Here is a 72,089-nt window from a genome sequence, read left to right as displayed (position 1 = left end):
ATTACATTAGAATTGCTGTTTAACTTGTAATGCCAAAGGCCACCACCAGATGGCGCCAGCTTACACATCTGGTGGTAATAACTTGTAATACCAACGGCTCACCACCAGATGGTGCCAGCTCACAAAAAAGGGTGCCCCCCCTTCCAAGCCAAGTCGCCAGGACCCTATTTCTAGTCGCCATGGCGACCTGGCGCCCGGGATTTGTCGAACCCTGCTCTATTGTCCCCTGCCTTCATCCTCCTCTGTGGTGCCATCAACAACCCCTGTCTCCATCCCCCACCCTCTGCAGTGCCACCATCACCCCCTGCCTCCATTGCCCCCTGCCTCCATCCCCCTCTGTGGTGCCACCACAGCCACCATCTCCCCCTGCCTCCAATCTCCCCCTGCCTCCAATCACACCCTGCCTCCAATCTCCATGCGCAGTTCCAAGCCGAACAGATCTCGGACAGTATTACTGGCACATTCCCGCAACCACAGACATTTACGAATGGGGGGAAAAAGTGCCCGTTTTTACGAACTGTCCGTAAAAATACGGACAGTTGGCAACACTGCTTTAAACGCACATGAACTTTAATGGCATCCCAGTCTTAGTCTGTAGGGTTCAATATTGAGTTGGCCCTCCCTTTGCAGCCATAACAGCTTCAACTCTTCTGGGAAGGCTGTCCACAAGGTTTAGGAGTGTGTCTATAGCAATATTTGACCCAGTGGGGGCTGGTGGTACATTTTCTGTGTGCTACTTACTCCTGAACTCTGAACTCTATCTATTGCATATGAACAGCATAACTGCTGGAAGGAAAAAAAACGCAGGGAAAAAATGCTTTTAGCCACGTTTTATACAAGTGTTTATGTACGTGTAGGCACATTGGTGTTAACAAGAGTTTTTTTTCCCATAACACTCCTCTCTGCTAATTTTTCACTCTCAAATGGCCACAATGCATTGAAAAATATTAATTCTGAATTTCTTGGTGGAATTTTGAGAGCAGAGAGAGAATCATGTTTTTGCAGGAACTGTTTGTCTTTCCTGGCTGCTTTCATTATGGATCCCGTCATGTAGGAGATTGCTGAAGCACTGCTGCTGATTCTGTTTGGAGGCTCAGAGGCTCCTTGTAGAGAAAAGCTGCTGTTGTCACTTCTGAACTCATCTCTTGATGTCATAGCGTTTAATTCCAGGAAACATTGCAAAAAAAGTGGACCTGAAATTTTATCCGAAAAATGAATTGCTTTCGCACGGATTTTGGTTGGTACCTTTGACAAGCTTCTGGATAGACTTTAACCCAACTTAAAGCTTGTTCATACACACTACAATAAAAACAGGTGAACATTTTCATCCAAAGAATTTTCGTATGATTTTCGTAAAGTGTGTACACAATTTTCGGCAGCCGATTCAGAATTTTCGTACAAAAATTCCTGAAGGGACAAGCTCCAAAAATGTTCTCGTACGGGAACAGAACAAACGATTTTCGTTTTAATGTGTACCGTTTTCGTACGAATTTCATACAAGAAAAATCAGAAAAGAGACTGCATGATCAAAAACGATATACAACAAAAAAGACTTTGTCGTACAAGGATTTTCATACAAATTTTCAGCTGTCAGTTACGATTTGCTGTGAAACGAGGAAAATCGGACGATCGTTTGCCCGATTTTCTTATAGTGTGTACCCTACTTTACGCAAATGGACACCAAGATGAATATGAGCGTGTCACCTAAGGAATGTTTCATGGTTACACTCAAGTATGTTATTATATTATTATTATTATTATTATTATTATTATTATTATTATTATTGTTAATAATATTATTGTCAATTACAGTGGTGACAGCTGGACACAACCCAATCGGGACAGAAAGAAGATCAACTCATTTAAGGTTTGGTGCTGGAGAAGGATGTTATGCATGTCATAAACTGTATACAGTGGTACCTCGGATTACGAGCGTAATTTGTTCCAGGAGAATGCTTGTAAGCCAAAGTACTCGCATATCAAAGCGAGTTTCCCCATTGAAGTCAATGGAAACAAAAATAATTTGTTCCACATTGACTTCAATGGCATGCAATACCGCATGCGGCCAGAGGCGGAGGGGCAGGAGAGTCTTGAGAAAGGCCAGAGGACAGTTCGGCTGACCTTGGCAAACCTCGGAAAGACTCAGTTCCCAAGCTTTTCTGAGGTTTGCAGAGGTCATCCAAGTTGTCCTTGGGCCTTTCCGTGCATTTCAGAACGGCAACGATCGGCTGCAACGCCCCCCCCCCCCACCTCAGGCCAAACGCGATACTGCACATGGCTTTGGCCTGAATCCTGCTAGTTTTGCGAGGCAACACTTGCAAACCGAGTTAGGATTTTAGGAAATGCAGTGCTCGAATTGCGAAACGCGCAATAACCAAGTTACTCGCAATCCAAGTTTCCACTGTATATTGTTTTTCAATTTCATTTTTTTCCATTTTATTTTATGCTTTTATTTTATTTTTTTTCTCCCTTTATTTTATTTTTTTCCAAAGTGTGTTAATTTTTTTTGTTCATATGTACTGTATATTTTTTATATGGAGAAAGAGATAGGATCTGGCTAGTCTAGACTATAAAGTTTTACTTAACAAATGCACCTAATCCCAAAAATATATAGGGAGAATAGAACGATGGCGGGACTGTAGCGGTGCACAAAATAAAAAGATATAGATCAATAATGTAAATTGTAATAGTTTATTAAAAAGAAGACAATATAGCATCAAGCTATACAGCACACTATAGACCTACAAGGGCCCACCGAGTACATAGATAACCTGATTGATAATACAATATCAATTAAAAAATTCCCGTGACAGATAGCAGATACTGTAACAGGGATCGCAACCAGGTTGATAAGACCCTATATATTTCGCCCGGTTGGGCTTCTTCGGGGGTATGGTTGAGATCAAGGTTTCGACTCTGGTGATGAAATACAAAAAATATAAGTTTACAGACATTCAAAAATATACATAGATAAATAATATTGTCGCTCTGCCAGTGTACATCACAAAATGCCAACCTGCTGGTCCGGGGTGGAGATAAAAAAGAGGGGGTGCAGACACACCCTGGTCACGTCACATGCCAGATGGATAAGACCGGGTGACAGAAGTTGACAGCCAAAGGGGGAATCCCAGGCAGGGAAAGCAATAACCCAACGTAGGACACTGCCGCGGATGGAGATCACAGAATCCCGACCACAGGAGAGGCTGGGGGGCACACAGGGGACACAAGAACCAGCTATGAAGAAAGAGTAGTGTCATCAGTGCATATTTTATAAAATGCCTACAAGAAATATATGTAAAAAGTAATGAGTAGAATATTCACTCACAGTGCTTAGATGAGCATACAAAGCATCTGTGGGAGTATCCACCTAAGATGAACGCAGTTAGTTCACCAGACCTAAGAAAGCTGATCCAAAAAACATAATATAAGAGACTCCAAAAGAGAAGAGAAAAAAGGAAGAGAAATAGCACAAAAAATTGTATATAGTGGTTTTCATATGGCAGTCAGTAGGACCTCAGGCATACAGCTGGTCCATGTTAAGATCAAAAAGATCCGTTTTTTAAAGAAAATATTTTTAATAAACATCAGCAAACAGAGAGATATATAGTATCCTTTTAGACAAAAAATGACATTAAAATGAAGATAAATAAAAATAAATATAGAAGCCCCAAGGGCAGATGAAAAATGCACAGAGGAGAAAGGAACAAAGTTCAGTGGATCTGCAGTAGGCAGCGGAGGCGCTGACAGGAGATACCTGGTCAATCAGCGTTAGTAGCATAGGTGGTTCCACAGGAGTATACAGCACACTGAGGCTCCACGGCGAGGCAGAGTCCATATATACCCGCCAACCTCTCCCACACGTCCGCGCGTCACAGGGGGCGCGGTCGGACGTGGGCGGACACACGATGTCAGTGCGCAGGCGCCGAGGGAAAGCTGGACACCAGCCTACAATCCCCAGCATCCCCTGGGTTGGAAAGCGAGGAAGGCCGAGAAAACGACCAATCACGACGCGCCAAGGGAGGGACAGGCACCGCAAAGCGGTACAGCCAATGGGCACATCAAGTAGACCAATGGCCGAGGGCGGGGAGGGGCCGGGCCGCCGATAGAGTGGGCACTAGTCAGCAGTCCAAAGGAGGAAGACGCTGACAAAAAACGGGCTCACAAAAGTGAAGCCCTTGGGTGTCCATATGGAAGGGGAAAATTAAAGAGGACCAACCACCCGCAGCAGCGCCGACAGGGAAGAGTCCCGCAGAGTGGTAAAAAGATCCCCCAGTGGCAAGAAAAACACATAACCGCAACTTCATAAATAAGGAAACCGTCCCATACATTTACTAAAAAAGGCAGGGACATAAAACCTGCCACAAGGTAACAGCAGGGTGGCAGCAGCGCATGCACAGTGGCAGAGCGATTCACAGAAACAGTTAAAAACAAGAATATATACATAATCCAAATGATAATTACAATCCAAAATGATTACTGAAACAAAAAGCATTCATAAAATAAATGTAATTAATACATGTATATTAGATGGTAATAACGAAATACCTTGGTAGCCCAAGGTAAAAAGTGGGGACAGAGAAGGAGGAAATGAGGGATAAGAACAGACAAAAAACAAGAGGAGGGGGGGGCACGCAAGGAAAAAAGGGGGGGGGGAGAAGGAAAAAGTGAGAAAGGGGAGCAAAGAAAAAAACACACATAAAGGAATACACGGGGCAAAAGAAGACAGGGGGAGGGAAAAATACAAACGAACGATGCAAGATGGAAGGCATCATGAATTCCTTGCTGGAGACCCCAGGCGGTCAATTAGGAGCAGCATGGCCACCTACTCGATAGAGCCCAGGGGGGATAAATCTAGAAAGTAACGTAAAATGGGGGATCCCTACAAGAAGGATTTAAAACTGATATACTCATTCAACCCTGGGTACTGGGTGGCATTTAGGGTTTGTATCCATTTTGTTTCGAGTTGCAGAAGACTACGGTCTTCTGCAACACACATGTCAGGGGTGGGGGCATTGACCGTAGTCTTCTGCAACTCGAAACGAAATGGATACAAACCCTAAATGCCACCCAGTAACCAGGGTTGAACGAGTATATCAGTTTTAAATCCTTCTTGTAGGGATCCCCCATTTTACGTTACTTTCTAGATTTATCCCCCCTGGGCTCTATCGAGTAGGTGGCCATGCTGCTCCTAATTGACCGCCTGGGGTCTCCAGCAAGGAATTCATGATGCCTTCCATCTTGCATCGTTCGTTTGTATTTTTCCCTCCCCCTGTCTTCTTTTCCCCCGTGTATTCCTTTATGTGTGTTTTTTTCTTTGCTCCCCTTTCTCACTTTTTCCTTCTCCCCCCCCCCTTTTTTCCTTGCGTGCCCCCCCCTCCTCTTGTTTTTTGTCTGTTCTTATCCCTCATTTCCTCCTTCTCTGTCCCCACTTTTTACCTTGGGCTACCAAGGTATTTCGTTATTACCATCTAATATACATGTATTAATTACATTTATTTTATGAATGCTTTTTGTTTCAGTAATCATTTTGGATTGTAATTATCATTTGGATTATGTATATATTCTTGTTTTTAACTGTTTCTGTGAATCGCTCTGCCACTGTGCATGCGCTGCTGCCACCCTGCTGTTACCTTGTGGCAGGTTTTATGTCCCTGCCTTTTTTAGTAAATGTATGGGACGGTTTCCTTATTTATGAAGTTGCGGTTATGTGTTTTTCTTGCCACTGGGGGATCTTTTTACCACTCTGCGGGACTCTTCCCTGTCGGCGCTGCTGCGGGTGGTTGGTCCTCTTTAATTTTCCCCTTCCATATGGACACCCAAGGGCTTCACTTTTGTGAGCCCGTTTTTTGTCAGCGTCTTCCTCCTTTGGACTGCTGACTAGTGCCCACTCTATCGGCGGCCCGTCCCCTCCCCGCCCTCGGCCATTGGTCTACTTGATGTGCCCATTGGCTGTACCGCTTTGCGGTGCCTGTCCCTCCCTTGGCGCGTCGTGATTGGTCGTTTTCTCGGCCTTCCTCGCTTTCCAACCCAGGGGATGCTGGGGATTGTAGGCTGGTGTCCAGCTTTCCCTCGGCGCCTGCGCACTGACATCGTGTGTCCGACCGCGCCCCCTGTGACGCGCGGACGTGTGGGAGGGGCTGGCGGGTATATATGGACTCTGCCTCGCCGTGGAGCCTCAGTGTGCTGTACACTCCTGTGGAACCACCTATGCTACTAACGCTGATTGACCAGGTATCTCCTGTCAGCGCCTCCGCTGCCTACTGCAGATCCACTGAACTTTGTTCCTTTCTCCTCTGTGCATTTTTCATCTGCCCTTGGGGCTTCTATATTTATTTTTATTTATCTTCATTTTAATGTCATTTTTTGTCTAAAAGGATACTATATATCTCTCTGTTTGCTGATGTTTATTAAAAATATTTTCTTTAAAAAACGGATCTTTTTGATCTTAACATGGACCAGCTGTATGCCTGAGGTCCTACTGACTGCCATATGAAAACCACTATATACAATTTTTTGTGCTATTTCTCTTTCTTTTTTCTCTTCTCTTTTGGAGTCTCTTATATTATGTTTTTTGGATCAGCTTTCTTAGGTCTGGTGAACTAACTGCGTTCATCTTAGGTGGATACTCCCACAGATGCTTTGTATACTCATCTAAGCACTGTGAGTGAATATTCTACTCATTACTTTTTACATATATTTCTTGTAGGCATTTTATAAAATATGCACTGATGACACTACTCTTTCTTCATAGCTGGTTCTTGTGTCCCCTGTGTGCCCCCCAGCCTCTCCTGTGGTCGGGATTCTGTGATCTCCATCCGCGGCAGTGTCCTACGTTGGGTTATTGCTTTCCCTGCCTGGGATTCCCCCTTTGGCTGTCAACTTCTGTCACCCGGTCTTATCCATCTGGCATGTGACGTGACCAGGGTGTGTCTGCACCCCCTCTTTTTTATCTCCACCCCGGACCAGCAGGTTGGCATTTTGTGATGTACACTGGCAGAGCGACAATATTATTTATCTATGTATATTTTTGAATGTCTGTAAACTTATATTTTTTGTATTTCATCACCAGAGTCGAAACCTTGATCTCAACCATACCCCCGAAGAAGCCCAACCGGGCGAAATATATAGGGTCTTATCAACCTGGTTGCGATCCCTGTTACAGTATCTGCTATCTGTCACGGGAATTTTTTAATTGATATTGTATTATCAATCAGGTTATCTATGTACTCGGTGGGCCCTTGTAGGTCTATAGTGTGCTGTATAGCTTGATGCTATATTGTCTTCTTTTTAATAAACTATTACAATTTACATTATTGATCTATATCTTTTTATTTTGTGCACCGCTACAGTCCCGCCATCGTTCTATTCTCCCTATATATTTTTTATATGTTTTTTATTCTAGGTTTCTGTAAACATGACAAACTTTTGCATTGCTACACCATTATTTCCTTATGGGTGTGAGCATGATGGCAAAGTGACCTGAGAAACCTGAGCGCTGATCGGAGTGGCCTGACGCAGACAAGTCTGATCTTCGTTTTGAGTGTAATTTCTTTCACCTTGAATACTTTGTAAACAGTACAGCGGCCCCAACCGCATTTGTCAGGTTTTTATTTTGTTAAACCCAGCAAAAAACTAGTAGTGTGTAGTGCTTTAGGCAGAGAATGCCACTCGAGTCAGGATCATTATATTTCCACTACAAGAAATGCTTCTCTATAGCCCTATAGGGATTGGTGGATGCTCACTTTTTGGTTCATACCCATTGATGTTGGAGCCTATGGTAGCAAAGGAGATGCAAGAATGTCTCAAAAGTCTGCAGTGAGTTGTTGTCTACAGTATATGAAGGACGTCTCTGGATTCTCCCAAGCAAGCCTTTTCCATGCACAATGAAGTTGAGTTTTTACTTGTCATTGTGGCAGATAAGGCTTTGACACCAACTGAGAACCTAATGCGCCCATACAGAGGGTGTGGACTTAGCCACAAGCAGAAAATATTATCAGCTGAGCCATGCCCGTCGAGTTGACGGGTGTGCATTTAGCATCTGTACATTGAAGTTGGGAGTACTGTTTTCATGCATACAGTTGGATGTTGAAAATGTATTCAAAATGGTGCTGGCCTGCTGTGTACTCCATATATACTACGTGATAAGGTAGAGAGAGGATCCTTTGAACTTGCACCACCAAACCCTGCTGAGGATGTCCAGTTTATGGACTTATGTTTCTCTGCTTGGGTCAAGAGCATAAGAAATCAATTAACAAACATCTTTGTTTGACCTGAGGGTGAAGTGTCCTGGCAGACCCGAGTGCCATCAACTCAAGTCTAAAAACCTAGCGACTTGATGAATAAGAGATCTAAATAGAAGTTGGTTTTGTGCTAGTATGGTGAGATCTTCCAGTGTCATCCCCACAGCTGTAGTCAGTGTGCCCAGCCATGGCAAAGGAGGTCTCCCTCTTCACCTGGTTCCTTCGATCTTCCCAAACATTATTTCATTCTCCAGTGATCTCTCTCTTCCAGTGGAGGCCCGTTCATTAGGGGCTCCTGGGCACTGCCCCCGACATCCTCACCAGCCCCTGTATAAATAATAGATAGATTCATGTATGAACCAATCCACGGCCGCCGTGGCCACCCCATATTCCGGGGTTCGGACCCTTTTCGGTTGCTGGGCGCCTGAATTACAGCAGCGGGGTGTTTTTTTTTTATTAAGCACCTGATTAGAGCCATACTCTCAGATAGGCTTCAAAATAGGGTGGTCTCCTGGCGCACAGCATTGTGCCATGAGCCCACCCAGGTGTAAGAACGGCAAATGTATATTCACTGTTGTAACACTGATCCTCAATCTGGCCATTCAGAAGCAGGTCTGAGACCCATTTTCCGATTGGCACGAAAAGAGAAGAGTCCCGATTGGCCACCGAGGTGGAGGAGGGAGGAAATGGAAGCCACCGCAATGGAGAGCAGGGGAAGGGAAAGCCGTCACCATGATGAGCAAGGGAAGCCGCCGGTGCCCACCATAGATGGTGTAAGTGCTGCAGACCTGACCGATGGGGGGGTGGTGGCATGGTACTGTTTGTCCCCCCCCCCCCGAAAAAAAAAATTGACACTGACCGCTGCTCCTCTCCTGACAGTGTGCCCAAAAATAGGAAAGTCGGAACGTGATCATTTGGGCTTCTGTTGATAGAGGCGGTTTGATCACTTCCAAAATTGATCTGTTCATTCTGTGGGCTGTACATGGCACGCATTAAATCCTTCTTCAGTGCCAAAGCTCAAATGTGTCAATCTTCTTTCTGTCCCGTTTCTGTTGTGTCCACCTTTCACAGCTGTAATTAACAACTGAGAAAACAAATGCGTGGGCAAGTCTGATCTTTGTTTTGAGTGTCATTTCTTTCCCCTCGAATACTTTGTAAAGAGTTTTCATTATGGGGCTGGGAAGCGCTATTTTGCAGAGTATTTTGTTACTAATCTTTACTTCCTTGTTTATGAAATATACCAGAAGGCTTAAATTCTTTACACCAGGCATCGCTAAATGGCGGGCCGAGGTCCGGATCCAGACCCATTAACAGTTCTATCTGGATCGCAGCCTTGGCAAATAGTTGCTTGAGTGTCCTCACCTCCCCCCCCCCACACATAAATGGGCACCGGCCGCCACACCAGTTCCTTGACCTTACACTAATGGGTGCCTGCACAGTAGAACCTGCACACAATCTAACACTTTGTTTTAGATGAGGCAAAAGTGTGCCGTCTTTTGGTATTCTTTGTTCTTTTCTAATATCCATTTGATGTTGGCAATAAGTTCCCTCTGTCTTCCCTGAACTTAGCCCGAGTTTCAGGTAGTTTTCGATCAATGTATGATTGTATCTTTTGGTGTCATTTTTTTTCAGCAATACTTTGTTGGCATATGGAATTCATGAAATCATTCTGTTGCCGTTACAATCCTTGGTATCGCCTTTCTTTGGTATAGGAATGGACAGCGATCTTCTCCAGTCGGTTTGTAAGGTTAGGCGTGCGGTACTTCCTACATTTTCCGTTCCTCGTTTGGCACCAAGTGTAGATCACATAGGAGGCCTACCCTGGGATGGGTTTTTCTGGACTACGCTTGGCACCTAACAGGGTCATTTCACTACACACAGGGTACTTTTTTTTTCTTTGTGTCACCTTCATCAATTTCCTGGAACAAGGCTGAGGATGGCATGGGGGGGAATACTTGACTTTAAGGTTGGCCTCTACTCTTAGAGATGAACATACAGCCCCTATCCACATTCCAGGGTACTAGGGGTAACTCTAGACTCTGAACTGTCCTTTAAGGCCCACAACCAATCCCTGTCCAAATCATGCCACCTTGGCCTCTGCAACGTTTCCAGAATACGTCCCTTTTTAACAAATGACACCACCAAGCTTCTAATTCACTCCCTGGTTATCTCTCGCCTCGACTGCTGCAACTGCCTCCTCATTGGATTACCTTTACATAGACTATCCCCCCTTCAGTCCATCATGAATGCCGCTGCAAGACTCATCCACCTTACCAACCATTCAGTGTTCTCCACCCCTCTCTGCCAATCCCTCCACTGGCTTCCACCTACCCAACGAATAAAATTCAAACTACTAACAATAACTTGCAAAGCCATCCACAACTTGGCCCCCAGCTACATCACTAACCTAGTCCCAAAATACCAACCAAGCCGCTCTCTTCGGTCCTCCCAAGACCTCCTGCTCTCTAGCTCCCTTGTCTACTCCTCCCATGCTCGCCTCCAGGATTTCTCCAGAGCTTCTCCCATTCTTTGGAAATCCCTACCCCAATCTATCTGACTGTCTCCTAATCTATCCATTTTTAGATGATCCCTGAAAACCCCTCTCTTTAAAGAAGCCTATCCTGATTCTAACTAACACTGTTTTGCTGCATACACACGATCAGAATTTCTGTCGGAAAAGCCTTGGATGGTTTTTCTGACGAAATTCCGCTCAAGCTTGGCTTGCATACACAAAAGTTCTCTGAACTTTCGACCGTCAAGAACGCGGTGACCTACAACACTACGACGAGCCGAGAAAATTAAGTTCAAATTGTTTCTGAGCATGCGTCAAAATTTTGCTCGTCGGAATTGCTACAGACGATTGGAATTTCCGATTGGAATTTTTTCCCCCGGAAAATTTGAGAACAAGCTCTTAATATTTTGCTGGCGGAAATTCCGACAGCAAAAGTCCGATGGAGCCTACACATGGTCGGAATTTCCGACCAAAACCTCACATCAGACTTTTCTTATCAGAATTTCCGACCGTCAGCTCATCCCCCACAGCTATTACCTTTTGTATCATTTGACCCTCCCTTTTTAGATTGTAAGCTCTAATGAGTAGGGCCTCCTGTACCAAATTGTAATTTTTTTTTAAGCAGGCCTATGCTGCGAGCTAGGCCTGTTTTTTTTTTTTTTTTTTTTTTTAAGTGTATTTTGTGCGTGTACTCGAGAGAGGAGCCGGACTGCAGGAGTTGGGAGTAGGCAGGCCTCCCCCAAAGTCAATCTGCCACCTTTCTCCATGCCCCGGGTGGCAATGGCGGGTGTGAGGGGATCCTCCCACACAACCCGCCCTACCTGCTCCGCTTTGAAGCCCAACGGGGCAGAGGGACTCCCTACAATGGAGTGAGAGGATCTAGCCCGCTCAACCAGCCCCGTTAGTCCTTCGCCTCTCTTTTTTAGAGACCGCATGGTCAAAGTGCGTGCATGTTAACCCAATTTCGAGTGTGTGTAAGTGTGGTGGTTTTTGTGGGAGGGGGTGGGCGTACTAAGCGCAGGCTTACCTCGCATAGCACACCCACCGGGAGCCGGGCTGAGACCACCAAACTCAATTCACATGTAGCCGAGACCGGGATCCGAACCCCTAGCTGCAGAGGTGAATGGCTTGTCAGCGCAGTGCCAATCGCGTTGAGCCACCGCAGCTCCCACCAAATTGTAATTTAACTGTAATGTCTGCCTTTATTTTGTTAAGCACTGTGCAAACTGTTGGCGCTATATAAATCCTGTATAATAATAATAATAATAATTATAATACAGCATGTACATTTGCACTGCAACTGTTCTCCAGTTAACTCTCAGGTCCCTGTGAAAATGTACACCTTCTCTGTAATTTGCATTTAGGAGGGACAAGCTGAGCTCTGTCCAAATCCACCTGTCCACCGTTTTCTACTACTCTTCCCCAGTAGTGGAGTGGGCCCCGCCGTGCACTTAACTCCTGAATTTCCATACCTCTGTACAGGATGGCGACCTCTGCTGTGGCAACCTCTGCATAGACTATTCTAGGTCTGGTTCACAACTGAGCTTTTTTGAAGCAGTTCCCTCTCAACATTATAATGCTCAACAAAAATGATTGTTAAACGTGAAGTCCAATTAAATTGCAAAGAGAGAAGTCCAATTGTAAAACAGCCCCTGAAGTGAGCTGGTGATCCAGGAAACAAAAGATACAAATCTTCCTCCTTTGTTTCCACGCTTCAGGCACAGGATAATTAAAGTACAAAGTGGCCGCTTACCGCATAGATTCGATCCCTATAACAGAGATCATATGGGCTCAATACCAAACGAGATCCTTCTGGTCACAGCGGCAATCTGGTCACCCCTTTATTGCAAATTCCTCCGATCAAATGAATAGACGATGAAAAATCTCCCTCACAGTCTCAGTGTAAAAGCAGTAGTTCATGCAGTGATGTATAGAGGACCATATTAAAAAAGAGAAAAAAGACACTTCTTGGTGCAGTAACTTTTGTAAAAAAGACCCTTTAATCGAATGACTGGGTAACTGACATCAAAAAGGTGTTTTGAAACAGCAAAAGTTAAAAACACAGACATTCACACAGTCATGGCTCAAGCCAGTCAGCTGGGGGCGTGGTGATGCCAGGATCTCCGGCTCCACCCGATGCTGCGTTTCTCCATATGGGGCGTCTACTGGGAAAGGAGGCTACTTTACTCAACAAAATGATTCCCATACTGTCCTATTACTGTTTACATATGAGTGTTGCGCTGTCACCCAGGGCCACTTAGCTGGCCCTCCTGTACTGGGCTTGGGCCCCATCAGTTCAACAAGGGGACCTGGGCACCTGACAGGGAGGAGGGCCGGCTATGCTGCCTTATCGCTGTAACCAATTCCACTTTGGACCCTCCTGCAAGACAGCCGACTTCTCCTCCTCTCCTTCCCACTGGTTTTCAACTGTTCATACTGTTCCACTATCTACCCTCCTTCCCCTTGCCATTCCAATCTCTCTATGTGCCCCCAACCCCCATGCCCTCAGCACTACCATGTTGGAACTTGGAGTTTTCCCAGTCAGCTGTCCTTCCTGACTCCAGAGACGAGTGAGCAGAGGCAAGGATGGCTGAGACAGGACCTTGCCTAGTGCCACCATACCTCTTTTCTTGCTCCTGTTGATCTGGGAGACATACTGCTGGTGGAAGGAGTGATGCCAACATCTCCCTTGCTTCTAGAGGCTAATAACAGGTACGACCTAGCCACAGGCTGCTGGAAAACTTCCTTTACACTAGGTAACCACTTTTGTTTTCACACCACTGCACTCCACTCCAAAATCTTCATACCCCAATGTGAACAAGACCCACTCAGTGAACGATGTGCACCGGTTACTTGTGTAATGCCCACCCCAAATTTATGGGGCGCTATTTTAAATTTAAGGGATGTCTGGGCCAATACACTTCGCTGTCGAGTAGGCCCAGCTATGCTGGCTGGTGCCTACAATTCTAAAAGGGGATCCCAAGCTGTCTGTCCACAAGGGAGGAAGCTGTCTTAATGAAGGAGACCAGGGGAGGACCTGCCCTGGAGGAGACCGGCAAAGTGCTGGAGTCTCGGGTGAGGCCTTGTGACCTGATTAAGGGAGGGATACACTACATTGAAAGCCCTGCAGTTCGCCGGTTCGGCTTAAAGGCTCTTCTACAGCACGGCTGGAGGTTCTGGACTTTAAAATCCTGTGGCAGAGGATTCCTGGATGCATCCAAGTTCATCCAAAAGGTCTGTGGCAGAGACCAAGTTCCTTTTCACGACAGTCTGTGGCAGAGACCATCTGGACATTACCATGGTTTCTCAACTCCAGTCCTCAAGGCACTCCAACAGGTCATGTTTTCAGGTTTTCCCTCAGATGAAATGGCTGTGGTAATTACTAGGGCAGTGAAACTGATCAAATCACCTGTGAAAAATAATGGAAAGCCTGAAAACATGACCTGTTGGGGCGCCTTGAGGACTGGAGTTGAGAAACACTGGTCTAGACATTAGTTTGTGCATCATCCCGGCTGCTAGGCTAGGTGAGAGGGGACTATCGGGGTGAGCAATACCCACTCAATAGTTGAGAGTTGAGACTGATTGACTATTTTTGAACATTCTGTACCGTGTGCCTGAACCTTCCCCTATTCTTCTCCTCCCTTCTACTTTCTTTTCTTCAAGTTGCCATGCAGTGAAAATAAAACCAAACTGTTGAAGGTTTTACATCTGTCTGGACATTGCATTTACTATGGCCTTTCCTACCCTGACAACGAAGCTTAAGAGGTAATGTGCAAACCCAAAATCTAAACCAGCAGCTCCTTCGGGGGTAGTGCTACACTTGCATTACACCTCTTTCAGTAACTTCAGACCAGGCAGGGACAACGTTTCAGGACTTTACTGAAAAAGTGCCAAAATTAACATCTTATAGTCCAACATACATGAACAGGATTTTTCCTACATCCCTACTCTTAACTACAGGCTTGTGCTGCCCCGGCATACCTGCAATGCAAAGTCTAAGCAATTATATGTTCTGCAGAGGCATTCTCCAGTGCTGGTGTCTTCGGGTTGAACCTCAAGTATTGATGATTATAAATCACAATGACTACAAGCAACATGCTTCTGCTCCTAACTGGCTATTCTAATTTGCCTGCAGGTTGAACATAAAATTTTCAGCTTTACTGTCCTTAAAATAAAAATGATTTTCAATTAGAAATTAAATTTTTTTTTTTTTTTTATTAAAATTCTTCAAACATCTCTATTGCTGTTTTGTTATCTTTTGTCTCTTAGCATATTTTTGTCTTTTTTTAACTGTGGTGGCCATTCTCCATGTACACATTTACACCACGTGTGCATATAGCCTGCATAGGTTTGTACATATGCCTATACCCCAAACACTTTGTGCTATGAAATGACAACAAACAAAATAAAAATGCAAAAACTTGATGCAATTGCCAATATTTTTTTTTATTTAACTGAAAATTTGAATTTTTTTTTAAAGATATAATAAAATTGCCCATACGGATATGTCATTATCTCAGGCAAGGGCCAAAGGGGCTAACAATTTCAGGAAAACAATAACTAAAAAATGATAGTTTGTTGATATAGTGCCAAATGGGAAGCGGAGATTGTTTTTTATTTTTATTTTTTTTATTTCAGGCTTCTCAGCTGCCTCGGCCTTCGTTTTTTTTTGTTCCATTTCGTATCGTTCCGTAGGTTCGTTTCCGTTTGTTTTTCATAAGACGCCCGTTTTCGTGTTCGTTCCCGTTTCCTTTTTACGACGCGATTTTTTCGTATTCCGATCGTTTCGTATTTTGGTTACCGTTTTTATTTTCGTACATGCGGGATGGTTCGTTATTCTGTTTAATTCATGTTCGTTACTTGTTAGACAATAATTTTCGTGAATTTTCGTCGTTTTGTACTTTCGTAAATATATTGCGGGATTCGTGGCACTTTCAACACGCTCATCCATATTAACTATTGTTAAGCCCCATACACTTGGTCAAACTTTAACAACAAACATAAAAACGATCGTTTTACCGAACGTTCGTTCATTTTTAAATTCCATCAGAAAACCATTTTTGGGTTCCAGGTTCAAAAGTCTGTCCAACTGATCTCTCCCTTCAGACGAAAATCCACAGAAAAGTTTATTTGGCTTTACTGTACTACTGTACTCAGCACAAAAGAGAAGCTGCTTCACTAACTAACTACACTCACTGCCCATTCAAAAAAACGAAAATGACATCTTATAACAAAAGATTTGTATTCTGTATTTTGAAACCAAATTACGAACAGAAAAAAGGAATTCAGAATACGGAATACAAATCTTTTGTTATAAGATGTCGTATGAACATACAAACGGAAAAAGGATTCAAACAAAATACAGAATGAAAATCTTTTGTTAGATGTCATATGAACAATGAACATACGACTGAAAATCAAAATACGAACAGAACAAGGATTCAAACAATATATCATTTTAGTTCTTTTGCCGTTTTCGTTTTGTCGTATTTTCGTCGGATCGTTCGTTCGTATTTGCGGTTGTTCGTTATGCGGCTCATTCGTAACCCTGTCGTTTTCGTATTTTGGTGCTTTAATTTTTTCGTATGTACACATTATTCTGCGGGTACGAAAAGGAACATTTTCGTACGAAAATAACATTCGTACGAACGGGAATGCACATATCTATTGACCTCCGTATTTCACTGTAAAGAGGTAAAGAGCCTACGGTGGAGGCTCTTTACCACGTGATCAGCCGTGTCCAATCACGGCTGATCACGATGTAAACAGGAAGAGCCGTTGATGGCTCTTCCTCACTCGCGTCTGACAGACGCGAGTAGAGGAGAGCTGATCGTCGGCTCCCCTGACAGGGGGGGTTCGTGCTGATTGTTTATCAGTGCAGCCCCCCCTCGGATCGCCACACTGGGCCACCAGGGAAAGCCCACACTGGACCACCAGGGAAGGGGGCAGTAAAAAACAAAAAAATGAGAGATGCCAATCAGTGCCCACAAATGGGCACTGACTGGCAACATGGGCACTGGGATAAGCAAGTGATGCCCAGCAATGCCCTCAGTGCCACCCCTCAGTGTCCATCAGTGACACCCCTCAGTGTCCATCTGTGCCACCCATAAGCACCCATCAGTGTCTCCTATGTGTGCCCATCAGTGCCACATACCAGCGCCGCCTATCAGTGCCGCCTCACCGGTGCCCATCAGTGCCGCCTCACCGGTGTCCGTAATCGAAGAAGAAAACATACTTATTCACAAAAAAAAATAACAGAAAAAATAAAAAATATTTTTTTTTCAAAATTTTCGGTCTTTTTTTAGTTGTTGCGCAAAAAATAAAAATCGCAGAGGTGATCAAATACCACCAAAAGAAAGCTCTATTTGTGGGAACAAAATGATATAAAAAACGTGTTTGGGTACAGTGTAGCATGACCGCGAAATTGTCATTCAAAGTGCGACAGTGCGGAAAGCTGAAAATTGGCCTGGGCAGGAAGGGGGGAAAGTGCCTGGTATGGAAGTCGTTAAATTAACAATATATATATTTTTTTTTAAGCGGCCCTTTTCCCGCCCACATATGAAAATATGTTTAAACCACACATGTGAGGTATCACCGCGAACATTAGCGCAAGAGCAATAATCCTAGCCCTAGACCTCCTCTGTAACTCGTAAAAAGTAAAAAATTTAAAGCGTTGCCTATGGAGATTTTTAAGTACCAAAGTTTGGCGCCATTCCACGAGTGTGCGCAATTTTGAAGAGTGACATGTTAGGCATCTATTTACTTCATAACTTCATCTTTAACATAATATAAAAAAATTGGGCTAACGTTACATTTTTAGCACAAAACATTTTTTCCCCCCAAAAAAAGGCGTTTGAAAAATTGCAACGACCGCCATTGAATTCCCTAGGGTCTCTGCTATAAAAACATATATAATGTTTGGGAGTTCTATGTAATTTTCTAGAAAAAAAATTATGATTTTTACATGTAGGAGAGAAATGTCAGAATTGGCCTGGGTGGCAAGGGGTTAAAGGAATTTTGAGACTTATGCCGCGAACACACGATCAGAAATTCCAACAAGAAAACCGTGGATTTTTTTCCGACGGAATGTTGACTCAAACTTGTGTTGCATACACACGGTCACACAAAATTCCGACCGTCAAAAACGCGGTGACGTACAACACTACGATGAGCTGAGAAAAATTCAAAGTTCAATGCTTCTGAGCATGCGTGTTTTTTTGTGCGTCAGAATTGCCATCAGACGATCGGAATTGAGAACCTGCTCTCAGGTTCTTTTGCTGTAGGAAATTCTGACAGAAAAAGTCAGATGGAGCCTACACACGGTCGGAATTTCCGACCAAAAGATCACATCAAACTTTTCTTGTCGGAAATTCTGACCGCGTGTACGCGGCATTAGTTTAGTTGTTGTCTCATGACTATTCATGTGGGTAGTTTTTATAGGCATGTGACCCATTACTCAAGAAGTTTCCCAGGACATAAAAAAATCTTGTAAATTCCTCTTTCGTATAGTATTTTGTTATTGCTCTTTAGTGATATTGTTTTCAGCAAAGACTATTTTAGGTCTGGTTCACAACTGAGCTTTTTTGAAGCAGTTCTCTCTCAACATTATAATGTTCCACAAAATGATTCCCATAGTGTCCTATGGTGCCTGTTTACATATTAGTGTTGTGCTGTCACCCAGGGCCACTGATAAGGAGGTACAGCTGGCCCTCCTGTACTGGGCTTGGGCCCTATCAGTTCAACAAGGGGACCCGGGCACCTGACAAGGAGGAGGGCCGGCTGTGCTGCCTTATCGCTGTAACCAATTCCACTTTGGAGCCTCCTGCAACACAGCCGACTTCTCCTCCTCTCTTTCCCATTGGTTTTTAACTGTTCCACTATCTGACCTCCTCCCCCTGCCATTCCGATCCCTCGGTGTGCCCCCAACCCCCATGCAGGGCCGTTTGAAGGAATTTGGGGGCCCCAAGCAAAATGGACATGGAGGCCCCACCAACCCCCCCACACGCACGCACGCAAAGCCTCCCCATGTTCTTTTTACTCCCCCCTCCCTATGTTCTTTTTACGCCCCCTACCGGGTCCATACCGTGTGGCAGGAGATTCAGTTTCCTGTTCCCGGCCGGACTGAAAGGAAGTAAGCACTCAGTGTGCACTTCCTGTCAGTCCGGCCAGGAACAGGAAACTGAATTCCAGCCAGAGTCCGGACTGACAGGAGGTAGGAAGAGGAGCTCGGCCACACTACAGAGAAGGGGAAGTGACAACTCAAGGCAGCAGTGCTGCAGGCTCTCTATAGAGCGCTCAGGCGGCTGCAGCATATTGGGAGCATGACAGGGGCCCTTTTTGGGGCCCCAGGCCAGCTCGGGGCCCCAAACAATTGCTTGGTTTGCCTGCCTTGTAGCAACAGGCCTGCCCCCATGCCCTCAGCACTACCATGTTGTAACTTGGAGTTTTCCCGGGCAGCTGTCCTTCCTAACTCCAGAGACGAGTAATCAGAGGCAAGGATGGCTGGGACCGGACCTTACCTAGTGCCACCATCCCTCTTTTCTTGGATCATAGAGCCCTGTGAGTCTTCATACCTCACATACCAGTTTACTGCACCCAGCTCTGGTCATCATCACACTGCTGTGATATTGCGGCGGACAAATCGGACACTAATGCCGCGTACACACGATTGGATTTTCCGACAACAAATGTTCGATGTGAGGTTTTGGTCGGATATTTCGACTGTGTGTAGGCTCCATTGGACATTTGCTGTCGGAATTCACGACAACAAATGTTTGAGAGCAGGTTCTCAATTTTTCCGACAACAAATGTTCTTGTTGGCAATTCCGATCGTCTGTATGCAATTTCGACGCACAAAAATTCTACGCACGCTCGGAATCAATTTGACGCATGCTCGGAATCATTGTAATTCCTTTTTCTCTGCTCATCGCAGTGTTGTACGTCACCGCGTTCTTGGCGTTCGGAATTTCCGAGCAACATTTGTGCGACCGTGTGTATGCAAGACAAGTTTGAGACAACATCCGTCGGAAAAAAATCCACAGTTTTGTTGTCGGAAATTCCGATCGTGTGTACGCGGCATTAGTGACACTTTTGAAACTTTTTTTTGGGGACCAGTGACACTAATACAGTGATCAGTGCTAAATAATATGCACCGTCACTGTACTATTGACAGTGGCAGGGAAAGGGTTAACATCAGGGGCGATCAAAGGGTTAAACGTGTTCCTAGGGAGTGCGTTTTTAACTGTGTGAGAGGTGCTTGTACTGCAAGATAGAGATTTGTGTTCCTGCTTAGCAGAAACACAGGGGGCTAGATTCAGATAGGTTAGCGGATCTGATTTACGATCCGCCGGCGCAAGTTTTTGAGGCTAGTGCTTAATTCAGAAAGCACTTACCTCAAAACTTGCAGCGGGGTATCGTAAATACCCTGGCGGAATTTAAATTCCGCGGCTAGGGGGCGTCTACAATTTAAATCAGGCGCGTCTCCGCGCTGATCCAACAGCGCATGCGCCGTCCGCGATTTTTCCCAGCGTGCATTGTATCTCTATCTGAATCCGGCCCAGGATCTCTGAGTTCTGTCACAGAATAGCGATCTTGTTTACATAGGCAGACTGCGGTTCTGTCTGCCTCGGGAAGGATCGGCGGGTCAAGGCGAACACCAGGTCCTCCGGACCCGCTGATTGGATCCCGCTGTGATTGGACACGCGCCCCAGACCAGGAAGGGCAAAATCACGTCAAGGTACGTGATTTTGCCCAGAGAGACCGCCCCGCTGCAGTAAATGTACGGAGGAAGCTCTCTAATGCCTTGCACATACGACCGGTTTTCCTGAATGGAAAACTGCCATGAGAGCTTTTGGCTGGGAATTCCAGCCAAGTCTATGCTCCATCGCAGTTTTCCATTCAGGAAAATTGATGGAAAAAAAAGAGAGCCAGCTCTTTTTTTTCCACCGGGATTCCCGGCGGTCTTTTTCCCGGCACTTTTCCTATGTGTAAAACTGTGATGGAGCATACACGCGGCTGGGATTCCCGACCAAAGCTCTATCGCAGTTTTCCTGTCGGGAAAACCTCTCGTGTGTAGGCGGAAAAACTTACCGAGCAAGTTCTTGGTTTTCCCCTCGGGATTCACGGCGGACTTTTTACCGCTGGGAATCCCGTACTTGTGTACTAAGCATTGTGTAAAACCCTAACACATAATAATTGCACAGGTTCTGCGGCTGATGAAGGTGGTAATTAAAGCAAAAACGTATTGACTCGAGTATAAGTCTAGGGTGTCCATCTACATGCCTCACTGTGTCCATGTGCATGCCTCACAGTGCCCATGACTAGACTTATGTTTAACATGGGAGTCTATAGAAAGGGTGCCCGGGTTTGAAAAATCAGTGCTCCCGGGCCATAGGTCCCCCAGACAGAAAACTTTGCACACTTGTAAAGGAGAACATGGGCTACATGTGTGCCAAGGTTGGGGTCCAGGGGACTTACCGGCCGGTACTATCTCCCCGGGAGTCCGGGAGATCAGGCGCAAAAAGGTGACTCAAGTATAAGCCGAGAGGGACATTTTCAGCACCAAAAAATGTGCTGAAAAACTTGGCTTATACTCGAGTATATACGGTACCTTATACAGCCCACTTCCTGTTTCTTGTCTGGTCATTAGCCTAGACTTATGACATCATGTACATCTCTCTCTCTCTCTCTCTCTCACTCTTGTGAGCGTTTGCCAGGAAGTGAGGGGGATGAGTCATACGAGGGCCAATGAAAGCTGCAGGACTGCAGAGCTGGAGGTGTGTGTCTGTGTAAATCCAGGAAGTGAACAGGCAGCAGCTTCAGCTGCCCACAGTTAAAATGGCTGCAGCCAGACTCAGTGAAGGAAGATTTCTGCAGCATATTGGGCAAGTACAGAATCACAGTATATATAAAATAATATGCACAGTAGTTGGAGGGAAGCTTCAGAATGGCACAGATGTTTTTTATTACAAATTATGTGAGCAGACTGGTGCCTTATCTCTTAGGCCCCTTTCAAACTGGGGCAAGACATGCAGTGGCGATATAGAGGCACTAAAAATAGCGGCGCTATGCCGTCAGAATTGCTGCGGAATTCGGCCGGTAGTGGTGCACATGGGCGTCCGCTGGAATTTTTTCAGGGGGGGGCGCGCTTCGGCAGGGGCAATACACAGTCGCATCTTACCCTTTCTTCGACCGCTAGTGGGGGTTAAAAGCGCCCCCCCCCCCACAAGTTAAAATGTAAAAACACCCCACTGTGCCCCTTCATCTTTCAATATCTCTTTGTCACTACTGTGTACCCCCTCTCCACAACTGCACCTCTGGGCCCCTTTACATTACACAGCACCCTGCATCACTGGCCCCCTTTACATTACACAGCACCCTGCATCACTGGACCCCTTTACATTACACAGCACCCTGCATCACTGGACCCCTTTACATTACACAGCACCCTGCACCACTGGCCCCCTTTATATTACACAGCACCCTGCACCACTGGACCTCTACATTACACAGCACCCTGCACCACTGGACCTCTACATTACACAGCACCCTGCACCTCTGGACCCCTTTACATTTCACAGCACCCTGCACCACTGGACCTCTACATTACACAGCACCCTGCACCTCTGGACCCCTTTACATTTCACAGCACCCTGCACCTCTGAACCACTTTACATTACACAACACCCCTTTCCCTTGACTGAAACACTACACTATATTGACAGTATATTTATTTCAGGTCTAAAAGAGGAACCTTTTGGAATGAGGGACAAATGGATTTAATTCCAGAAGAGGGACAGGCACTCTAAATAAGGGACAACTTGAAACTATGCCGTAGGCTACAACTCTGTGTTGTGTTTGCTCTGCGTTTCCAGACTTGCTAAAAACACATCAGAAAATAGTCTAGTGTTACCTGTGGCAACAGATGTTGGAACAAACAAAGCACAGGCCTGGTAAATGATATAAAACAGCGCCTGCTCCTGGCTCTCCCTGGCGATTCCAGGGGGGGGCAAACGACCCCCGTTGCCCTATGGAGCGGATGCCCATGGTGGTGCAGTATTAACCCCCGCTAGCGGCCGAAAAACGGTTAATACCCCTGGCAATGTGCCTCTGCAGAGGCACATTGCCGGCGGTATTACCGCGGTGTCCCAATGGGAAGGAGCGGTATACACACTGCTCATCTCACTGCTCCAAAGATGCTGCTTGCAGGAGATTTTTTTCTCTCCCCCCAGCAGGAGTTTTTCAGGCGGTATTTAGGCGCTTTTTTTAGAGCTAAACTGCCTGAAAAACTCCTCAGCGTGAAAGGAGCCTAACTCTTTAAACTCACTTGGTGCCTTATCTGCATTAAATTAGCCTCAGAACCTGTGTAATTCATATGCGTTTCGGGTTTAAAGGGATGAGGTGGCAACTCTATGGCCAGCCAGGTCCCATTACACTTTAGGTCCATGCCAGGAAACTAGATTTCCTAAGGCCAGGTGTGGATATGAAGAGGTAAGGTATTTTGTATTATGTTTTTATTTTTATTTTTTTTGCCTACTTCAAATGGTTGAAGTTGGTTTAAAATCATTTTGAGACTGAGTCATGTTGTCGTCTCATGGGTCAGCTATGTATCTTCAATGAATCTCCAGATACTCATGAGGAGAATTTCCCACACATCATGTAAGCACAAATGACGGTTAATCTGGTATTTGGAAATAACTGTTCTGCTTTCAGTGTTGTTTTTGTTCAAACATGTTTCCTTCTGGTAAGCTTTTATCAACACTGTGTGTTTTAAAGTTCATGTAATCATATCTATGCAGCCACAGTATGAGGAAATGAGAAACCGAAGGGGTGCCTTAGGGTTGCTGTGAGAACCAATCTGAAGCACTTTGCAATGGTGTGTGTAAGATTCTGAGGCAATAACATAAAGGCAGAGGTCAATATTTATACCAGCAGTAATAATCCACTTGACCTCCGGAAGATTTACCCCCCCTTAATAACCAGCCCATTTTTTGCGATATGGTACTGCATTACTTTAACCACTTAAGGACCGAGCCTCCTTTTCAGATGTGTTGTTTACAAGTTAAAAACATTTTTTTTGCTAGAAAATTACTTAGAACCCCCGAACATTATACATTTTTTTAACACCCTAGAGAATAAAATGGCGGTCATTGCAATACTTTATGTCACACCGTATTTGCGCAGCAATCGCACTTTTTTTGGAAAAAATACACTTTTTTTAATTAAAAAAAATCAGATGACAGTAAAGTTAGCCCAATTGTTTTTATATTGTGAAAGATAATGTTACGCGGAGTAAATTGATACCCAACATGTCACGCTTCAAAATTGCGCCCGCCCGTGGAATGGCGACAAACTTTTACCCTTAAAAATCCCCATAGGCGACGTTTAAAAATTTCTGCAGGTTGCATGTTTTGAGTTACAGAGGAGGTCTAGGGCTAGAATTATTCCTCTCGCTCTAACGATTTTCTGCAATGCCTCAAATGTGTGGTTTAAACACCCGTTTTCATATGCGGGCGCCTCAAACGTATGCATTCACTTCTGCACGCGAGCTCGTCGGGAAGGGACACTTTAAAGAAATTTTTTTTTATTGTTATTTATTTTACTTAATTTATTTTTTATTTTTACACAGTTTTAAAAATAATAATTGGGTCACTTTTATTCCTATTACAAGGAATGTAAACATCCCTTGTAGTAGAAAACAACCATGACAGGACCTCTTAAATATGAGATCTGAGGTCCAAAAGATGTCACTCCCGCCCTGCTATGGTATGTAGACGGGTGGGGGCCATCTTCCCCTCACTCGTCTCCATACCCAGCATGAGAGAGGATATTGATCGCCTCTGCCGCTACCGACGGCTCCGATAAGTGGCGGAGGGATCGGGAGAGCGGTGGGAGGGGCAGGCCTCTCCCGCCACCGATAACGGTGATGTTGCCGCGAATTCGCCGTAGAGACCACCATTATCGTAAAAGGTAAAAAAACACAAGTCCATCAAGTCCATCCTATGTGTGTGATTATATATATATATATATTTTTATTCCCTTTTGTGGAAAACTTTTCTCCCTATTGTGGGGTCACCAGTACGGTATTAGTAAGTTGTAATCATATCCCCTCTCAAGCGTCTCTTCTCCAGAGAGAATAAGTTCAGCGCTCACAACCTTTCCTCATAACTAATATCCTCCAGACCCTTTATTAGCTTTGTTGTCCTTCTTTGTACTCGCTCCATTTCCAGTACATCCTTCCTGAGCACTGGTGCCCAGAACTGGACGGCATATTCCAGGTGCGGCCGGACCAGAGTCTTGTAGAGCAGGAGAATTATTGTTTTATCTCTGGAATTAATCCCCTTTTAATGCCGATATTCTGTTTGCTTTCCTTTCAGCACATTGGCATTGCTGAACCTATCATCTACTAGGACCCCCAGGTCCTTTTCCATCCTAGATTCCTCTTGCAAGGCAAAAACACAGGAAAATGTATGAGTGTGAAAGAGCCCTTGAGGCCTGGTTCACACCTATGCATGTTTTGGTGCTTTTTGTAGAAACACACTACAGTCCCATTTACCATGGTTTCCTATGGGACACATTCACATCTACGCTTTTTTCAGCCGCTGCGTTTTTGGAAAGGGTCAGGGACTTTTATTTTTATTTTTTAACTTCAAAACCAAGTTTATTGAGATGTAGTAAATAAGAGGCACATACATGTTAGGCATTTGATCAACATTGATCGGTAACTGATACATAGGGACTTTTATTTTGAAATGCAAAATTGAGCATTTGTGGTTTAATAGACTTCAATGGAGAAGCTGCAAAAAAGCATGTATCGTGTTTTTTGTTGCAATTTTACACTGATTGTGTGTTTTTTTAAATATGCCCAACAACAAATTGGCAAAAAAAATAAGTAAAAAAAAAATCAAAACACAAAACAGGGTATATTCTTCACCAGAGGTGCTTCTCAAAAAGAAGCACCACACATAAATTAACACAACATGGGACTTTTTTGATTGGATACCAATACGGACTATTTTATTTTATTATTTTATTTTTATTTATTTTTTATTGTTTTTACTTTTAACAGTTGTTGATGGGATGCTATATGAAATGATAGCACTTTATGTTGTATTTGTTCTGTATGCACTTTATTGCAGATTGCAGAACTTTATGGTAGGATATGTCAATTGCACACTTTTTGACTATTGAAGTCACATATAAATTGGCACCAGCACTTTTTTTTTATTTAGTGATGCATAATATTTAGATGTAGGTTGGTCAGGGTAGCGCTGCTTATTACTATAGGTGTTAACCAACCCAGCCCAAGGCCGGATTCACGCCTATGGCATTCTTAGTACTGTTTGCATTTTGCATATTTGCTTTACAGAACGTGTTTCATAGGAAACCATGTTTAATGGACCGCAGTGCAAAGCTGCAAAAAGCACAACAAATGCATAGGTGTGAACCAGGCCTAAGAGTGTGTGGGTTTATAAAAAAAAAAAAAAAGTTCTGCTTTCAGTGTTCTATTTGTACTTGTGGGTATGGAAAAAAACAAGTTTATCTGGTATGTGGAGTCAGCGCCTATGATGATAAGCAGTTTCATTATGAGGAACATAAATACCAAAGGGGTGCCTTAGGGTTGCTGTGACATACAATGGAAAGCACCGTACAATGATGTGGATAGGATTCTAGGGGAAAAAAACATAAAGGCAGAGATCATTTATTTTTATTAATTGAAGTGACTCTGCCCCTCCCCCCTCCAAAAAAAAAAAAAAAAACCCCAGCCAACCTGTAAAAGAAGAATGATTACATTTAGTAATCTCCCTGGTGCATTTGATGCCCATGGACCCCACTTTGCACTGCGGTTTCATCTGCTAGCCATTACATAGCTGCTGGGACACAGACATCCAACACACCGGAGAGATGTGATTGCTGACCGTTATTCAGCCGGTATAGCTCTGCAAGAGGATGAAGACTTCTAGGGGTTGTAAAGGTACAATATTTTTCCCCTAAATAGCTTCCTTTACCTTAGTGCAGTCCTCCTTCACTTACCTCATCCTTCCATTTTGCTTTTAAATGTCCTTATTTCTTCTGAGAAATCCTCACTTCCTGTTCTTCTGTCTGTAACTCCACACAGTAATGCGAGGCTTTCTACCTGGTGTGGAGTGTCGTGCTCGCCCCCCTCCCTTGGACTACAGGAGAGTCAGGACGCCCACTAACACACAGCTCCTTTCTCTATCTGCAACGTAGAGAGCATCCTGACTCTCCTGTAGTTCAAGGGAGGGGGGCGAGCACGACACTCCACACCAGGGAGAAAACCTTGCATCACTGTGTGGAGTTACAGACAGAAGAACGGGAAGTGAGGATGTTCCTTTACAACCCCTTTCAGTCACTGATTGGTCTTTTTTTTTCATATTCTACATTTATTTTGTTTTTTATGTGACAGTTACTTGACAAGTAGATTATGGTCATCAACCCTGTCCTGCAGGGCCCACTAACAGGCCAGGTTTGCAAGATAACTGAAATACATCACAGGTGATATCATTTGCTCCTCAGTGATTGCAGTATTCTAGACTGCATCTCCCCATGGTAATACATAAAACCTGGCCTGTTAGTGGGCCCTGCAGGACAGGGTTGATGACCTCCAACCATGACCCAAGTCTAATAGAACACCCCCCCCCCCAACTAAACTATACAATAAAGAAACACTGGCTGGATACACCAAGGGCAGCTACGCTGATAAATCCTTATATACGCGCTATTTATACGTGACATCTTCCTCACCAGACTTTTGTCTATAATTCAGGCACCCTTGGTCTATCTATAATTGTTGTCTACTGATATTTCAGCCGAACAACTCTCTTGGGAATTCGTTTGGTATTTCCCTATGTGTGCTACTCATTGACGATACTTTTGTCTGACTCAACATCAAGCCATAACTTTTAAGATCAGCATATGGTTTACATCTGAGTGTCTCTAAAAACATCCCCCGAGGAAGCCCCAAGTGGCGAAACATGTCGGGAGAATCACTCCAATGCTATTGTTGAGTGAAATCTTTCCATCTGTTTTGAACTCTAGATGTTTGACTGTACCTATGCACACAATTTGTAACAATGTTCTGTCTTTAGCAATAAAACTTTTGTTATTTTATATCTTTGGAGTACTGAATTTACTATTTTTTGCTGGAACCCTGTAAAAATCCCCCCCCCAAAAAACCTCCCTTGTCTACATAAAAAAAACACAACAAGGTTTGGAGTCGAATGGCCATCGCAGCCTGTTATTAACAATTCAATTAATTCAAATGAAATAGCAACATTCCTTAACCACTTAACCCCCGGACCATATTGCTCGTCAAAGACCAGAGCACTTTTTGGGATTCGGCACTGCGTCGCTTTAACTGACAATTGCGCGGTCGTGCGACATGGCTCCCAAACAAAATTGGCGTCCTTTTTTCTCCACAAATAGAGCTTTCTTTTAGTGGTATTTGATCACCTCTGCGGTTTTTAGTTTTTGCGCTATAAATAAAAATAGAGCGACAATTTTGGAAAAAAAATGATATTTTTTACTTTTTGCTATAATAAATATCCCCCAAAAATATATATATATAAAAAAAATTTCCTCAGTTTAGGCCGATACGTATTCTTCTACATATTTTTCGTAAAAAAAAATCGCAATAAGCGTTTATTGATTGGTTTGCGCAAAAGTTATAGCGTTTACAAAATAGGGGATTTATGGCATTTTTATTAATATTTTTTTTTTTACTAGTAATGGCGGCGATCAGCAATTTTTTTTTTCGGTACTGCGACATTATGGCGGACACTTCGGACACTTTTGACACATTTTTGGGACCATTGGCATTTTTATAGCGATCAGTGTTATAAAAATGCATTGATAACTATAAAAATACCAGTGGCAGGGAAGGGGTTAACACTAGGGGGCGGGGAAGGGGATAAGTATGTTCCCTGGGTGTGTTCTTACTGTGGGGGGGGGGGTGGACTCACTAGGGGAAATGACTGATCGCTGTTCATACATTGTATGAACAGACGGTCAGGCATTTCTCCCCTGACAGGACCGGGAGCTATGTGTTTACACACACCGCTCCCGGTCCCCGCTCTGTAACGAACGATCGTGGGTGCCCGGCGGCGATCGCGCCCGCCGGGCACACCCACGGGAGTCGGGGGCGAGCGGGGGGGTGCGCGCCTCCGGCGGCAATGCGTGCCCCTATTGGCTGCTGGGCGAGGTGACGTATAGCTACGTGCTCTCGCCCAGCAGAGCCGACCTGCCGCCGTATAACTGCGGCGGCTGGTCGGCAAGCAGTTAAAACAGAAACAGAGAAATGAAGGAACTGCAGTCTGCTCACGTAATTTGTAATAAAAGCATCTTTGCCATTCTGAAGCTTCCCTTCAACCCCTTTGCATATCGGCCATCTGGGCACCATTGGTTACCGCTGCTGTCAATCAAATCCAGTTACCCAATCAGGAGAGAGGGGGTGGGGCTGAATGGCAGCTCCTTGTTTGAATGGACACGCAGAGCTGCAGCTCAGCTCGGGTGCCCTCATAGCAAGCGGCTTGCTGTGGGGGCACTCGACAGGAGGGAGGGGCCAGGAGCAGCAAAGAGGGACCCGATAAGAGGAGGATACAGGCTGCTCTGTGCAAATCCACTGCAACAGATCAGGTAAGTATACCATGTTTTGATATTAAAAAAAAAATAGACTTTACAATGACTTTAACAGAACCCTTCACTGGAAACTCCTGAACTCCATTATTTGGAGGGGTGACCACAAACATTTGGCCATATAGTGTAGTTGTGTACTTGATTTGCTGCTCCTAAACTCTATTGATCTATTACTGTTCTAAGAATGTATATCAGAAAAGTGCTTTGCATTTGATCATTTAGGGACTTTATATATATATATATATATTTTTTCTCTCTCTGTACAGAAATTTCAACCCCGCTCACAAAAGGAGACCCTGAAAAGGCTGCATACAATGATAAACAAGGTATGATAAAGACATGTATGTATAAATGTTGTGTCTGAACTGAGCTATATATGGCTGTTGTTATGCTGGATGTTTTACAGCTTGGGTTGGCTTTGTTTGAACTTTCCCACTATTTCCATTGACAGCATTTGATATTTTACATTCAAATGTTTATTGTATAAATCAGCCCTAAAGGCTTTATAGTGACCAAAGAGTTGAGAGAAAAAAGGGTTATTACTAGTCCAAACTGGCATATGTGAAATTTTTATGTTTTAGTTCACATAACCATGAAAACTGCATCCTATCAGAACACCTATTTGGGTTTTCTTGCTATTATACATTACTTACCATATCTCCGAACTGTCCCTGATTTGGAACAAAGTCCCTCCAATTTCTAAATGGCTGCAGCTGTAAATTCCAAAAGCCAATATAAGGAATAGTAGTGGTAAAAAAGCACTTGTGGGTTTAACCAATCTTTTTTTTTCCCCCCGCAATTCTTCTTTTAACCAGCTAAACCTGCAAGACAAAGGCATAATGAGCTTGTATGACTAGCATACTAGCTCATTATGAATTACTTAGCTTAGATCGAAGCCCCCGAAGCCGTCCTCGTCTCCCCCTCCGGCGGCAGACATCTCTCCGGAAGGCTACTTCCGGGTATCGCCGACGGATTGGCGAAGACGTCACTCTGCGCATGCGCGCGGGAGCCGTCAAAGCTGGCATTAGCCATTCATAAAAACGGAATTCTCAGTGCGCATGCGCCGTAGACATCAGTGCTTTATTTTTGGCAAATGTCTCCTAAACTGTGTAGGTTTAGGAGATATTGCAAACACCTACAAGTAAGCCTTAATCTAGGCTTACCTTTAGGTGTAACTTCACCCAGAGGGTTGACTTCCATTTTAAGCCCCGGACCATTTAGCCGGCCAAAGACCAGAGCTTTTTTTTAGCGATTTGGCACTGCATTGCTTTAACTGACAATTGCACGGTGGTGAGACGTGGCTCCCAAACAAATTGACGTATTTTTTTCCCCACAAATAGAGCTTTATTTTGGTGGTATTTGGTCACCTCTGCGGTTTTTATTTTTTGCGTTATAAACCAAAAAAGAGCGACAATTTTGAAAAAAATGCAATATTTTTACTTTTTGCTATAATAAATATCCCCCCCCCACCAAAAAAAAAAATATATATATATATATATATATATAAAAAAACAATTTTCTTTCTCAATTTGGGACGATACGTATTCTTCTACATATTTTTGGTAAAAAAAATAAACAACAAAAAAATGCAATTTGCGTATATTGGTTTTCACAAAAATTATAGCGTCTACAAAATAAGGGATAGTTTTATGGCATTTTTCATTCTTCATTTTTTTTACTAGTAATGGCGGCGATCTGCGATTTTTATCATGACTGCGACATTATGGCGGACACTTTTGACTCTATTTTGGGACCATTGTCATTAATGCAGCGATCGGTGCTATAAAAATGCACTGATTACTGTGTAAATGACACTGGCAGGGAAGGGGTTAAACACTAGGGGGCGAGGAAGGGGTTAAGTGTGTCCTAGGGAGTAATTCTAACTGTGGGGGGGCGTGGCTACAAGTGACATGACACTGATCACTGCTCCCGATGAGAGAGATCAGTGACAGTGTCACTTAGGAAGAATGGGGAGATGCATTGTTTACACTTACCTCTACTCGTTCTGCACCTCTGGGACCCAATTGCAGGACACCTGCGGACATTGAGCCTGCGGGTCCCACAGGCACGGTCACGTCAATTTCAAAGTGATGTATAGATATGTTTCTTTGCCCAGCCGTGCCATTCTGCCGATGTATATGTAAAGGAGCCGGTCGGGAACCAGTTAAGGGGGCGTGGCAGGGGGTGTGTCCTATGCCTACATACGTTTGCTAATAGGTGTCCCTAATTTCCATCTCAGATAGTTGGGAGGTATGTATTACTGTAGATATGGATGGGATGGACTTTTATGTCAGTATTTAAAAGTACACTAAACTTTCACAACTTGAGAAAAGTCCAATGTTAACCTTGCCTGTCCTTTTATCTACTGCATTTATTCAGGTGGCTGCAGTCTCTTTACATAATTTTCTGAGGTCCTGCAATAATGGAAGAATGTTATTATGGCGGTTTACTTGGGACCAGAAATTAGACTGAACCCTCGTACACACGCACGGTTTTCTCGGCAAGAACCAGCAAGAAAACTGCCGAGTATACTGAGCATGTGTATGAGACTTTGAGGTTTCTTGTCAAGAAAACTGTCCAGAATCTAGACAAGAAAAATAGAGAACCTCTATTTTCTTGTCGTGAGATTCTCAGCAGTGTTTTCCTGCCGAGAAACTCGAGTGTGTATACTTACTGTACCTCTCCTTGGAAACCCGCGCATGCTTGAAATGACTTTGACGCTTGCGCGGTAGCTTCCAAGGCATAGGTAGTGTGAAGCAAGATGGCGGCGCCGGCATCGAATGTGACAAGCGCATGCTCGTCGTAGCCGCTGACGTCACCGCGTTCGTGCCATTCAAAAGAATGGCGGTTCTTTTGAATGGTGTGTCTGTACACTCGGCCATCAAGAGATTCTTGCCAGGAATCTCGTCAGGAAAAAACAATTTTTTTTCCTGACGAGAATCTGCGCCGTTAGGGTGCCCACATGTCCCGGATTGCCCGGGACTGTCCTGCAATTGACATGTCTGTCCTGGGTCCCAGGCTCCTTCAGTCCGGGACAATACAGTGTCCTGGAATGAAATGGAGGACACAGCCACCCCCTACTAACTACATTTCCGGAACTGGTTGCTAGGGTCGGCTCTGCCTGGCATCTTGCAACCAGTGACCATTTACTCTTAGACAGGGAGGCCGGGAGCGAGGCCTGCACCTAGGGCAGCACTGCTGTCCCCACCCACCTCTGAACCTCCTCCTCCGGCACCCAGCAGTAAGCAGCAGGGACTGGTGTAATCTTTACTCTCCAGATATTGACTCCACTCCTTTCCTTCTATGCATGTGGCTCATGCAGAAGGAGTTACAGCAGCACTGCATCTGGTGGCAGGTTTGGCATAAAAACCTCCCTTGTCTACATAAAAAAAACACAACAAGGTTTGGAGTCGAATGGCCATCGCAGCCTGTTATTAACAATTCAATTAATTCAAATGAAATAGCAACATTCCTTAACCACTTAACCCCCGGACCATATTGCTCGTCAAAGACCAGAGCACTTTTTGGGATTCGGCACTGCGTCGCTTTAACTGACAATTGCGCGGTCGTGCGACGTGGCTCCCAAACAAAATTGGCGTCCTTTTTTCCCCACAAATAGAGCTTTCTTTTAGTGGTATTTGATCACCTCTGCGGTTTTTAGTTTTTGCGCTATAAATAAAAATAGAGCGACAATTTTGGAAAAAAAATGATATTTTTTACTTTTTGCTATAATAAATATCCCCCAAAAATATATATATAAAAAAAATTTCCTCAGTTTAGGCCGATACGTATTCTTCTACATATTTTTCGTAAAAAAAAATCGCAATAAGCGTTTATTGATTGGTTTGCGCAAAAGTTATAGCGTTTACAAAATAGGGGATTTATGGCATTTTTATTAATATTTTTTTTTTTACTAGTAATGGCGGCGATCAGCATTTTTTTTTTTCGGTACTGCGACATTATGGCGGACACTTCGGACACTTTTGACACATTTTTGGGACCATTGGCATTTTTATAGCGATCAGTGTTATAAAAATGCATTGATAACTATAAAAATACCAGTGGCAGGGAAGGGGTTAACACTAGGGGGCGGGGAAGGGGATAAGTATGTTCCCTGGGTGTGTTCTAACGGTAGGGGGGGGGGGTGGCCTCACTAGGGGAAATGACTGATCGCTGTTCATACATTGTATGAACAGACGGTCAGGCATTTCTCCCCTGACAGGACCGGGAGCTATGTGTTTACACACACCGCTCCCGATCCCCGCTCTGTAACGAACGATCGTGGGTGCCCGGCGGCGATCGCGCCCGCCGGGCACACCCACGGGAGTCGGGGGCGAGCGGGGGGGTGCGCGCCTCCGGCGGCAATGCGTGCCCCTATTGGCTGCTGGGCGAGGTGACGTATAGCTACGTGCTCTCGCCCAGCAGAGCCGACCTGCCGCCGTATAACTACGGCGGCTGGTCGGCAAGCAGTTAAAACAGAAACAGAGAAATGAAGGAACTGCAGTCTGCTCACGTAATTTGTAATAAAAGCATCTTTGCCATTCTGAAGCTTCCCTTCAACCCCTTTGCATATCGGCCATCTGGGCACCATTGGTTACCGCTGCTGTCAATCAAATCCAGTTACCCAATCAGGAGAGAGGGGGTGGGGCTGAATGGCAGCTCCTTGTTTGAATGGACACGCAGAGCTGCAGCTCAGCTCGGGTGCCCTCATAGCAAGCGGCTTGCTGTGGGGGCACTCGACAGGAGGGAGGGGCCAGGAGCAGCAAAGAGGGACCCGATAAGAGGGGGATACAGGCTGCTCTGTGCAAATCCACTGCAACAGATCAGGTAAGTATACCATGTTTTGATATTAAAAAAAAAATAGACTTTACAATGACTTTAACAGAACCCTTCACTGGAAACTCCTGAACTCCATTATTTGGAGGGGTGACCACAAACATTTGGCCATATAGTGTAGTTGTGTACTTGATTTGCTGCTCCTAAACTCTATTGATCTATTACTGTTCTAAGAATGTATATCAGAAAAGTGCTTTGCATTTGATCATTTAGGGACTTTATATATATATATATATTTTTTCTCTCTCTGTACAGAAATTTCAACCCCGCTCACAAAAGGAGACCCTGAAAAGGCTGCATACAATGATAAACAAGGTATGATAAAGACATGTATGTATAAATGTTGTGTCTGAACTGAGCTATATATGGCTGTTGTTATGCTGGATGTTTTACAGCTTGGGTTGGCTTTGTTTGAACTTTCCCACTATTTCCATTGACAGCATTTGATATTTTACATTCAAATGTTTATTGTATAAATCAGCCCTAAAGGCTTTATAGTGACCAAAGAGTTGAGAGAAAAAAGGGTTATTACTAGTCCAAACTGGCATATGTGAAATTTTGATGTTTTAGTTCACATAACCATGAAAACTGCATCCTATCAGAACACCTATTTGGGTTTTCTTGCTATTATACATTACTTACCATATCTCCGAACTGTCCCTGATCTGGAACATTGGGCCAGATTCACATAGAATTACGTTGCTCCTGGGCAGCGTAACGTAACTGATTTACATTACACCGCCGCAGGTTTACAGCGTAAGTGCCTGATTCTCATAACTCTTACCTGTAAACTTGCGGCGGTGTATCGTAAATGCACTCGGCTCAAGCCCGCCCTATTCAAATGGGACGGGCACCATTTAAATTAGGCGCGTTCCCGCACCGAACGTACTACGCATGCTCCGTCGGGTAAATTACCCGACGTGCATTGCGCTAAATGACATCGCACAGACGTCATTTGTTTTGACGTCAATGTAAATGGCGTCCAGCGCCATTCACGGACGACTTACGCAAACGACGTTGCTTTTTAAATTTCGACGCGGGAACGGTGGCCATACTTAACATGGCTTAGGACAACTAGGGCTCAGCCCTAATTTTACGTGGCGTAACTCGACGGAAACAACGTAAAGTTAGATCGACGGGCAGCGCGGTTGTTCGGGGATCGCCGTAACTAGTCATTTGCATATTCTACGCCGACCGCAATGGCCTCGCCACCTAGCGGCCGGCCTAGAATTGCATCCTTAAGATCCGACAGTGTAAGTCAATTACACCTGTCGGATCTTAGGGCTAGCTATGCGTAACTGATTCTATGAATCAGCCGCATAGTTAGGACGGGCGGATCACAGAGATATGACGGCGTATCTCTTTTGTGAATCTGGCCCAAAGTCCCTCCAATTTCTAAATTGCTGCAGCTGTAAATTCCAAAAGCCAATATTAAGGAATAGTAGTGGTAAAAAAGCACTTGTGGGTTTAACCAATCATTTTTTTTTTTTTCCGCAATTCTCCTTTTAACCACTTAAAAAAAAACAAAAAAACTGCAAGACAAAGGCATCATGAGCTAGTATGACTAGCATACTAGCTCATTATGAATTACTTATCTTAGATCAAAGCCCCCGAAGCCGTCCTCGTCTCCCCCTCCGGCCGCAGACATCTCTCCAGAAGGTCACTTCCGGGTATCGCCGCTCCAGCGCTGTGATTGGCCGGAGCAAGGAAGACGTCACTTTGCGCATGCATGCAGGAGCTGTCAAAGCCGGCATTGGCCATTCATAAAGACGGCATTCTCAGTGCGCCTGCGCCATTGTCTACATCGGTGCATTCTTTTTGGCAAATATCTCCTAAACCGTGTAGGCGTCTATCTTTATGCCCAGCGTAACGTATCTCAGATACGTTACGCCGCCGTAATTTAGGGCGCAAGTTCTGTATTCAGAAAGAACTTGCGCCCTTATTTACGGCGGCGTAACGTATCTGTGTCGGCGTAAGCCCGCTTAATTCAAATGTGGATGATGTGGCGGTGTTTTATGAATATTAATTATGACCCCCCGATTGTGACGCATGATCAAAAACCCGCCGCAAAACGTCATTGCTTTCAACGTGAACGTAAATTACGTACATCCCTATTCGCATAAGAACTTACGCAAACGACGTAAAATTTTCAAAACTCGACGCGATACTTAACATAGAATACGCCTCATATAGCAGGGGTAACTATACGCCGGAAAAAAACCTAACGTAAACGACGTAAAAAAATGCGCCGGCCGGGCGTACGTTTCTGAATTGGCGTATCTAGCTCATTTGCATATTCCTTGCTTAACTATACGGAAGCGCCACCTAGCGGCCAGCGTAAATATGCAGCCTAAGATACGACGATGTAAAACACTTACGCCGGTCGTATCTTAGGGAAATCTATGCGTAACTGATTCTATGAATCAGGCGCATAGATACGACCTCCCGCACTCAGAGATACGACGGCATATCTCCTCTCTGAATCTAGCCCAATATCAGCATAATTCCCTTTTCCACTAGAAAAATAATTGTCACTTTCATAACCTAGTGTCCTACCTCTTAGGCTCCATTCACATCTAGGCGGACAAAATCGCGGCGTTTTGTCGCTGCAAATCGCGGTACAAATAGCGGCGTTTTGTACCGCGATTTGCGGCGACAAAACGCCGGTATTGTCCGCCTAGATGTGCCCCAGATTGACCCCCTCTATGGAGATGCTTCCCATCTCCTAGCCGAACGCCGAAAGACGCCTGAAAAAAAGGTCCGGGACCTTTTTTCAGGCGTCCGGCGTTCGGCGTGGAGATGTGAACCATCTCCATAGAGGGAAATGTGTTTCCAGCCCTCTGGCGGCAGCGACGTAGCGCTACAGGCGTAAAAACGCCTAGATGTGAATGGGGGCTTAGGCCTCGTACACACGACCGAACATGTCTGCTGAAACTGGTCCGTGGACCAGTTTCCGCGGACATGTTCGGTCGTGTACGGCCGGCCGAATTACTTACCTGAGAACGAAGCCCTCGCAGCGGTCCTCGGACACCACCTCCGTCGCCACCATGATACCCGGAGTGACTGGCCAGAGCAGTGATGACGTGGGAGCATGCGTGCGGGAGCCACCACTAACGGTGCATGCGGCGTAGACATCGGTGCTGTCTTTCTTGCAAATATCTACTTAACCGTGTAGGTTAAGTTTTTTTCAACCTGATCATTAAAACGGCCTTGCCTACACACGATCGTGAAAAAAATGCTCTAGCAAAGCGCGGTGACGTACAACACGTACAACAGCACTATAAATGGGAAGTTGCATGCGGATGGCGCCACCCTTTGGGCTTCTTTTGCTGATTTCGTGTTAGTAAAAGACGATTCGCGCTTTTCACGCTTTTCAGTCTGTTACAGCGTGATGAATGTGCTTACTCCATTACAAACGGTAGTTTTACCAGAACAAGCGCTCACGTCTCATAACTTGCTTCTGAGCATGCGTGTTTTTTTTCACATCGTTAAAGCCCACACACGACCATTTTTTACGACGTTAAAAACTACAACGTTAAAAACAACGTAAAAAATTAGAACATGTTCGAAATTTTCCAATGCCCATTTTTTACATCGTGAAAAATGCTCTGGAGCCCACACACGATCGTTTTTAATGAAAAAAAAAAAACTTAATTTTTTAGAACCCGAAAAACGGTCGTGTGTACGTGGCATTAGCCTTAATCTAGGCTTACCTGTAGGGCTAAGTGGTCTGTAAGGGTTTTCAACCACTTTAATCTTGTTGGACATCCCATTGCAAAAAACCTGGTCATTAATATGTAGTTTATCTTCTTCCAATTTGTGGCTATAACAGCCTTCACTTGTCTGGGGATGTGTTCCACAATATTTTGGAGTGGGTGTGGAAATGTATGCCCTTGCAGCCAAAAGAGCATTTGGAGATCAGGCACTGATGTTGGATGATATGACCTGGCTGAATATCGGCGTTCCAATATATCCTAAAGGTGTTCAGTAGGGATGAGGTTCAGGGCTCACACCGGTGTAGTGGTTAGCACATTTACCTAGCAGCAAAAGGGTTGCTGGTTTGAATCCTGACCACGACACCATCTGCCTGGAGTTTGTATGTTCTCCGTGTCTGCGTGGGTTTCCTCCGGGTACTCCGGTTTCCTCCCACACTCCAAAGACATGCTAGTAGGTTAATTGGATCTTTTCCAAATTGGCCCAGTATGAATGTGTGTCCCAAGCGTGTCGAGATCCTACGAGGTAAATGACCGCACCAGCCAGTGTCAAGACACTGGCTGCAAAAAGCGCCTAGAGGCGATTCAGTTTGCATTTGTAGCGCTATACAAGTCATTCATTCATTCATTCAAGGCTCTGTGTATGACACTTGAGTTCCTCCACACCAAACTGGTCACACTATGTCTTTATGAAGCTGGCTTTGTATACAGGGGTACAGTCATGCTGAAACAAAACAGGACCTTCATTGAACTTTTACCACAAGGCTAAAAGATCACAATTGTCTAGAATGTCTTGTATGTACCATAGTAGTATTAACCACTTAATCACCGCCCTATAGACGAAAGACGTCTACAAGGCGGTTCCTTAACTCTGGGAGGACGTCCATGGAAGTCCTCCCAGAATCGCGCACACACGGGAATGTCTGTGACCGCCGGGTCCTCCGGACCCGGCGCATCATGGATCACGGTAAATCGCCGCTGATAGCGGCAGTTTACCACGTGATCGATCCGTCCAATGACGGAGCGATCACTTGTAAACAAACCGGTTCCTCCCTCCCCTCTCTGTACCGAACGGTACAGTGTGAGAGGATAGGGGAGAGAGCGGATGCAGCACGAGTGCTGTGGGCTGGATCTGTGACAAATGCAGTCACAGATCCAGCCATCCATTCCTGCTCAGCCATCCCTGCCCCATGCCATAACAATACTCTGCAACATAACCAAACTGTGCAATACTCTGCAATACCCCACAATACTCTGCAATACCCCACAATACTCCGCAATAACCCACAATACCCTGCAACGTCGCCTATGGGGATTTTTAAGTAGCGAAGTTTAGCGCCATTCCACGAGCGTGTGCAATTTTGAAAGGTGACATGTTGGGTATCTATTTACTCGGCATAACTTCATCTTTCACATTATACAAAAGAATGAAGAAAATATACAAAATTTGCTAAATTTTATAACAGAAACAAAAAAAAAAAAATTTTTTTTACAGAATTTTCAGTCTTTTTTCTCTTATAGCGCAAAAAATAAAAAACCCAACGGTGATTAAATAACACCAAAAGAAAGCTCTATTTGTGTGAAAAAAAGGATGAAAATGTCATTTGGGTACAATGTTGTCATTCAAATTGTGAGAGCACCGAAAGCTGAAAATTGGTCTGGTTATTAAAGTGGAGTTCCACCCATAAATATAACATTACATCAGTAGTTTTAAAAACAATTCATTAGTCCTTTAAGAAAGAAAAAAAATGTTTTAGATGCCTTCAAAGTGTTGTTGCTAGGCAGAATAGTTAATCTTCCATCTTCCTGCACCTAGGTGCTTAAAGGGTCACTAAAGGAAAAACATTTTTTTTTGCTGAAATGACTGTTTATTGGGTATAGAGACATAAAAGTTAACTGATTCCTTTTAAAAATGATTAAAAAATTGAATTTAATCTATCATATAATGTGCCTCTAGTTTCACTTTCGGTTTTAAAAGGTACATACATGAAGTTCCGGGTGAGAGGTGAGTCGGGAAGACTCACAGAACAAAAACAAACAAATCCAGGGCAGTGTTTTGTTTTTAAAATGAATCTGATTAGTTCTGGGAAGTTTTAGACACACAGTAATGACAGCTTAGACCACCGTGAAAATCTCCCAGTATCATGGTTATAAGGAAACAGGCAACCAGGAAGTGTGGAGATCACAGCAGAATTACAGCTACTTCAAAGCAAAAACGAACAATGAGGACATGAAACCAGTACTGCAGTAAGGTAAAGGAAGCTATTTAGCTTAAAAAAAAAATCCTTTAGTGACCCTTTAAGCTTCCTAACCTACACTGCACAGACTCCTGGGAATGTAGTGGGTGTAACTTTCCAGGAGTCTGTGCATTCCCCAGTCTCGAAGAATCATGTGACTTGGACAGTACAGGTGCTGAAACCTGATCTGAAACCTATTACACTGCTTGTGCAGCACTGAGCATGTGCAAGATCTGCAAGGCTGAAATCCAGGAAGTCATGCAGTCTGGCTTCATGATGCCCACACTTAAGATGGCCCCAGTCAATTTCTATTTTATAAAGTGTCTAAATGCTGTAACAACCTAACAAAACGGACCTTAGTTTACAGGCCAACTTTACTAGAATACATTAAGCTTGTGTATTACAGGGGTATTTATATATAAAAAGTGAAATTGTGGCCGGAACTCCGCTTTAAGTGGGTTTACGTGCCTGGTGGTCAAGTGGTTAACAGAACCCTTCACTGGAAACCAGGGCTGGACTGGGACAGAAATTTGGCCCTGGACTTCATCCAGACTGGGCCACTTTGACAGGTCTCTCCCATGGCGGCAGGACAACTCCCGCACCCCCCCCGGCCACCCGCACCCCCTCTCCCCCTTCACTAGCCACTAGCCGTTCTACTTTATTAGAGTAGAAGGGCTGTTACTGCTCCTCTTATAGGCAGTACCAGTGGGGAAGCTAGACATTATTTCACTCGGGGCAAAGAATCAGTTCGGTGCCCCCCCCCCCCCCCCATGGGACAAGATTGGGTAGAAGTGAGAAACTCCCAGGCCATAGCTGTTGAGCCAGCTGTCTGTCCCCTCCCCCCATGATCCTCTGTCTTCCCCCCTGCTGCTCTGTTCCCCCCAGGTGAGCGCTGCGAGGAGGGAGAGACAGAGGAGTGGAGGAGGGCGGCAGTCCGCTGTCACTGAAGCCGGCCCACTGAGCCATCGGCCCACCGGGAAACTCCCTGTAGTCCCAATGACCAGTCCATCCCTGCTGGAAACTCCTAAACTCCATTATTTGCAAGAGAGTCTACAAACTTTTTGCCATACAGTGTAGTTGTGTACTTTTATTTGCTGCTTCTATACTAGGGTGACCAGACATCCCTGGTTTCAGGGGACAGTCCCCGGATTGAGGACACTGTCCCCGGACCAAGTCTGTCCCCAGTTCTGTCCCCAGATTGGATTTGAACAGGGACTGAGGCAATTTCAAAGATAGTCAGTGCAGAATAAAATAAAAAAATCTAAATTACACCCCCCCCTCACTCCGCCGCTCCTACTAGCTTAGGGAGGTGTATTTTTCCCATTATCTGTGCCCCCTTCTGATGATCATGTGCTGGTCGGAGTGGAGGGAATATTTCTTCAGTTTCGGGTGCCCATTCAGCTTCGCTCGCATGTTCTTCCTTGGCTCAAGTCCCGGCCAGCCACCTGTTTTACCTCCTTGCCTTCCCTGGCGGAGTGATCTTCCTCCGCTCCCCACCCAGTAGTAGCCGGGGCCGGAGAGTGAGACTCGACAGGCTGTGAGGTGGGTGGAGGCGGTGACGGGCTGATTGCCACCATTACTAGTAAAAAAAACAAAAATATGTCCCTGGATTTCATTTTACAAATCTGGTCACCTTATTCTATACTGTATATTGATATATTACTGTTCTAGGAATGTATGTCAGAAAAGCGTTTTTGCATTTCATTATTAAGGGACATTCAAAAATGTTTTCTCTCTGTACAGGATTTCCAATCTCCTTCACAAATGGAGTCACTGAAAAGGCTGCATGTTACAATATACAAGGTATGATAAAGACATGTATATATAAATGTTGTGTCTGTACTGAGCTATATATGGCTTTGTTTGAACTTTCCCAGGTATTTGCATCGACAGCATTTGATATTTTATTGTGTAAATGGGGGGGGAACTAATGCGCAAACCAACCTAACCAGGGCAGAATAAATAGATAAAAAGGATAAAAGTATAATATTAAAGCGGGGGTTCACCCTATAAAAAAAAAGCATAAAATTAGGCATAGTAGCGCAAGCTACAGTATGCCTTTATTTATTTTTTTTAACCGGTACTCACTGTGCAATCGGATATTGAAGATTTCGACTCCCCGCGGGGAATGGGCGTTCCTATCCAGAGGGAAGGTGATTGACGGCCGGCTCTGGCGCGTCACGCTTCTCCGGAAATAGCCGAAATAGGACTTGGCTCTTCATGGCGCCTGCACATAGTCTGTGCGCAGGCACCGTATAGCGCCGTGAAGAGCCGAGACCTACTCCGGCTATCTTCGGGGAGCGTGACGTGCCAGAGCCGGCCGTCAATCACCTTCCCTCTGGATAGGAACGCCCATTCCCCGCGGGGAGTCGGAATCTTGTCTCTACGATTGCACAGTGAGTACCGGGCTAAAAAAATAAATACAGGCATACTGTAGCTCGCGCTACTATGCCTAATTTTATGCTAAAATGTTGTTATGGAGGGTGAACCACCGCTTTAACTAAGCAGCAGCCACGACTAATAGTGCTCACACACTATTATTTGATATTTTACATTCAAATGTTTGTTTTATTAATCAGCCCTAAACATCCAAAGCCATTTATACGTATTGACCAGAGAGTTGATTACAAAGGGTTCTTACTAGTCCAAACTGGCATATGTGACAAGGTTAGAAGGAAGTTAATATTGTGGTTTACAATATGAAAACTGCGTCCTATCAGAACACCTCTACAGTTGATATGGATGGGATGGACTTTTATGTCAGTATTTAAAAGTACACCAAACTTTCACAGCTTAAAAAAGCTGCAAAATGTAAAAGGCACTAAAATGTATAGGTGTGTACACACGGTCGTTTTTTGTGATGAAAAAAAAAACGTCATTTTTAAAAACATCATTTAAAATGACCGTGTGTGGGGAAAACTTTGTTTTATGTCTTCTGAAAAACGACAAAAAAAAAAATTCGAACATGCTTCAATTTTTTATGTCGTTTTTCAAAACGTCGCTTTTTGTGTCATTTAAAATGATAGTGTGTGGGTAAAACGACGTTTTTAAACCCTTGCATGCTCAGAAGCAAGTTATGAAGCGAGCTTGAATGGAACAGAGTGCCTTGCTAGAGCATTTTGAAAAACAATGGTGTGTAGGCAACGTCGTTTTTTAATGTCGTTTTTTAAAATGGAGTTTGAAAAACGTCGTTTTGTTTCATGATATAAAACGCTGTTTTATTTCATCACAAAAACCGACCGTGTGTATGCGGCATTAGAGCATGTGGGTTTATAAAAAAAAAAAATCTGCTTTCAGTGTCCTATTTGTACTTGTGAGTATGGAAAAAAAAACAAGCTTATCTGGTATGTACGTTGAGTCCCACACAGGAAGTCAACGCCTATAACGATAAGCAGTTTCATTATGAGGAAAATAAATACCAAAGAGGTGCCTTAGGCCTTGTACACACGATCAGTCCAAACCGATGAAGCTGACTGATGGTCAGTCGCGCCTACACACCATCAGTTCAAAAACCGATCGTGTCAGAACGCGGTGACGTAAAACACAACGACGTGCTGAAAAAACAAAGTTCAATGCTTCCAAGCATGCGTCGACTTGATTCTGAGCATGCGCGGGTTTTGAACCGATGCTTTTGCGTACTAACCATCGGTTTTAACCTATCGGTCAGGCGTCCATCAGTCCGATTTTAAAGCAAGTTCTGAGGCCCTGTACACACGGTCAGTCCAAACTGATGAAAACGGACTGAAGTTCACTTTCATCAGTCCAAACCTACCGTGTGTATGCCCCATCGGACTTTTGTCCTTCAGACCAAAGTTTTAAAACTTGCTTTAAAATCGAACTGATGGACTGATGACCGATCGGTCAAAACCGATGGTTAGTACGCAAAAGCATCGGTTCAAAACCCGCTCATGCTCAGAATCAAGTCGACGCATGCTTGGAAGCATTGAACTTAATTTTTCTCTGCACGTCGTCGTTTTACGTCACCGCGTTGGATTCAAACGGTTTTTGAACTGATGGTGTGTAGGCACATCAGACCATCAGACTTCAGCCTCCAGTCCGTTTTCATCAGTTTGGACTGATCGTGTGTACAAGGCCTTATGCTGCGTGCACACGATCATTTTTCGGGTTCTAAAAAAATATGTTTTTCAGGCTTTTTTCAACTTGATCATTAAAACGGCCTTGCCTACACACGATCGTGAAAAAAAATGCTCTAGCAAAGCGCGGTGACGTACAACGGCACTATAAAGTGGAAGTTCCATGCGGATGGCGCCACCCTTGGGGATGCTTTAGCTGATTTTGTGTTAGTAAAAGACGATTTGCGCTTTTCTGTCTGTTACAGCGTGATGAATGTGCTTACTCCATTACGAACGCTAGTTTTACCAGAACGAGCGCTCCCGTCTCATAACTTGCTTCTGAGCATGCGCAGGTTTTTCATGTCGTTAAAGCCCACACACGATCATTTTTTACAACCCGAAAAACGACATTGTTTAAAACGTTGTGAAAAAATATAGCATGTTCGAAAAAAAATCGCCAGTTTTTCAGAACCCGAAAAATGATTGTTTTAAATAACATTTTTAAAAAACGTTGTTTTTTACAACCCAAAAAATGATCGTGTGTGCCCAGCATTAGGGTTGCTGCGAGATACAATGTAAAGCACCGTACAATGATGTAGATAGGATTCTGGGAATCCAATGTCTACCTTGCCTGTTCTTTATCTACTGCATTTGTTGAGGTGGCCTCATTTTCTGAGGTCCTGCAAAAATGGAAGAATGTTATTTTGACTCAGCGCATCATTTAGGACCAGAAACTAGACTGACCTGAGCTACCTGTACAATGGGACATCTTATAGAGCACATTGCTCTCCATAAGAAAACAGATTTCAAGAATGTGCCTTCCACACGTATTTTGGTAAACCACACGTGACTTTTATAAGTGAATGATAAAAGTGGATGGCTTCAAAGTACAATATTTGTAGTTATCTCTTAGAAGTAGCCTGGCCACGAGTATCCATTCATGACAGCTTTCTGTCTGTTGATATGCTGCGATTGGCTACAGCTAATCACATGGTACAGTGTGCTGTGATTGGGTTTGGTAAAATGTGATAGCTGTGGGCCAATCACAGCATCACTACAGAAAGCTCAGCTGTTATGAATGAAACTCATTCATAACAGTTGTGTATACATTGTGATCGCATAGTCATCACATGATCCCCCAGCCACATTGAGCCGGGAATCGGTGGACACAGCCCAAGTAAGAAGCAATGGAAATTTATATACGTTGCCGAGCTTGCTCGTGACACCTGCCCACTGTAAAAGTACTGTGGGTGAGTCTTAAAGCAGTTAACGATACCCTATTTGCAAATAGTTTAGTGTCCCCAGTAAAAATCTGTCCCTATTCACTCCAGTGTGAAAGCCCGAGGGGATTTCAGACGGTGCGCTAGCAGGACGGTAAAAAAAGTCCTGCTAGCCGCATCTTTGGAGCGGAGAAGGAGCGGTGTGTTTACCGCTCCTCCACCGCTGCTGCCCATTGAAATCAATGGGACAGTGCAGCTATATCGCCCACAAGCTCATTGCGGGTGTTTTTTTTTACCCTTTCTCGGCCGCTAGTGGGGGGTAAATGCGCCCCGCTAGCGGCCGAAATGCGCCCGAAATGCGCCGCAAATCCACCCATAGCGTCGGCGTTAAAAATAGCAGCGCTTTACCGCCAATGCTATGGGCGGCACGATGTGAAAGGGCTCTTACTGACTTTAAAATCAACCAATCAGAGCACAGGTATTGATGTATGGGCACAAGAGGGAAAGGTGATTAAGAAGGCACAATTCACATCGCAGGTGATTGTAGGCCTGAGTTAGGGGAGTTCATAAAGGCCCTTCCAGTCCTCAACTATGTGGGTTTGATTTTTTTTCATAAAATATTCATATGCTTCCTACTAATTTGAACCTTAGTCATTATACAAGGACCATTTGAGGTGTTGTATTTGTGTGTTTCCTCATTATGTGTGATCCCCTATTATGTCCTGCATCTCTGATCTCTGCACACATAAGGGTAAATGGTAGATTTTATGTATATCTAATGTCTTATCTCTACACTGTGTTTTTAGGAATATGGCAGAAGCTGTGGTCCATTAAGGTTCGCCTGGTGCCATTTCTTATCATAGCAATAATACTGGCAATAAGTATTCCTGTAGTTGCTGTAGTTGCGTATAGAAGTGGTAAGTATTACATTGTAAGTTAATACGAAAATTGTAAACAGCCCTCCTTTTAGGTTAGGTTCACACTGCTGCCATGTGATTTTTTTTTTTTTTATTATCATTATTATTATTCAGTAGTTATATAGCATCAACAGTTTGTGCAGTGCTTTACACTATGAGGGCGGACAGTTACAATACAATTCAATACATGAGGCATCAGAGAGCCCTGCTCATTAGAACTTACAATCTCGGAGGGAGGGTCCAGTAATACAAAAGGTAATAACTGTGGGGGATGATCTGATGAAGAAAATAATAAATACAGTTAGGGGTAGAATAGGCTTCTCTGAAGAGAAGGGTTTACAGGGATCGTCTATGAGCAAACAGAGTAGGAGATAGTCGGACAGAGTGGGGTAGGGAGTTCTATTGGATGGGAGAGGCTCGGAAGAAGTCCTGGAGGTGAATACGGGAGGAGGTGGTGGGGGAACTAGAGAACAGGAGTTCTTGGGAGAAACGAGGAGAATGATTAGGTTGGTATTTTTGAGACTAGGTTAGTGATATAGCTGGGGGCCGAGTTGTGGATGGCTTTAAGTTGTTTGTACTTTAATTTAATTTGTTGGGTGAGCAGAAGCCAGTGGAAGGATTGGCAGAGAGAGGTGGAGGACACTGAATGGAGGTCAGTGGAGGGATTGGCAGAGAGGGGTAGCAGACGCTGAGCGGTTTGTAAGGTAGATGAGTCTGGCAGCAGCATTCATCATGAACTGAAAGGGGATAGTCTATGTAGAGGTAACTCAATGAGGAGGGAGTGGCAGTAGTCAAGGCAAGAGATGACCAGGGAGTGGACTAGGAGCTCTGTGGTTTTCATTGGTTAGGACACCACAAATGTTGATCCAACTTTCAGTGTGTTTATGTAATGCAACTTGGCACTGTGCTGAGTTGCATTGATGTGAACAGGTATCATTGAGAACAATGGTCCACATTCTGAAAGAATTACGTTGCTCCACGGCAGCGTAACATATCTGATTTACGTTACACCGCCGCAGGTTTACAGCGTAAGTGCCTGATTCACAAAGCTCTTACCTGTAAACTTGCGGCGGTGTAATGTGGCGGGCACCATTTAAATTAGGCGCGTTCCCGCGCCGAACGTACTGCGCATGCTCCGTCAGGAAAATTACCCGACGTGCATTGCGCTAAATGACGTCGCACGGACGTAATTTGTTTAGACGTTAACGTAAATGGCGTCCAGCGCCATTCACAGACGACTTACGCAAATGACGTGATTTTTTAAATTTCGACGCGGGAACGACGGCCATACTTAACATGGCTTAGAACACCTAGGGCTCAGCCCTAATTTTACGACGCGTATCTCGACGGAAACTATGTAAAGTTAGAGCGACGGGTAACGCGGACGTTTGTGGATCACCGTAACTAGTCATTTGCATATTCTACGCCGACCGCAATGGCCTCGCCACCTAGCGGCCGGCATAGAATTGCATCCTAAGATCCGACAGTGTAAGTCCATTACACCTGTCGGATCTTAGGGATATCTATGCGTAACTGATTCTATGAATCAGCCGCATAGATACTCTCAGAGATACGACGGCGTTTCTCTTTTGTGAATCTGACCCAATGTGATTTCCAACATCATATGATTCTGTGTGACATCTGAAATCACAGTCGTATGAATGGAGCCTTACTTTGTAAATGCTCATAAATGCCTGCTGATCTTGCCAGTCAATTCTCTCTCTCTGCTGCCTTTTTTATTTTGGTGACCAACCGCTTTCAATTCTGCAGGATGGTGGTCACTCTCACATTTGCTTCGACCATCTAGCAGCTGAGACTGAGACTTTTTGAAAATATAAGTACTACTTTTGCTGGGCAGCTTTGCCTCTCAGAGGAAGTGGAAAAATAGTGGATCTACTGGCAGGAGCAACATTTTGTAAAAATTTGGTACAGGGTGGTTAAGAAAAAAATGCTACTGACAGACGTATCTTATACATCATTTTTTATTTTGTCTATAGTTACTATTCAGCTGCTTATAGCTGTGCTGCCAATGTTATTGTAACAGAGAATGAGACACTTGTTTTCATAAAGCATTGTTGGTGAATGTCAACGTTTTTCTTATTCCAGAATTAGTCTCGTTTCACACTAATGCGTTTTTTGATGCATTTTGCAGAAATGCAGTTTTTTTTTTTTTAACAACACATCAATGCATTTTTGTGCCTCTGCATTTTTAGAAAGAGCCGGGGGACTTTTTACCACAAAATGCAGCATTTTGCATGTAATAGACTTCAATGGACACACATCCAACACTCAAGTACTGCATTTTTACAGCAATTTTTGACGCGATTTGTGTTTTGCGATTTGTGTTTTGCGATTTGTGTTTTTTTTTCTACAGTATATAGCTGTTTGCTAAGGAGTGGGCTGGGAAGCCGGCGCTGCTTCCTTAACAACCAATGAGTCATCAGCTGTCAGTGGGCTTCTCAGTTGACAGCTCAATGTAAAAAAAAAAAAACGGCGTGGAGTGCCCCCCACAAAGACTATACCCCTTCAGTCTGGCATGGATTTGGAGGGGACACGCCCCACACCAAATAAAAAAAAAAATGGCGCAGCCATCAACATGGGGGGGTGGGTGATTTAGGGAAGGGGGGGGCTCTTGGCCCCCCACACCAAAGCACCTGACAACATCACAAGGGGCGACGGGTTCTCTGGGTGACTTCATCAGATGGCCACACCCCATGGCTATATAAGAGATGTCGGACAGCAAGGGAAAACACAACGCAAGAAGACAGCCCCAGGACAAGAGCGGCCTTTTTAGTTTTTAGCGAGTAACTGGTAGCGAGGAAGAAGACTACTCCAAGAGAGGACAGCTCGGAGCTATTTTTTAATAAAGAACTTATCAAACCCATTCACATAGGGGGGATGCAGGATCTGGGGGTCCCCTTGATAAAGCCCCCCACCCACAGACCCCGACAACACCCGGCCAGGGTTGTTGGGAAGAGGCCATTGTTCCCATCAACATGGGGCAAAGTGCTTTGGGGTGGGGGGCGCAGAGCTCCCACCCCACCCCCCATGTTGTTCATGATTAATTACCACTTCTACGAGACTGTATAAACAGTGGGCCATATTCAGGTACATTTACGTTGCTCCCCCGCGGCGTAACGTATCTGACTTACGTTACACCGCCGCAGGTTTACAGCGTAAGCGCCTGATTCACAAAGCTCTTACCTGTAAACTTGCGGCGGTGTAACGTAAATCCGCTCGGCACAAGCCTGCCTAATTCAAATGGGGCGGGCACCATTTAAATTAGGCGCGTTCCCACGCCGAACGTTCTGCGCATGCTCCGTGTTAAAATTTCCCGACGTGCTTTGCGCAAAATTACGGCGCCCCGACGTTTTTTTTGAACTGCGACGTGCGTTACGGTGTTTCGTATTCCCGGACGTCTTACGCAAAAAAAATTAAAAATTGAAATTCGACGCGGGAACGACGGCCATACTTTAACATGGCTGTTCTAAAGATAAGCCATGTTAAAGCAGGTGTAACTTTACGACGGGAAAAACCGACTAGTGACGACGTACGAGATTGCGACGAACGCGCGGATCTTTGTGGATCGCCGTAACTAGTCATTTGCATATTCTACACCAACCGCAATGGAATCACCACCTAGCGGCCGGCCTAGAATTGCATCCTAAGATCCGACGGTGTAAGTCAATTACACCTGTCGGATCTTATGGCTATCTATGCGTAACTGATTCTATGAATCAGCCGCATAGTTAGGACGGGCGGATCACAGAGATACGACGGCGTATCAGGAGATACGCCGTCGTATCTCTTCTGTGAATCTGGCCCATGGTGTTACACTCTAATCAGCTAATTAATGCAAAACACCTGTCAACAGGCATTGACACACTCCACAAGGAGGGTAAGTCACAAACGGTCATTGCTAAATAAGCTGGCTGTTCACAGAGTGCTGTATCCAAGAATATAAATGGGAAGTTGAGTGGAAGGAAAAAGTGTGGTAGAAAAAGGTACACAAGCAACAGGTATAACCGCAGCCTTGAAGCAAAGGCCATTCAAGAATATGGGGGAGACTCACAAGGAGTGTACTACAGCTGGTGTCAGTGCTTCAAGAGCCTATTAAAAAATAAAACATGAGATGCATTTTTGCATAGAACTAGCAGAAGCACCTTTTATCTGTCTTAATATTGGGCTCTTGTAATTCATTGTACTAGCAGGAGTGTAGCAATAAAGCTGGCCATACACTGGTTGAAGTGTGCACAGCCTATTGCATAAGGGTGTGCACCCCAAAGCTCAAACACACATGTCTTTCTCTGCAACCTCAGTTGCACTGGACAGCGACTGGACAGTGCTCTGTGCTGAGAGGTTTCCTGTTCATTCACAAACTGAAGCATAGTAAACTAAAATGGTTTTCAAATTCTTTTACAAATATGTGAAAAGTGTGGCGTGCATTTGTATTAAGCCGCTGAGTCAATACTTTGTAGAAGTACAGCTGCAAGTCTTTTTGGGGATGTCTCTACCAGCTTTGCACATCTAGAGAGGGACACCGTTTCCATCAGACATGTCCGCTCTGAGATCTCGGTCTGATGGTTGTACACACCATCAAACCAAAATCCCCGCGGACAGGATACGCGGTGACGTGGCCGCGCCGTCGCCGCGCCGATGACGCGGTGACGTGCGCGACCCTGGAAGGTCAATGCTTCCACGCATGCGTCGAATCACTTCAACGTATGCGAGGGCTTCCGGCCGAGCGGACATGTCCGGTAAGTCGTACAGACGACCGAACATGTCCGACGGACAGGCTTCCAGTGGACATGTTTCTTAGCATGCTAAGAAACATTCGTCCGCTGGAAACCTGTCCGCTCGGCCGGGAATCCAGTCCGGTCGGCCGTACAGACGACCGAACATGTCCGCGGAAACTGGTCCGCGGACCAGTTTCAGCAAACATGTTCGGTCGTGTGTACGAGGCCTACACACGACGTGTACGTAAATGACGTACAGCCCTATTCGCGAACGACTTACGCAAACGACGTAAAATTTTAAAACTCGAACGACGGCCATACTTAACATTAGCTATGCCTCATATAGCAGGGGTAACTATACGCCGAAAAAAGCCTAACGTAAACGACATAAAAAAATGCGCCGGCGGGATGTACGTTTCTGAATCAGCGTAAATACATATTTAGCATATTCCTCGCGTAACTATACGGAAGCGCCACCTAGCGGCCAGCGTGATTATGCAGCCTAAGATACAACGGTGTAAGACACTTACACCAGTTGGATCCTAGGGATATCTATGCGTAACTGATTCTCTGAATCAGGTGCATAGATACGACCGACCGAACTCAGAGATACGCCGTCGTATCTTGTATCTGAATCTGGCCCAAAGTGTTTTGCTTTTAGGCCAAAAATTAAAATTGTGGTCTCATCTGACCAGAGCACCTTCTTCCACATGTTTGCTGTGTCCCCCACATGGCTTCTTTCGAACTTGAAAATGTACTTCTTATGGCTTTCTTCCACCAATATCTTTATTCTTGTCACTCTTTCATAAAGGGCAGATTTGTGGAGAGCACATTTTGAAAATGTCAAGGGGTATGAATACTTTTTCAAGGCATTGTGTGTGTGTGTGTGTGTGTGTGTGTATATATATATATATATATATATATATATATATATATATATATATATATATATATAGCCAGTTCCACTGCAAAAGTTTACATTATTTTTGTAACCCACATACAGTTACCCAATCACATACAGTACTCCTCTTTACCATCTCACTCCGACAATTTTTCTGTTCCATTAGTGTTTCAACTCTTATTTTATATTTGCACTTTATTCTTTTATTGTAATGACTTTTTGTAATTTTATACATTTTGTCTAACGTTTAACCACTTAAGCCCCAGACCATTTTGTTGCTAAAGGACCAGGCCACTTTTTGCGATTCGGCACTGCGTCGCTTTAACTGACAATTGCGCGGTCGTGCGACGTGGCTCCCAAACAAAATTTGCGTCCTTTTTTCCCACAAATAGAGCTTTATTTTTGTGGTATTTGATCACCTCTGCGGTTTTTATTTTTTGCGCTATAAACAAAAATAAAGCGACAATTTTGAAAAAAATTAAAAATATATTTTACTTTTTGCTATAATAAATATCCCCCAAAGATATATAAAAAAAAATTTCCTCCGTTTAGGCCGATACGTATTCTTCTACATATTTTTGGTAAAAAAAAATCGCAATAAGCGCAAAATTTATAGCGTCTACAAAATAGGGGATAGTTTTGTGTCATTTTTATTAATATTTTTTTTTTTACTAGTAATGGTGGCGATCAGCGATTTTTATCGTGACTGCGACATTATGACGGACACATTTGACACTATTTTGGGACCATTGTCATTTTTACAGCGATCAGTGCTATAAAAATGCACTGATTACTGTGAAAATTACACTGGCAGTGAAGGAGTTAACCTGTAGTGGGTGCTGAAGGGGTTAAGTGTTTCCTAGGGAGTGATTACTACTGTGTGGGGGTGTGGCTTGCCGTGTGATGTCACTGATCGTCGTTTCCTATGACAGCGAACAGACGATCACTGACAGTGTCACTAAGAAGAACGGGGAAAGTTTTTTTTTTACATTTACCACTCCCCGTTCTTCAGCTCTGTGACCAGTTTGCGGGACACCAGCAGTGATCGGGTCAGTGGGTCCCACGGGCACGGTCACGGAGATCAGGACCGGGGTCACGATCACGCTGCCAGCGGCGCCGGCGCAACCCACGGCTGGGCTCTTAAAGGGCAACGTGCCTGTAAGTGATTGTGCCCAGCCGTGCCATTCTGCCAACGTAAATCGGCGTGAGGCGGTCCTTAAGGGGTTAATAACTGTTAACAATTTGAAAATGTACCAAAACAAACAATTTGATCTGTTTCTAGGAGAGACAGCTACAACAGGAAAAGAGAAGCCTATATTTAAAGATAGATATGCTGAATGCATGGCTAACTGGACCCATTATAAGGACAAATGTTACTTTTTCTCAAAAGACGATAATACGTGGGATAACAGCCAGAACTTCTGCCAAGTACGAAATTCATCACTGGTCATTATTGATAGTGAAAAGGAACTGGTGAGTTATAATTTATACAACTCCAGTAATTACTTTATACTCAACATGATCAAAATACAATTATATTACACTCTATTAGGGATGAGCTTCATATTCGAGTCGAACTCATGTTTGACTCGAACATCGTATGTTCGATCGTTCGTCGAAATACGAACAAAAAAGGATAATTCGCGCCAAATTTGAGTTGCGTTTAACAGACCATAATTCACTGCAGCATCGCTGGCTGATGATTGGCCAAGCATGCACTATGACCCGCATGCTTGGCCAATCACAGCTTGCAAAAAATGGAGAGCCATAATTGGCCAAGGCCAGGGTGGCTTTGGCCAATTATGGCTCAGGGGGTTTAGTACACGCCCCACACTATAAAAGGCCGCCTGCAGGTCGGCCTTGTGTAGTGTGTTGCGGTGGTTAAGAGAGGACAGAGAGAGACAGAGAGAGTCATTTTTTTCAGGTAGATAGAGCAGGCAGGCTAGTCATTTAATGTTCCTGTGTGTAGAGGATATATATACATCCCAGGTGTTGTACATATATTTATACACTGTATAGTTTAGCTAGATCAGTTCTTCCTAATTTACTGGCAGGCAGGTGATTGTGCTAGCTGCAGTATTCTTACGTGGTTTATTGCCTGTGTCCTCTGTAGTTTGCCCCTAAAGCTACTTGGTGTGTACTGGCCGTGTGCTGTGTAGTTTCCACCTAAAGATTCAGGAGCAGTGATTTTAAAGCGGGAGTTCACCCGAAAAAATTTTTTAACCTTAGATTGATGCTCATTTTGTCTAGGGAAATCGGGTAGTTTCTTTAAAATCGAAGCCGTACTTACCATTTTAGAGAGCGATCTTCTCCGCCGCTTCTGGGTATGGTCTTCGGGACTGGGCGTTCCTACTTGATTGACAGGCTTCCGACGGTCGCATCTATCGTGTCACGAGTAGCCGAAAGAAGCCGAACGTCGGTGCGGCTCTATATGGCGCCTGCGCACTGGCGTTCGGCTACTTTCAGAAAATCGTGACACGATAGATGCGACCGTCGGAAGCCTGTCAATCAAGTAGGAACGCCCAGTCCCGCAGCCCATACCCGGAAGCGGCGGAGAAGATGCATCTCTAAAACGGTAAGTACGGCTTCGATTTTAAAAAAAACTACCCGATTCCCCTTGACAAAATGAGCATCGATCTAATGTTAAAAATTAACTTTTCGGGTGAACCTCCACTTTAATAAAGCTTAAATAAAAAACAAAAAAAATGAAAAATTCCTTTAAATATTGTACCTACTGGGTGTCTATAGTATGCCTGTGAAAACGTCTTTGAGAACCCGGGTCTTGCCCGAGAGAACATGTATCAATGGAAAAAAAGTTTTAAAAACTGTATTTTTTTCAGGAGTCCTGAAAAAAACGACAGTTTTTAAAACTTTTTTTCCATTGATACATGTTCCCTGGGGCAAGACCCGGGTTCTCAAAGACGTTTTACAACAATAACTTGCATATTGGGCTTTAAAATGAGCACTTTTTTGTTCGGTCCGTTCGAAGGTTCTGGTGCGAACCGAACGGGGTGGTGTTCGGCTCATCCCTACACTCTATACATAGAACACTACACCCCCCAATATGACCCACCACTGGACATGATCATAATACAATTCTATTATATTTACTTGGTACAGATGACAGACGTCTACTTTGTGTGAAGTTTTGCTGTTTACCAGTGTTGCCTTTTTATAATGATTTGAAGATAACAAATATTTTTATATATATATATAAAAGTTAAGCGGTGAGAAAGCATTTTGTAATTTAAATTATTATGAACGAATTGAGGAGTTTCTGCAGATCCAGCTTTGTACAATTCCAGAGGAGGCTGAAAATGTTTTTATATTGGTTTTGTGCTTCTCTGTTGATATCCATTTAGCAACCCTGGTAAATACTATAAGACAGGTTACTGAATTATCACTATGCCACTATACTTTATTTTTTTAAAGGAAATTAAGCCTCCATACCTTTTTACAGCAGTGCTTCTCAACCCCGTCCCCAACAGGCCATGTTTGCAGGTTTTCCTTTATCTTGCACCTGTGCTTTAAATCAGTGTCAATGGTTTGATATTTTGGACAGCTATTTTATCTTAAGCCCTGTACACACGGCTGGGAATCTTGTCAGGAATAAAACGTTGGTTTTCCTGACGTGATTCCTGGCAAGATTGCCCTGCAAAGCCGTGCATACAAACAGCCACTCAAAAGAACCTTCGTTCTTTTGAATGGCAAGAACGCGGTGACGTCAGCAACTACGACGAGCCGGCACTCGTCACATTCGATGCCATCTTGCTACACCCCACACTAACCTTGTATGCATCAAGTCTTATCGAGCATGTGTGGGTTTACCTCGGACAGGTAAGCATACAGACGACTGGTTTTCTCGACAGGAGACACTCTTCCGGGAATCCCGACGGGAAAATAGATAGCAGGTTCTTTATTTTTCCCAGGCAGCTTTCCTGTCGGGAAAACTGCTAGGGAGCATACACACGGACGGGATTCGCGGCCAAATGCTCTCCTGGCAGTTTTCCTGCTGGGTAAACCCGTCGTGTGTACGAGGCTTAAGAGAAATTTCCAAAACATGGCCTGTTGGGTGTACTTGAGGACAGGGTTGAGAACCAGTGCTTTACAGGAGTGAGCACAAGAGCCAGTAGTAAGTCATTACCGACTCATTCCACAAAGATCAATTGTATGTATGTATGAATGTAGGCAGTTGAGGTCTATGCATCAGGCTTTGTTTTTATATGCAACCTAGAGCTGAATGAAAATTTTGCAGATAGTCTCAACTGTGTGTAGTCTTACTATGAATTGATTTTGTGAAAGTAACTTCTAAGCAGATATACATATTTATTTTTAACAATGCCTTTTTCTGTCTTCTAGAGTGTAATAAATCACCACAGATGTAATGACAATTATTGGATTGGACTGAGCAGGACACAAGATAACTCAGGCTGGGTCTGGACCAATAAAACACTGTACTCAGAAACATTGTAAGTTTAGTTTTAAAAGTGTAAATGCTGGTTCACAGATCAAATTTGGGTGAACATTTTTGTTTCAGAAACCCCTTATTTTCCTGGAAACTCTTTTAGAAAGATTTTAATGCATTAGTTATGACCTTGCAGCAAACTATTGCCTGGTCTCTAGTACATAACCTATATTGCCCCATTAGGCTCTATAAAAGTTTTATTTAGATGACTGTGGATTGATCTTCTTTTAATGAGTTAAAGCGGGAGTTCACCGATAAATGCTGTTTTTTACTCTTTTACCCTTAGTCTGATGCTCATTTAGTCTACGGGAATCGGCTAGTTGTTTTAAAATCCGAGCTGTACTTACCGTTGTAGAGGGCGATCTTCTCCGCCACTTCCGGGTATGGGTCTTCGGGAGTGGGCGTTCCTTCTTGATTGACAGTCTTCCGAAAGGCTTCCGACGGTCGCATCCATCGCGTCACGAGTAGCCGAAAGAAGCCGAACGTCGGTGCGGCTCTATACTGCGCCTGCGCACCGACGTTCGGCTACTTTCGGAAAACCGTGACGCGATGGATGCGACCGTCGGAAGCCTGTCGGAAGACTGTCAATCAAGAAGGAACGCCCAGTCCCGAAGACCCATACCCGGAAGTGGCGGAGAAGATCGCCCTCTACAACGGTAAGTACTGCTCGGATTTTAAAACAACTAGCCGATTCCCCTAGACTAAATGAGCATCAGACTAAGGGTAAAAACAGGATTTTACCGGTGAACCTCCGCTTTAATAAACCAATGTGTGCAGCGCTTAACTAAGATAAAGATTTAAAAAACTCTACCTATCTACATAAAGTGCATAAAAATAAATAAATGTTTAGATGGTATGCTGGTGAAATATGTTTTTACTTGGTGTGCTGGCAGCATCTATTCCTAGCAACCAACGTTTGAGTCTTCACAGAGGGAAGTTGTCAATTAGGGACCCAGCCATGTAAAATTTTCTATCTATACTGTATCTGTAGAATAAAATGTATGTAGCACTACCCCCGAAGGAGCTGCTGGTTTAGATTTGGACCTTGCACGTTACCTCAATACTTATTGTCTAGGCCGGGGAAGAAAAGTCTGTAAAGAATTCCAATGTCCACACAAGATGTAAAACCTTTAGCTGTTTTATTTTGATGAAGGGGGAAGGGTCAGTTGCACAGTACAGATCACTGGGGAAAACTTTTAAGTTCCAAAAGTCATTCATCACTCCCTCCCGAGTGGGTATTGCTCACCCGGATAGACCCCTCTCACCTGGCCTAGCAGCCGGGATGATGCACAAACCAATTCAGTAACAGTTTCTGCCACAGACTGATTGAGAGCAAATGTGAACAGTCCGGAATCCTCTGCCACAGGATTTGACACCCGAACTTCCAGCCATACAGTTAAAGAGCTTGTATGCCGACCCGGCAAAACTGTAGGGTAATTTGAGTTGTAGATCCCTCCTTAATAAGGTCACCAGGCCTATCCCGAGACATAAGCCTCCCGCTTGGTCTCCTCCAGGGCAGGTCCTCCCCTGGTTTCCTTAATTAAGTAACTTCCTCTGCTTAGATGGGCAGCTTGGGATCCCTTTTGAATCGTAGGCCCCAGTCAGCATAACTGACCTACTTGGTAGAGATGCAGCCTCGGGCCAACGTGGTCCCGAGACTAAAAATCACACTACACATACCTCGTGCCAGGAGGGCCACGAGGCGAAGGACCCCAAAAATTGGTGTCTGCCCCTTAAGTATCCCTTCCCGGCATGCCCAGCGGGGACACTACTCTCACTGGGCTGTTCCCGAGGAAAGATACTCAGTACACTATAGCCTGCCCGTGTTCCAACATTGGCCTGTGGTGGTATCGCCACCTACAGGCAACCGTGGGAAATTCCTATCGGGCAGCCAGAAGAGAGGCTGATTTAGTATAAATCATTAAAGTCTGAGCCATACTATCAGCTCAGACACACACTAAATTCAACATAGCGCCCAGTCATTGGGAGCAGGGCGCTACATGTAAAAATTCTCAAAAAATAAATAAAATCACTGCTGCTACTTGAACCCCTCTTTAAACAAATATCATAAATTAATCAAACAATATAGTGCTCAAATCACTAGTTGTGCCATGAAAAACATCTAAACAAATAAAGGGGAAAATTTTTTAAAATATATATATATATATATATACAATAAAGTTCACTATGCTCAAAGTGAACCTTGAAGTCATTTTATAAACACAGTTCACTTTTGTATCTTCTTTCCACTTTAAACATCTACCACTAATGGTGCCTTCAGTGCCTACCACCAATCACTCCAATCCAGTGTAACTCACCAGACCCCATTGCCTCTCATTTTTCAGGTAGACAAAGTGTTTTAGAAATGCATCCAGTCTAGTTTTGCCTATCCATAACAGATCCCCGTCCTTCAGGACTTTCATTGTAACAATAGGTTCATGATATGTAAGAAAGAAAACTTTTCCAATATTGTAATAGAATCCAAACCTACTGTATTTTATTTCATATAAAATGAGGCTCATCACACAAATTCTTGAAACTCAGCATGACATAATTCATATGACCACTGTATTTACATCGAAGCAGTAAACTCAGAAAGCTGCTGGGATCTCACCACCATATGTGGCCACTAGACTCACATCACTTTTGCTATGTCACTTCCTGTTTCTGCTGATCCACATCCCACCATGTTTTGTTTTTACCAACTTCTTCCAAGATCACAAGAAACATGCCAGGATGTGGATGGGCATAAACAGGAAGAAGTCGGTAAAGAGGAAACATGTCGGTATGTGGATGGGTGTAAACAGGGGGCCAGATTCACAGAAGAGATACGACGGCGTGTCTCCTGATACGCCGTCGTATCTCTGTGATCCGCCCATCCTAACTATGCGGCTGATTCATAGAATCAGTTACGCATAGATAGCCCTTAGATCCGACAGGTGTAATTGACTTACACCGTCGGATCTTAGGATGCCACTCTAGACCGGCCGCTAGGTGGCGATTCCATTGCGGTCGGCGTAGAATATGCAAATGACTAGTTACGGCGATCCACGAAGATCCGCGCGTTCGTCGCAATCTCGTACGTCGTCGCTAGTCCGTTTTTCCCGTCGCAAAGTTACACCTGCTTTAACATGGCTTATCTTTAGAACAGCCATGTTAAAGTATGGCTGTCGTTCCCGCGTCGAATTTCAATTTTTTTTGTTTTTGCGTAAGACGTCCGGGAATACTAAACGTCGTAACGCACGTCGCAGTTAAAAAAAAAACGTTGTGGTGCCGTAATTTCGCGCAAAGCACGTCGGGAAATTTTAACACGGAGCATGCGCAGAACATTCGGCGCGGGAACGCGCCTAATTTAAATGGTGCCCGCCCCATTTGAATTAGGCGGGCTTGCGCCGAGTGGATTTACGTTACACCGCCGCAAGTTTACAGGTAAGAGCTTTGTGAATCAGGCACTTTTGCTGTAAACCTGCGGCGGTGTAACGTAAATCAGATACGTTACGCCGTGGGGGAGCAACGTAATTGTATCTGAATCTGGCCAAGGAAGTGACTTAGCAGAAGTGATGTCAGACTAGTGGCCAAGTATAGTTGTGAGATCCCTGTGGCTTTCTGAGTTTACGGATTTAATGTACATACAGCGGTCATGTGAATTATGTCGTGTGTGAAATGCTGAGTGTCTGATGAGCCTCATTTTATATCGAATAAAATATAGCTGTTTTGGATTTTATGCAGACTCTTAAAGCATAGTTCCACCCAAAAATTGAACTTCCGCTTTTCAGAATCCCCCCCCCCGGTGTCACATTCGGCACCTTTCAGGGGGGGGGGGGGGCAGATACCTGTGTAATCCAGGTATTTGCTCCCACTCCCGGGCATAGGTCGCCGCGGTGACCTAAGCTACGTCCGGCGCCTTCTCTGCCCCCCCCCCCTCACTGTCTTCTGGGAGACACACAGGTCCCAGAAGACAGGGACCAGTTGGATCGCACAGCATGACATTCCCTTACAGAAGATTGCGGCAGCAGCACCTGAGAGCCGAGGAACTGTTTTGGCTTTGGGTGCCGACATTGCGGGCGCCCAGGACAGGTAAGTGTCCATATATTACAAGTCAGCAACTGTAGTATTTGTAGCTGCTGGCTTTTATTTTTTTGGCGGAAGTCCGCTTTAAGCCTCGTACACACGATCCAATCAGAGGTAACAAAAAATGTGTCTTGCCAAAAAACAGACCTAAACAGAACAGATGTAATTGGATGACATTGGCTGCGCCTTTTAAAAAAACAGACCTGAATGCAAATGGATGTAGGCGAATGTAAACATATGATCATCAACTGACATAGATCGTGGCTCAGTCTGGATCCTTCTGAAAAATATACATGTGGATCTAGACTGAAAGCCCCCCCAATAAGGCTGCCAATGGCTTCTTTATGTCTAGAGAAAGAATAGTCAAACAGCTCCCCCTTAGATGCATGCACCTTTAACTGAACCTGCATAGTCAGATGGTGAATTAGAGTTAAAAAGGTAGGGGTTTCTTGTAATCTCTATGGCCAGTGTAGGTGGCCATGGTCTGATCCAACACCCTGGACAGCTGAACTTCCTTGAAGTATGGACTATATCCACGTGTTAAAGAATGAACTTCTATGCTGTCCTTTAGTGAACACAGGGAGAAAAATGTAAAGTCACTTTGCATTCCTTTTAAATAGAGATCTATCATGTATTTCATTTTTAAAACAACAGAACATTATTACCTAATATGTTTTTTTTTCAGCTTTAACATTACAAGATTGAAGATATCCAGTGGTCATTCAGAGCATGTCTTCCTGAATCATGACGATGTTAAAAGTGGAAGTGGAGAAGAACTATACAAGTGGATTTGTTACAAGAAGCTGGAATGATTTGCGTACCTTTGAACCAATGTTAATTTTGTCAGCAAATTTCACAAGACTAAAACTAAAACAACAAACATTTGAGACCTGGTTCTCAATGTTTCTGACAACAAAACGTATTGTCGGAAATTTCGAGTGTGTGTACACAATTCTGATGCACAAAATTCCATGCATGCTCAGAATCAAGCAGAAGAGCCACACTGGCTATTGAACTTCATTTTTCTGTGACCGTGTGTATGCAAGACAAGTTTGATCCAACATTCCGTCGGAAAAAAATCCACCGTTTTGTTGTCGGAATATCCGATCGTGTGTACGCCACATAAGTACACACTCCAGCACTATATAATGAGTTTGGAAATTTTAGAGAAATGTTTAAATAATGCATTACAATTTAACTACACTCATTATATTTTAGATGACTAAAATTTGTTTTAGTGGACTAAAATAACCTGGAGATTTAGGGCTAGATTCTATAGATACGCCGCATAAATTCAAAGCTGCGCCGGCGTAGCTTCTTTCTGTATTCAGAAAGCAAGATACGCCGACATTAGCCTATGATCCGACTGGCGTAAGTCTCTTACACCGTCGTATCTTAGGGTGCATATTTACGCTGGCCGCTAGGTGGCTCTTCCGTCGTTTTCAGCGTAGAATATACAAATGACCTAGATACGCCGATTCACAAACGTACGTATGCCCGGCGCTATTTTGTTACGTCGTTTACGTTAGGCTTTTTCGGCGTAAGGTTCGGCGTACGCAATGTTAAGTATGGACGTCGTTCCCACGTTGAATTTTGAATTTTTTACGTCGTTTGCGTAAGTCGTTCGCGAATAGGGCTGGACGTAATTTACGTTCACGTCGAAAGCAATGACGATTTGCAGCGGAATTTCGAGCATGCGCACTGGGATTCTTTCAGGAACTGCGCATGCGCCGTTCGTAAAAAACTTAAAATACGCGGGGTCATCATTAATTTAGATAAAACACGCCCACATCATCCACATTTGAATTAGGCGGGCTTACGCCGGCCCACATACGTTACGCCGCCGTAACTTAGGGCGCAAGTTCTTTATGAATACGGAACTTGCTCCCTAATTTATGGCGGCGTAACATATCGGAGATACGTTACGCCCGCACTAAATTACGCAGGGCTACGTGAATCTAGCCCTTAGTCGACTAAATTTAAAACAATTGCAAAAGACTAAAAACTAAAATCCCAAATCTGAAATAAAAAAAAATGGAAATTCGAAAATTAAAAAATTTGAAAATTAAAAAAAAATCGAAAATTCGAAAAATTAAATTAAATTTTCGAATTTTCATTTTTTTTTATTTTCGAATCAAAAAAAATTAAAAATTAGAAAATTTGAAAAATTTGAAAATTCAAATTTTAAAATGTTGGGAAACCCAGCATTTCCCCCTGGATACACAGATAGCCGTTTCAGACAAACAGTGAGACAGGGTAAATTTCGTCTAGGTGATTATCTTGAAGAATATAGGCTGAGGACTAGGGCAGAAATACAATTGATGTTTAATCCACCACTGGATCCATGGCGGATTCAGCAACTTACTCACTTTCTCAGTTCCCTTTTTCGTAAGTAGTGAGATCGTACGAATACGCCCGTGGAAAATATATGCTTGGTAAATGCTCCCTCAGCACATCTGAGGCCTTGTACACACGTCCGAGAAACTCGACGGACAAAACACATCGTTTTGCTCGTCGAGTTTCTTGTGAAGCCGTCGAGGATCTCGGCGAGACAAAATTTCCCATTGACCAACGAGGAAATAGAGAACATGTTCTCTATTTGGCCCGACAAGATCCTCGTCGGTTTCCTTGGTGAAAAGTGTACACACGGCCGTTTTTCTCGTCAGAATACGGCTCCCATCGAGTTTCTTGCTGAATTCTGCTGAGAAACTCGGTCGTGTGTACGGGGCCTGAGATGTATAAACTGTTAGTACAATCGTCAGAGGGTTATGCCCTGGGATTCCTTCAGAAATGGGAAAGATTTAAACATTACATTGTCTGAAGAGCAGCGGAGATATATTTTACACTTTACTCATCACTCCTCAACGGCTACTAAGTACCAAGAGCTGTGTTATAAAATTCTCACACGTTGGTATAGAGTCCCATCATTGTTGCATAAAATGTATCCGGAAAGGACGAATATGTGCTGGCGTTGTGGTGTGGCAGAGGGCAATATGCTCCATATTTTTTGGTTGTGTCAAAAACTGCAGGCATTCTGGGCCAAGGTCCAAGATATGATAAGACAGGTCAGGACCTGTGTTCTGAACCAGCCAGATTCTTGCTCCATCTTTCAGAGCTTTCTAGGCGTAAATATAGTAATTTGATGACTGTTCACCTTCTGAATGCAGCCAAGTCATGTGTATCAGCTCTCTGGAAGCGGGAATCAGTGGCTTAAAAAAATAGCTGAAATATATACTATGGAAAGAGGTAGTGCTACTATTCAAGGCAGAGAAGAGAAGTTTAATAAAAAATGGTCAACATGGTCAGCGTATGTCTGCTCTAGAGAATATGGCTGTGCACTGGCGGAGGCGGAATAGAGGAATATTTTTTTTTATATATATATATATATTTTTTTCTCTGTTTTTGGTTTTGGTTTGTTTGTTTTTGTTTTGTTTTTGTTGAAAATTGAAAAATCGGAATCTCGAAAATTTTCGTAAATTCCGAATTTGGGAATTTCGTAAACTCCGAATTTAGGAATTTCTTAAACTCCGAATTTAGGAATTTCTTAAACTCCGATTTTCGGAATTTCTGAAATTCCGAATTTCGGAAATTCTGAATTTCGAAAATCCAAATTTCCAAAAATCCGAAATTCTGAAATAATGAAATAATTCTGAAAATTCCGAATTTTCTAATTTTCGAAATTCCGAATTAAAAAAATTTAAAAAATCGAAAATCTAAAAATTCGAAAATCTAAAATTCGAAAATTTAAAAATTAAAAAAAAATCAAAAATTTAAAAATTAATAAATTAGAAGATTTAAAAAAATTTAATATTAGGAAATTTAAAAATAAAAAAAAAACGAAATTCGGAAATAGGAAAATTTGGAAAATTAAAAAATTTGGAAATTAAAAAATTTGGAAATTAAAAAATTTGGAAATTAAAAATTCGAAAATTAAAAAATTCCGAATTAAAAAAAATTATAATTTAAAAAATCGAAAATCTAAAAATTCGAAAATCTAAAATTCGAAAATTAAAAAATTCGAAAATTTGAAAAATTAAAAAATTCGGAAATTCGAAAATTAAAAAATTCGAAAATTAAAAAATTCGAAAATGTATAAATACAAAAATTCGAAAATTAAAAAAATTTGAATATTAGAATATGTAAGAATTAAAAAAAATAGATTTTTTTAGGCGTAAATATAGTAATTCGATGACTGTTCACCTTCTGAATGCAGCCAAGTCATGTGTATCAGCTCTCTGGAAGCGGGAATCGTCTCCCTCTGTCTCGCCGTGGCTTAAAAAAATAGCTGAAATATATACTATGGAAAGAGGTAGTGCTACTATTCAAGGCAGAGAAGAGAAGTTTAATAAAAAATGGTCAACATGGGCAGCGTATGTCTGCTCTAGAGAATATGGCTGTGCACTGGCGGAGGCGGAATAGAGGAATATTTGTATATATATATATATATATATTTTTTTCTTTGTTTTTGTTTTGTTTGTTTTTGTTCTGTTTTTGTTTTTTGTTGTGCCGGCTTGATAAATAGGAAGGACGATGAAGATTATCTATACCGTAAATTCCTTTTATTGCAGAATCGATTTCTGATATGTTTTTTATGTTATACGTATGCAATTGAAGTATGTTTGTATAAAATTGATTAAAAAACAATAAAATATAGAATTAAAAAAAAATCGAATTTTTGAAAAATTCGGAATTTCGAAAATTAAAAAAATCGAAAATTCGACATCTGAAAAAGAAAAAAATTCGAAAAATCAGAATTTCGAAAATTTTCGTAAATTTCGTAAATTCCGAATTTAGGAATTTCTGAAATTCCGAATTTCAGAAATTCTGAATTTCGAAAATCCAAATTTACAAAAATCCGAATTTCAGAAATACGAAAATTTGGAAAATTTAAAAAAATTGGAAATTAAAAATTTGAAAATTAAATTCCGAATTTTCAAATTTTCGAAATTCCGAATTTTAGAATTAAAAAACGTGAAATTTAAAAAATCGAAAATCTAAAAATTCGAAAATCTAAAATTCGAAAATTTAAAAAATTTGAAAATTAAAAAATTCGAACATGTATAGATTAAATAATGCGAAAATTAAAAAAAATTGAATATTAGAAAATTGAAAAATTAAAAAAAATCGTAAATTTTAAAATTAAATTCTAAAATTGAAAAAAAAAATAAAAAAATCGAAACATTTTACAATTCGAAAATCAAAAGTTCGAAAATCTAAAATTTGAAAATGGTAAATTTCCGAAATTTTTTAATTTCTGAAGTTCCGAAAAAAAAAATTGTTTTATATATATACTATGGAAAGAGGTAGTGCTACTATTCAAGGCAGAGAAGAGAAGTTTTATAACAAATGGTCAACATGGTCAGCGTATGTCTGCTCTAGAGAATATGGCTGTGCACTGGCGGAGGCGAAATAGAGGAATATTTTTTTACATATATTTTTTTTCTTTGTTTTTGGTTTGTTTGTTTTTGTTCTGTTTTTGTTTTTTGTTGTGCCGGCTTGATAAATAGGAAGGACGATGAAGATTATCTATACCGTCATTATTTTTGGATTTGAAATTCTCTGTAAATTCCTTTTATTGCAGAATCGATTTCTGATATGTTATATATGTGATACGTATGCAATTGCAATTTTTGAAAATTGAAAAATTCGGAATTTCGAAAATTAAAAAAATCGAAAATTCGACACCTGAAAAAGAAAAAAAATCGAAAAATCAGAATTTCGAAAATTTTCGTAAATTTCTGAAATTCCAAATTTAGGAATATCTGAAATTCCGAATTTCTGAAATTCTGAATTTCGAAAATCCAAATAGGAAGGACGATGAAGATTATCTATAACGTCAATATTTTTGGATTTGAAATTCTCTGTAAATTCCTTTTATTGCAGAATCGATTTCTGATATTTTATATATGTGATACGTATGCAATTGAAGTATGTTTGTATAAAATTGATTAAAAAACAATAAAATATAGAATAAAAAAAAATAAACACTTTAGCTACTGTTCTTCTATTGTTCTATTAAAAAAACACCCATTTAGGGCAAAATTTTTTTTTACAGTTTTTCCTCAAGTGTTTGCAGTCTTGCCTGCATATCTGTACGTGTGAGATACACACTTTACATACTGTTTTATATTGTGCTATTCAAAAAAATATATATTTTGGGCAAATAATTTGTTTTGGTGCGTTTCCTGCATATCTGTAGGTGTGAGATAAACACTTTAGCTAGTGTTCTTCTATTGTTCTATTCAAAAAACACCCATTTAGGGCAAGATCCTACATTTTTTAAAATATGAGGTAAACGTCAAATAAGGGACGTGGCCGCAGTCGCGGTGCTGCTGGTGGAGCTCCTGTTACAGGGAGAGGACGTGGTCGATCTGTGCCAGCTACAAGCAGAAGTGAAACACCTTTCTCAGGTGCGAGTAGCCGACAGAGCCTGCAGTGGTATTTGGTTGGGCCTAATCCAGCTCTACGAATGTTGAGGCCAGGAGCAGAACAGGCGGTAGTAGATTGGGTTGCTGACAGTGCCTCCAGTTCCTTCACATTGTCTCCCAACCAGTCTTGTGCTGAAAGCTAAGAGTTGGCGCCTGCAGCCGATGTCCACCATCAGTCTTTCACCTCACCCCCTTGCAAATCAGCTAAGCAGTCTGAGCCCCAAAGCATGCAGCAGTCTCTTCTTCTTTTTGATGAGTCTGTTAGCATGTGTTCCCAGGGCCATCCACCTAGCCCAGCGAAGTGGAAGAGATTGAGTGCACCGATGCCCAACCACTTATATTTCAGGATGAGTACATGGGGGGACCATCACAGCACGTCTTGCATGATGATGATGAAACACAGTTGCCAACTGCTGGTGCTTTTGCAATTGTGCAGACCGACAAGGAGGGCAGTGTTGAAGACTGGGTGGAAGATGATGTGCAGGACGATGAGGTCCTCGACCCGACATGGAATCAACCTCATGCAGGTGACCCATGTAGTTCAGAGGAAGAGGCGGTGGTCGCACAGAGCCACCAGCACAGCAGAAGAGGGAGCAGGGTGCCAAAGCAGAGCGTCCGTCCCCTAGACAGTACGCCTACTACTGCCCAACGCAGCAAGGGACCGAGCACACCAAAGCCAGGTCCAAGGAGTTCCCTAGCGTGGCAGTTCTTCACACAATGTGCTGATGACAAGACACGTGTGGTTTGCACGCTGTGCAATCAGAGCCTGAAGCGAGGCATAAACGTTCTTAACCTGAGCACAACCTGCATGACCAGGCATCTAAGTGCAAAGTACGAGCTGCAGTGGAGTAGACACCTCAAAAAACAAGAAAGGTCTCTGGCTCCTCCTGCTTCCTCTTCTGCATCAGTCTCGGGCCTCTCTGCCTCTTCATCCACCTCCGTAGTGACAGTGCCACCTGCCACCCCGCAATCAGAGGATCGGCAAGCAACACTGCCACCTGGGTTACCAAACATCTCCACAATGTCCCATGGAAGCATTCAGCTCTCTATCTCCCAAACACTGGAGCAGAAGAGGAAGTACCCTCCTACCCACCCGCGCTCCCTGGCCCTGAATGCCAGCATTTCAAAATTACTGGCCTTTGAAATGCTGTCATTCCGTCTGGTGGAGACGCAGAGTTTTAAAAGCCTGATGGCATTGGCTGTCCCACAGTACGTCGTGCCCAGCCGCCACTACTTTTCCAGGCGAGCCATCCCTTCCCTGCACAACCAAGTGGGGGACAAAATCAGGTGTGCACTGCGCAACGCCATCTGTGCCAAGGTCCACCTAACTACGGATACGTGGACCACTAAGCACGGTCAGGGACGTTATATCTCCCTAACAGCGCACTGGGTAAATGCAGAGGCGGCTGGGCCTGAGGCGGATAGCAGTTTGGCGCATGTCCTTCCACCACCGAGGATTGCAGGGTGCTTCTGTTTGCCTCCTGTTGCTAAGTCCTCCTACTCCACTTCCTCATCCTCTACCGCCTCCTCATCCGGTCAGCGTAACACAATCATCACCAACTTCAGCACAGACATGGGTAAACGGCAGCAGGCAGTTTTAAAACTTTCCTGTTTGGGGGAAAAACCCCACACCGCGCAGGAGTTGTGGAGGGACATGGAACAACAGACCGATGAGTGGTTGGCGTCAGTGAGCCTCAAGCCGGGCCTGGTGGTGTGCGATAACGGGCGAAATCTCGTAGCAGCTCTGGGCCTAGCCGGTTTGACACACATCCCTTGCCTGGCGCATGTGCTGAATTTGGTGGTGCAGAGGTTCCTTAAAACTTACCCCGATATGCCACAGCTGCTGCAGAAAGTGCGGGCCGTCTGTGCGCACTTTCGGCGTTCTCACCCTGCTCGCCTGTCAGTGATGCAGCGTAACTTTGGCCTTCCCGCTCACCGCCTCATATGTGACGTGCCCACAAGGTTGAACTCCACCTTGCACATGCTAGCCAGACTGTGCGAGCAGCAGCAGGCGATAGTGGAGTTTCAGCTGCAACACGCACGCGTGAGTCGCTCTGCGGAACAGAACCACTTCACCACCAATAACTGGGCCTCCATACGAGATCTGTGTGCCTTTTTGAGCTGTTTCGAGTACTCCACCAACATGACCAGTGCAGATGACGCCGTTCTCAGCGTAACTATCCAAGTTCTATGCCTCCTTGAAAAAACGCTTAGGGCGATGATGGAAGAGGATGTGGCACAGGAGGAGGAGGAATCAGGATCATTTCTAAGGCTTTCAGGGCAGTCATTCACAAGTGGCTCCGAGGGTGGGTTCCTGCACCAACAAAGGCCAGGTACACAATTGTCCAGCAAGAGCACAGTTCTGGAGGATGATGAGGTGAAGGAGGAGATGGAGGAGGAACCATGTTCACAGCAGGGTGGCACCCAGACCAGCTCATGGCCATCACTGGTGCGTGGCTGGGGGGATACAGAGGACACAGATGATACACCTCCCACAGAGGACAGCTTTTCGTTGCCTCTGGGCAGCCTGGCACACATGAGCGATTACATGCTGCAGTGTCTCCGCAACGACAGCCGTGTCTCGCACATTTTAACTGGTGCTGATTACTGGGTGGCCACGCTGCTGGATCCCCGTTACAAGGACAATGTACCATCCTTAATTCCCTCACTGGAGCGTGATCGCAAGATGCGCGAGTACAAGCGCACGCTGGTAGACGCGCTGCTGGTGGAATTCCCACCTGACAGCGGGAGCACAGTGGAAGCACAAGGCGAAGGCAGAGGAGAAGAAAGAGGTCGCCAACGCAGCCGGGGCACCGCTAGCACCTCAGAAGGCAGGGTTAGCATGGCCGAAATGTGGAAAAGCTTTGTCAGCACGCCACAACAACCAGCACCACCAGCTGATATGGAACGTTTTAGCAGGAGGCGGCATTTCACCAACATGGTGGAGCAGTATGTGTGCACACGCCTACACGTACTGAATGACGGCTATGCCCCCTTAAACTTCTGGGTCTCCAAATTGGGCACATGGCCTGAGCTTGCCCTTTACGCCTTGGAGGTGCTGGCCTGCCCTGCAGCCAGTGTATTTTCTGAATGTGTATTTAGCACGGCAGGGGGCGTTATCACAGACAAGCGCAGCCGCCTGTCCAGAGACAATGTGGACAAGCTCACGTTCATTAAAATGAACCAGGCATGGATCCCACAGGACTTGTCTATACCTTGTGCAAAATAGACACCGGGCCGGCCTTACCCAGCCATTCTTTTTTTTCTGATCTTTCTAGGGTTGCCACCTCATCCATTTAAAAGCGAAAACATATTAATTACACAGGTTCTCTGGCTGATTAAGGTGCTGCTAATTAAACTCACTTGGTGCCTTATCGACATTAAATTAGCCCCAGAACCTGTGTAATTACTATGTGTTCGGGTTTAAAGGGATGAGGTGGCAAGCCTAGATCTTTCTCACTCTTTTGGGGTGTACTCTAATTTAAAAAATAAATCAATTAAAAACCAAAACCTGCTGTGTTGGCTTCCTCGTCGTCCTCCACCGCCGCTTCCACCTACACCGCCACATCCACCGCCACCTCAACCTCCTACTCCATATGGACCTCGTCCTCCTAGGTCAAGATTATTTTTTTTTTTTTGTTTCCCTATCCACATTTATTTTCAGAGTACTTGCCATGCTCTTACCGACATTTTGCTGCCATTTGCAGCCCTCTAGCCCTTTCCCTTAGTGTTTTAGAGACATTTTAGTAGTCAAAAAATCGGGTCCCAATTGACTTCAATGGGGTTCGGGTTCAGGTCAAGTTCGGGTCCCGAACCCGGACTTTTTTCCGAAGTTCGGCCGAACCCGTCGAACCCGAACATCCAGGTGTCCGCTCAACTCTAATTGTGAGCATTATTCGTTCTGGAAGCATGCTTGTAATCTAAAGCACTTGTATATCAAAGCAAATTTTCCCATAAAAAATAATGGAAACTCAAATGATTCGTTCCACAACCATTTATTCATAGGTCCTTCAGTTTATAGTCCATATAAAAAGATTATAGTAATGTGATAAGTTGTGTAACCATAAAATGTCCACAAATGGAAGTCTCCACAAGAGGATTAGAAGCAAAATCCAGCAGGAGCTCCAGAGTATAAAAGAGAAGAGAGGCGCCTCTAAGTGTAGCAATATGGTTACATTTAATGAAGGTACAACATTTAGCAACTCACATGGTTGATGATTAACCACTTCAATACCAGCCCATAGTCATTTGACGTCCACAGGGGGGATCCCCCATCCTGGGTGGACGTCATATGACGTCCTGGGCTTTGTGGGGGGTTATCTGAATGATGCCTGCAGCTAGAGGCATCATTCAGATATCATTCGTTAGTGCCGGCGATTCTGTGCAACATAAGAATGATCATAGCGGTGGTTCCGCCGCTTAATCGTTCTTATAGGCGGCGGGAGGGGACATCCCCCCCTCCTGCCGCCATCCGGTGCTTCTCCGGGCTCTCCCGTGCCATCGGGGGCCCGGAGAATAAATAGTCCGGCGCAGGCTAGGAAGCATAGAAATGACTGGTGACCAGATGGTCACCAGTCGTCTCTATGACCGGCGGAAGCCCGGGCGCGATGTGATGACGTCACGCCTGGGTACCCGGAAATAAACAAAGCCGTGATTGCGGCTAGTAATCAACACCAATCATGAGATCGGTGACATTTTTTTCACCGATCTCATGCTTTCCAGCCTGGAGGAGAGATCTCTCCATAAAGAGGACCTGTCACACACTATTCCTATTACAAGGGATGTTTACTTTCCTTGTAATAGGAATAAAAGTGAAAAAAAAATAATAAAATAAAGTAAAAAATAATAATAAAAGAATAAAAAAAATAAATAAAACACCCCTGTCCCTGATAGCTCTCGCGCAGAAGCGAACGCACACATAAGTCCCGCCGACATATGTAAACGGCGTTTAAACCACATATGTGAGGTATCGCCGCGTGCGTTAGAATGCCAGCAACAATTCTAGCACTATACCTCCTATGTAAATCTAAACTGGTAGCCTGTAAAAAATTTCAAAACGTTGCCTATGGAGATTTTTAAGTACCGA

At 43.9% G+C, this 72,089-nt stretch overlaps 1 protein-coding gene across 1 annotated transcript; it reads left to right on the top strand.

The window, feature by feature from the left end:
• Positions 1-26,549: 26,549 nt before the first annotated feature.
• On the top strand, positions 26,550-61,552 carry LOC120946692 (C-type lectin domain family 2 member F-like). Its single transcript, XM_040361320.1, has 8 exons — positions 26,550-26,725; positions 29,673-29,732; positions 34,498-34,557; positions 41,936-41,995; positions 46,292-46,402; positions 53,322-53,512; positions 56,399-56,508; positions 61,261-61,552. Exons 1-8 carry the CDS (start codon positions 26,701-26,703, stop codon positions 61,385-61,387), a joined length of 744 nt encoding a protein of 247 aa, XP_040217254.1. The 5' UTR covers positions 26,550-26,700; the 3' UTR covers positions 61,388-61,552.
• Positions 61,553-72,089: the final 10,537 nt, after the last annotated feature.

This window comes from Rana temporaria, chromosome 8 (assembly GCF_905171775.1).
Source record: "Rana temporaria chromosome 8, aRanTem1.1, whole genome shotgun sequence".
In the NCBI taxonomy this organism is placed as follows: Eukaryota; Metazoa; Chordata; class Amphibia; order Anura; family Ranidae; genus Rana; species Rana temporaria.
This window is presented reverse-complemented; position numbering and strand designations above follow the sequence as displayed.

Bases quoted from the DNA above. Each gene is read 5' to 3' on its own strand.
- LOC120946692 (XM_040361320.1), top strand. From the start codon at position 26,701: ATGAAGACTTCTAGGGGTTGTAAAG. The intron at 26,726-29,672 runs GTACAATATTTT...CTCTCTGTACAG, and splicing joins GACTTCTAGGGGTTGTAAAG to AAATTTCAACCCCGCTCACA. The intron at 41,996-46,291 runs GTATGATAAAGA...CTGTGTTTTTAG, and splicing joins TGCATGTTACAATATACAAG to GAATATGGCAGAAGCTGTGG.